The sequence below is a fragment of the Mirounga angustirostris genome, unplaced genomic scaffold, assembly GCF_029215605.1.
Source record: "Mirounga angustirostris isolate CCGP_5_RB_7025 unplaced genomic scaffold, mMirAng1.0.hap1 SCAF_5, whole genome shotgun sequence".
Lineage (NCBI taxonomy): Eukaryota > Metazoa > Chordata > Mammalia > Carnivora > Phocidae > Mirounga > Mirounga angustirostris.
The window spans coordinates 170,629,293-170,695,165 of record NW_026991713.1 but is presented as its reverse complement, the minus strand read 5'-3'; the positions used below and the strand labels follow the sequence as shown (position 1 = coordinate 170,695,165).

At 55.8% G+C, this 65,873-nt stretch overlaps 6 protein-coding genes and 1 non-coding gene across 13 annotated transcripts; 4 read left to right on the top strand and 3 right to left on the bottom strand.

The window, feature by feature from the left end:
• The first annotated feature begins 7,677 nt into the window (after positions 1-7,677).
• VPS37D (VPS37D subunit of ESCRT-I) lies at positions 7,678-11,817 on the top strand. The gene is made up of 4 exons (XM_045872067.3): positions 7,678-7,946; positions 9,301-9,472; positions 9,934-10,016; positions 10,577-11,817. Exons 1-4 carry the CDS (start codon positions 7,809-7,811, stop codon positions 10,937-10,939), a joined length of 756 nt encoding a protein of 251 aa, XP_045728023.1. The 5' UTR covers positions 7,678-7,808; the 3' UTR covers positions 10,940-11,817.
• Positions 11,818-14,266: 2,449 nt separating this feature from the next.
• Positions 14,267-18,917, bottom strand: DNAJC30 (DnaJ heat shock protein family (Hsp40) member C30). The gene has a single exon (XM_064593125.1). The coding sequence runs from the start codon at positions 18,876-18,878 to the stop codon at positions 18,201-18,203; it is 678 nt and encodes a 225-aa protein (XP_064449195.1). The 5' UTR covers positions 18,879-18,917; the 3' UTR covers positions 14,267-18,200.
• Positions 18,918-19,004: 87 nt separating this feature from the next.
• BUD23 (BUD23 rRNA methyltransferase and ribosome maturation factor) lies at positions 19,005-30,124 on the top strand. 2 transcript variants are annotated; one of them, XM_045875533.2, is made up of 12 exons: positions 19,008-19,133; positions 19,220-19,257; positions 20,955-21,050; positions 21,141-21,223; positions 21,321-21,417; positions 23,308-23,404; positions 24,670-24,720; positions 25,431-25,516; positions 25,669-25,714; positions 25,881-25,942; positions 29,658-29,747; positions 29,877-30,124. In XM_045875533.2, the coding sequence occupies exons 1-12, from the start codon at positions 19,086-19,088 to the stop codon at positions 29,929-29,931; spliced, it is 849 nt and encodes a 282-aa protein (XP_045731489.1). In that variant the 5' UTR covers positions 19,008-19,085; the 3' UTR covers positions 29,932-30,124. The 2 variants fall into 2 exon arrangements, with proteins under 2 accessions (XP_045731490.1, XP_045731489.1); XM_045875534.2 differs by lacking the exons at positions 29,658-29,747; positions 29,877-30,124 and adding an exon at positions 28,928-29,039 and having other exon boundaries at positions 19,005-19,133.
• LOC123845160 (small Cajal body-specific RNA 20) lies at positions 29,086-29,216 on the top strand. The gene has a single exon (XR_006790993.1). It is a non-coding gene; the product is annotated as a small Cajal body-specific RNA 20 (non-coding RNA).
• Positions 30,125-30,423: 299 nt separating the features above from the next.
• On the bottom strand, positions 30,424-47,307 carry STX1A (syntaxin 1A). Of its 4 annotated transcripts, none has more exons than XM_045875531.3 (10): positions 47,165-47,307; positions 39,170-39,247; positions 38,893-38,992; positions 36,193-36,267; positions 35,363-35,436; positions 35,154-35,262; positions 34,989-35,062; positions 34,089-34,226; positions 32,456-32,566; positions 30,428-32,135 (listed from the first exon to the last, which is right to left on the bottom strand). In XM_045875531.3, the coding sequence occupies exons 1-10, from the start codon at positions 47,192-47,194 to the stop codon at positions 32,058-32,060; spliced, it is 867 nt and encodes a 288-aa protein (XP_045731487.1). In that variant the 5' UTR covers positions 47,195-47,307; the 3' UTR covers positions 30,428-32,057. The 4 variants fall into 4 exon arrangements, 3 of the variants coding, with proteins under 3 accessions (XP_045731488.1, XP_045731487.1, XP_064449194.1); XR_006790831.3 differs by having other exon boundaries at positions 30,434-32,135; positions 32,456-32,630; positions 47,165-47,304; XM_045875532.3 differs by having other exon boundaries at positions 30,424-32,521; positions 34,090-34,226; positions 47,165-47,306.
• A 2,605-nt stretch (positions 47,308-49,912) lies between these two features.
• Positions 49,913-59,268, top strand: LOC123841214 (bicaudal D-related protein homolog). 2 transcript variants are annotated; one of them, XM_064593126.1, is made up of 4 exons: positions 49,913-49,978; positions 58,537-58,631; positions 58,831-58,951; positions 59,041-59,268. In XM_064593126.1, the coding sequence occupies exons 1-4, from the start codon at positions 49,928-49,930 to the stop codon at positions 59,185-59,187; spliced, it is 414 nt and encodes a 137-aa protein (XP_064449196.1). In that variant the 5' UTR covers positions 49,913-49,927; the 3' UTR covers positions 59,188-59,268. The 2 variants fall into 2 exon arrangements, 1 of the variants encoding a protein (XP_064449196.1); XR_010411984.1 differs by lacking the exon at positions 49,913-49,978 and adding an exon at positions 58,070-58,205.
• ABHD11 (abhydrolase domain containing 11) lies at positions 56,398-61,732 on the bottom strand. 2 transcript variants are annotated; one of them, XM_064593123.1, is made up of 7 exons: positions 61,519-61,718; positions 61,217-61,352; positions 60,350-60,523; positions 60,007-60,177; positions 59,713-59,894; positions 59,282-59,496; positions 56,398-58,974 (listed from the first exon to the last, which is right to left on the bottom strand). In XM_064593123.1, exons 1-6 carry the CDS (start codon positions 61,635-61,637, stop codon positions 59,364-59,366), a joined length of 915 nt encoding a protein of 304 aa, XP_064449193.1. In that variant the 5' UTR covers positions 61,638-61,718; the 3' UTR covers positions 56,398-58,974; positions 59,282-59,363. The 2 variants fall into 2 exon arrangements, with proteins under 2 accessions (XP_064449193.1, XP_045731486.1); XM_045875530.3 differs by lacking the exons at positions 56,398-58,974; positions 60,350-60,523 and having other exon boundaries at positions 59,362-59,496; positions 61,519-61,732.
• Positions 61,733-65,873: the final 4,141 nt, after the last annotated feature.

The window sequence follows — 65,873 nt, the reverse complement described above, 5'->3', positions numbered from 1 at the left end:
TATTATGAGTGGAAGAAGCCACACACACACAAAATTGTGTACTCTGTACGCTTCCATTTATATAAGAGTCTGGAAAACACAGACTAATCTGTAGTGTCAGAGAGTAGATTAGGGGTTATCTGGGAATGGGGCTGAGGGAAGGGGGAGAGACTGGAGGGAGAAATCACAAAAGAGCATAAATGAACTTTTGGGGGTGTTGGATATGTTCATTGCCTTGATTTTGATGATGTTTTTGCAAACCCAAACTCATCAAATTGTACACTTTAAATTTTTCTAAATTTATATATTTATTTGAGAGAGAGAGCACAAGCCGGAGGGGCAGAGGGAGTGGGAGAGAGAATCCGAAGCAGACACCCCGCTGAGCGTGGAGCCTGACTCAGGGTTCAGTCTCATGACCCTGAGATCATGACCTGAGCCGAAACCAAGAGTTGGACGCTTAACCAACTGCACCACCCAGGTGCCCCCAAATTGTACACTTTAAATATGTACAGCTTACTGGGGCGCCAGGGTGGCTCAGTCATTGGGCGTCTGTCTTCGGCTCAGGTCATGGTCCTGGGGTCCTGGGATCGAGCCCTGCATCGGGCTTCCTACTCCACGGGAAGCCTGCTTCTCCCTCTCCCACTCCCCCTGCTTGTGTTCCCTCTCTCGCTGTGTCTCTCTCTGTCAAATAAATAAATAAAATCTAAAAAAAAAAAAAAATACATACAGCTTATTGTGCAGATGTTACACCTCAATAAAGTTATTTTTTAAAAAAGCAAGGGAGTGAAAAATCCCAAACTCAGGAGTGAGGTTCCTTTGGGTACGGTGAGGTCCTAGTTCTGGGGTTGGGTGGTAGATTCACTGGTGTTCGCATTAATAAATCCACAAATGAAATAAAAGCAGGCCACATATGGATCAAAGATGAGAGTGTGTATATGTGTAAAGAATTAGGGTCAGTCTATTTCTGTGTCCCTGAGATCTGGATTTTGAAAGTGGGGTGTATGTGTGTGCTGGGACAACTGGATATCCTCATGCAAAAGCATGGAGTTGGATCCCTACCTCACACCATGTACAAAAATTAACTCAAAATGGATTGTTACCTAAATGGAAGATCTAAAATTATAAAACTCTTAGAAGAAAACATAGGTAAATCTTCATGGGGCACCTGGGTGGCTCACTCGGTTAAGCATCTGCCTCCAGCTCAGGTCATGATCTCAAGGTCCTGGGATCAAGCCCCATGTCCAGCTCCCTGTTCAGTTGGGAATCTGCTCCCTCTCCCTATGCCCCTCCGCCCTGCTTGTGCTCTCTCACTCAAATAAATAAATAAAATCTTTTTTTAAAGAAGGGTAAATCTTCATGATCTTGAATTAGAAAATGGTTTCTTAAATATGATGCCAAAGCACACACAACAAAATAAAAAATAGATACACTGGATGTCATCAAAATAACAACTTTTGTGCTCTAAAGGACATCATCAAAAGTGGGAAAAGACAACGTACAGAATGGGAGAAAAGTACAAACTGTATATCTGATAAAAGACTAGTTTCCAGAATATATAAAGAACTCTTGCAACTCAACAATAAAAAGGCAAATACCCAATTAAAAAATGGGCAAAGGATTTGAATAGATATTTCTCCAAAGAAGATATAAAAATGACCAATAGTGGGGCACCAGCCTGGCTTAGTCAGTGGAAAATGTGACTTTTGATCTCGGGGTCTTAAGTTCGAGCCCCATGATGGGTGTAGAGATTACTTAAATAAACTTTAAAAAAATGACCAACAGTACATGAAAAGATGTTCAACATCATTAGTCATCAGAGAAATGCAAATCAAAATCATGAGATCCCACTTCATATCCACTAGAATAGCTATAATAAGAAAGATAGACAATACAGTGTTGGAGAGGAAATTGGAATCCTCATCCACTGTTGGTGTAAGTGTAGGATGGTGAGGCTGCTTTGGCAAATGGTCTGGCCTTTCCTCAAAAAAAGGTTAAACATGAAGTTATCATATACTCACTCATTGGTATATAACCAAGAGAAAAAACACATGTCACCTAAAAATTTGTGTGTGAATGTTCGTAGCAGCATTATTCATAATTATTCATAATAGCCAAAAAGTGCAAACAGCCCCAGTGTTCATCAACGATGGGTGGATAAATAAATCGTGGTATACACAGACAACGGAAAATTATTTAGTCTTAAGAAGGATGAAAATCCTGTCACATGCTACAACATGGATGAATCTTGAAGATATTATGCTCAGTGAAATGAACTAGTCACAAAAGGACAAATACTGTATGATTCCACTTATACAAGGTCCCTAGAGGAGTCAGATTCACGGAGACAGAGGGTAGAATGGTGGATGTCAAGGGCTAGATGGAGGGGGAAATGGGGAGTTAGTATTTAATGGATATAGAGTTTCAGTTTGGGAAGATCAACAAATTCTGGAGATGGATGGTTGTGATGGTCGCTGAGCAACGTGAATATGCTTAGAGTCACAAGGTGTATACTTAAACATGATTAAAATGGTAAAATTTATGTTATGTATATTTTACCCCCCAAAAAATCAGAAGGACTCGTGTAGTAATAAATGCTACACTGTGAATGAATTTTTTTAAAAAGGTTTTATTTATTCATTTAAAAGAGAGAGAGAGTGAGTGTGAGAGAGAGCACAAGCGAGGGTTAGAGAGAGAGAAGCAGACCCCCAGTGATGAGCCGGGAGCCAGAAGTGGGGCTCGATCCCAGTACCCCGAGATCATGACCTGAGCCGAAGGCAGACACTTAACTGTCTGAGCCACCCAGGAGCCCTCAATGTGAATGAATCTTGAAAACATTATGTTAAATGAAAGAAGCCAGGGGCGCCTGGGTGGCCCAGTTGGTTGAGCGACTGACTCTTGATTTTGGCTTGGGTTGTGATCTCAACTGGGGCAGGAATGGGGAGTGATTGCTAATGGGTACAGAGTTTCTTTCTGGGGTGATGGAAATGTACTAAAATTGACTGTGCTGATGTACCCCAAATCACTGAATCATACAATTTAAATTGTTGAATTGTATGGCATGTGAATTATATCTCAATAGAGCTGTTTTTTGTTTTGTTCTGTTGTTGTTTTTTTTAAGATTTTATTTGTTTATTTGACAGAGAAAGAGAGCAAGAGCAGGAACACAAGCAGGGGGAATGGGAGAGGGAGAAGCAGGCTTCCCGCCGAGCAGGGAGCCCGATGTGGGACTCGATCCCAGGACCCTGGGATCATGACCTGAGCCGAAGGCAGACGCTCAACGACTGAGCCACCCAGGCGCCCCTGTTTTGTTTTGTTTTTTTAAAGAAGGTAGCGATTGGGCTTTTGGAGAATAATGAATTTAAACACTGAGCCAGGGAGCACAACCATGAAGATGAAGGGTCCCCTTAGTATGGTCAGCCCCTGGAATTCCCTGACAGATAGTAGGTACTCCATAAATTAAAACCGAGGGAGCATTTCCAGAGAGAGAAACACATCACGGCTGTTGTTTTTGGAGCACTGAGTAGATGTCAGGCATCATGCAAGACACATATCAGGTCACATCCTTCAACTACCCAATTTACAGATAATGTAATTGAGGCTCAAGGAATTAAGGAATTTACTCTTGGTCACACAAGACGTGGCGGAGCTCAGAAAGGGATCCAGGTCTGTCTGACTCCAAGTCTAAAAATAGACCCTAAAAATTACTAATTTTATATGAAAGTTTTCAGACTTTACTAAAAATATAAAGAATAATACCATGTACCCCCACTGGCTTAAGAAATCGAACTGTCACTCAATGCTATTGAACTTCCCTTGGTCTCCTCCCGGATTCCATCCTCCTTCGTTTTTTATTTTTCTTTAAGATTTTTTATTTATTTAAGAGAGAGAGAGTGTGAGCGGGCATGAACGGGCATGAGTGGGGGGAAGGGCAGAGGGAGAAGCAGACTCCCCAGTGAGCAGGGAGCCCAATGGTGGGGCTCGATCCCAGGACCCTGGGATCATGACCTGAGCCGAAGGCAGATGTTCAACCGGCTGAGCAACCCAGGCTCCTCCCCTCCATCCTCCTTTTGCCAGACAGCCATGCTCCTGAATTTGGTATTTCTTGTTCCCACTTTTACTTTGTACGTATCTCCAAGCAATAGGAAGTATAGTTTTGCATGTTTCTAAACTTTGTATAAACAGCACTACGCTGAGGCTGCCTCTTCTCGCTCAGTGTTGTTTGTGAGATTCATCCAAATTGCCATGTGTAGCTATAATTTGCTCATGTCCGTTGGTGTTTAGTACAAAGGACTGACTGTATGTATGAAGGTTCCTCGGTTCCTTTGCCACTCTCCGGGGGTTGGACATTTGGGTTGTTTCCAGTTTTCTATTATTACAATAGAGCCACTATGAACGCTCCCGTTCTTGTCTCCTAGTCCAAGAGACCAAAAATTCCTGCGAGTTTGTATTAGTTTCCTATCGCTGCTATAACAAATGACCAAATCCGTGCCTTAAAACCCTGCAAATTTGTTATCTTACAGGTCTGGACGTCACAAGTTCAAGATGGGTTTCCCTGGGCTGAAGACAAGGTGTTGGCAGGGTCACACTCCCTCCAGAGTCTCAAGGGGAGGATGCATTTCCTTTCCCTTTCTGGCTTCTAGAGGCTGCCTCTGTTCTTTATCTTGAGGCTCCTTCCTTCATCTTCAAAACCAGCAACAGTGTCTTCAAGCTTCTCTCTGACTCTAGCCCTCTACTTCCACTGCCACAACTCTTTTGATTCTGACACTGCTGCCTCCCTTTAATCAGGACCTTTGTGATTACATTGGCTCACCCGGATGATCCAGGACAACCCCCCCACCCCCATCTCAAGACCCTTAATTTAATCACGTCTGCAAAGTCCCTTTTGCCTTGTAAGGTAACATATTCACAGTTTTCTAGGGTTTAGGCTGTGGACAGCGGAGAAGAGCTGGGTGATGTGATGGGGGGGGTCTCTGAATGGCGAGCTTGTCAAATCGCTCTCTGGAGCGAAGAATCGCTTCTCTCTCCCGCCTTCAGGGCATAAGCATTCCTGTTGCTTCCCATCCTCACCAATACTTGATGTTATCTGACTTTTTAATTTTCACCAACCTGATGGCAATGAAATGTCTGGGCTCTGACCGCAGTGTGGTCAAGAAAGAGATGGTGGTCAATGGCGGGGAATATGAAAAAGAGCAGCCCTGGCAGTAAGGAAGCGGCCAATGACCTTGGCTTTGAGCAGTGCCCTCGAAGTGGTGAGAGAGGGGGTGAAGTCAGACTGAGTCAAGGAATAAGGAGGGTGAGGAAATGGGCAGGGCAGGGTACAGGGGATGTCTTAGTCTGCCCGGGCTGCCGAAACAAAATACCACAGACCAAGTGGCTTAAACAAGAGACTTTTCTTTCTCATAATTCTGGAGGCTGGGAAGTCCAAGAGCAAAGTCCCAGCAGATGGGGCTTCTGGTGAGAGCCCTCTTCCTGGCTTGTAGAGAGCCACCCTCTCGTTGTGTCCTCACACCATGGAGAGAGAAAGAACTCCAGTCTCTCCTCCCCTTCTTGTAAGGACACTAATCCCATCATGGGGCCCCAGTCTCATGACCTTATCGAAAACCACTCACCTCCCAAAGGCCCACCTCTAAATAACGATCATACTGGGGGTTAGGGCTTTGACATATGAATGGGGGGGGGCACAAGTATTCAGTCCATCACAAGTTACTTGAAAATATTGGGGGTGGTGATGAAAGGAAGGTGCCAGTCTAAAGGCAGAGATTAAAGGCGAAAGAGCCAGAGAGAGGAAGAGAGACGTAACTACTAGATTGGGTCAAGGCGTCTCGGGGGAGGCAGGTGAAGGTGAGACCCATAGCAAAGGTACCTGGGTTGGCTCTGGAACGAGGGGTACAGGGGGGAAGGAAGGGCACCAGGGCAGATGCAGAAAAAACCCAAAGACGTGAGACAGAAAGTTGGCAGAAGCTTCTCCATGGGATGGGCAGCAGAGTTCTCTCTTGAGAGGGGCAGGAGTGGGTGCGAGGGTCTGGTGTGGGGAAGGCTTACAGGATGGCGTTCTTTGTGGGGCATTCAACAGACAATCCACTGAACAAGAGGGGAGTGGCAAGACAGAGGGGACGAGCTGAGACAGGCGTCTCCCATCAGATCTAACTTGTGCCTTCCCAGAGTGAAGAAGTCCTGAAGCCCAGAGTAGGAAGGGGCCAAAGGAGGGCCAGGTAGCGGGGAGTGTCGAGGAAAACTCTGGAAGCTTAGTGGAAATGGTGGGTCCTGAGGAGGCAGAGCAGAACCAGGGAGATCGTAGCCAGGAAATTGGGAAGTGCAGAAGTGCTCTTGATAATGGTCAGGACCAGGGTGGAGGGACAGCAGGGACTGTAGGAGCCCAGAAGAGAGGGGCACACAAGCCAGCCTGGGGATGGAGAGAGGGCTTCCTGGAGGTGGCGGTCTTCCAGCTGAGTCTTGAAGGGGAAAACCAAATTTCAGTTATCATAAAAATGTGGAAGGAAAATTGTCATCACTGTCTGTCAATAAGCCTGTCCTGCTCGACTCCATCGGGCACCTCTCCAACGGACAGCCCGTTTCGTCTCTCCTTCTCACATATCTCTACCATGCCCAGTGTGCTCTGGCTGGATTGGGAGAGTCCTTGGTGATGAACTTCTCTCTGGGTTCATTATTTTTCTCTACAGCTTCAGAACTCCTATTCATCCCTCAAAACCCAGCTCAAATATCACCTCTTCTGGGGTCTCCCCCCACCCCCACCCCCACCCCCATGAGCCAGCCTTTCTGATTGTCCTGGTCCCACCTCAGTGCTTTCTCAGTGCCGTGAGGTGGAGCAAGCTGTCATCACTGCTTGATTTTAGACAAGTGACTTAACCTCTGAGTGTCTGTTTCCTGACTAAGGCACTGGCCAAGCCTATTCTTGAAGATAAGGTACACGACATCCTCTGGCAACACGTGGGAATCACAAAGGAAGACACAATGTGGTGACACCCGCCATTCTCTCTCGTACTAAAGGAAGCTGAGGATGTGACTCTGCCTCAATCCCCGAGCTCTCTGAGGGCAGAGACCATGCCCTCACAGAGCCTAGCCCAGTGCCCGGCACAGAGAGGCACCACGTGCTCTGTGCACACTGCACGGACAGGAAGAGCTGAGACTGTCTCTCATTCACCTGTAATGTGACTTTGGGGAGATGACATCATCTGTGTGCATCTGTTTCCCCATCTCTAATATGACAATCACTCACATTAGGTATTCACTTGCTACAGGTAAGACACTCAGCATTCACCAGCCCGAAACCTCAGCTGGTGCGTCATCGCCCCATTTTACAGAAGAGAACACTGAGTCTTGGGGAGGTAAATGACTTGCCCGAGTTAGCAACAGGGCAGAAGCTCCTGGCGCCCAGCCAAACTCGGGAAATTGTTGTGCAAATCCAAGGGAGGAAGGTGAAATAGCCCTGCAAACTGTAAACGCCTGGGGTGGGAGCGTCCGCGCCTGGGGGGGCGTGGTGAATGACGGCCGGAGAAGGGGTGCGGAGAGAGACCGCCTCAGGTACGCGCCCGGCGGCAGGAGGATGGCTTTGCCGCGAGCTCGGGGGTGCGGGAGGCGCGGCTCCGCCGGGGCGGCCAGGGGTGCGGCCCGCCCCCTCTCGCCCCACCCCCAGCCCCAGAGCCGCGGCCCCTTTAAGAGCGGGCGGGGCGCCCTCTGGCGGCGGAGCGCCGCGCGCGCGGCGGGAGCCAGAGCCGGATCCCGGAGCCGGAGCTGAGCGGAGCGGAGCCGGGGCGGAGCGGGCCGAGCGGGCCGAGCCAGCAGCCGAGCTGGGGGCGCGGGCGGGCGGCATGTACCGGGCCCGGGCGGCGCGGGCGGGGCCGGAGCCCGGCAGCCCGGGGCGCTTTGGGATCCTCAGCACCGGGCAGCTCCGGGACCTGCTTCAGGATGAGCCCAAGCTGGACCGGATCGTGCGGCTCAGCAGGAAGGTAGCGCGGGGGGCGCGGGCGGGGGGCGCGGGGGACGGGCCGCGGCCTGCCGGACCTGCCGACCGACCGAAGGGCCGCGCGGGCCGGGCCGCGGGGCCGCGGGAACCTGGCACGTCCGAGTGGGCCCCGCGGAGCCGCCCCCGGGGGAGGGGGCGCCCGGAGCCGGCCTGGGGCGGGTGGGGCGCCGGAGACCCAGGGAGGCGCCCGTGCACCCCCGGGATGGCCGCGAGGCGTGTCCCCAGCGGATGCTCCGGGGAGGTGTGTTCCGGAGAGAGGGGGTGGCTGTGTTGTGGGGGGCCCTGTCTCGCACACCCACGTTCTGTAGGGCCAGAAAGGGGAGGCGCCTTCCATAGGGGAGACCTAGGGGCCTGTTTGACACCTGGGGGGGACCTCTGGGGGGGCGACCGCATTCTAGGGGTGCCGGAGGGGGCTTTGGGGCTTCCGTTGGGGAGGGGTACTGGAAGCTGGAGGCGGGTTTTCCGTAGGCCACCATAAGAGAAAGTTGTATATTTCACCGGAGATAGGCCCGGGCTGCTTGTCTGTGGGGGGCAGAAAGGGAAAGTGTCTGTTGGAGGGAGGCAGACAGGAGGGGCATGTGCATCCTATAGGGGACAGATGGAGGGTAGTGCGTTCTCCAGGGGCAGGGAGGGGGGCTTGGCCCTCCGACAAACAGAAGGAAGAAGCATTCTCCGGAGCCGGGAGAGAAAGGGGGTCTGCCTTCTGCAAGAGAAGGAAAAGCTGGGAGCAGGTGCTGGGGATCAGGGAGGAGAAGGGGGTGTGTATTCCCTGGGGTGTGGGGATTCCACTGGAGGGCAGGAGGAGGGGTGCGAAAGGAAGAGAGGGTGGCTCGAGGGGGGTACCACGCGGGGACAGGGTGAAGACATCACTCTGGAGAGTAAGAGCAGGGGGGAGTGTTTTCGGCACACACACCTGAAGAGGAAGCAGACAAAGGCCTGGAATGAGAGGGAAGCTGCCCATGCATGGAAAATGGGACAGAGGAGGGCGGGGGACTCCTTAGGGACCTGAGCAGACATATTAATTGAAAAATTAAAAATTAACTAACATTTGTGGAGGCAGTCATCGTTTTCCTCACTTGGGCTCACAACAACCCCATAAGGTAGATGTTTTCCGCTCACTTTGTATAAAAGGAAACTGAGGCCCAGAGAGGGAGCTCAGGGCAAAGCCCCGTCCAGGCCTCTTGCAGTCCCTCCACCTGTTAGCCCGCCATCCTGAAGGCGGGGGTGCCTAGGGCTTGGCCCTTGGGCCCTGTTGCCCTGGGGGTGGGGTGGGGCAGTAGGGGGACCTGGGCAGATTCCCTGAGTGGGCCTCTCTGCTCTTCTGTCTGTTCTGGCAGTTCCAGGGTCTGCAGCTGGAGCGCGAGGCATGCCTGGCCTCCAACTACGCGCTAGCCAAGGAGAACCTGGCACTGCGGCCCCGCCTGGAGATGGGCCGGGCTGCCCTGGCCATCAAGTACCAGGAGCTTCGAGAGGTGGCCGAGAGCTGTGCGGATAAGCTACAGCGACTGGGTGAGGGACACCTGGGAGAACTGCCTGCGGTGGGCGCAGTCGGCCTTCTGGCCGGCTGGCCTTGGGAAGGGCGAGGCTCTGAAGGGCAGGACTTGGGCAGACCTCTTCCCTGGGCAAGTCTTCGGGGTGCTGCTCCTGGAAAACTGAGTTGGGGAAGTGAGCAGTCCCTGAGTAGAACTGGGTTGGAAAGGCCAGAAGGGGGCTCTGAGCAGGGGAAGAAAAGTGGCCCTGGGTGCTCTAGGGGGCAAAGCCTGTTTCCTCTTTTGCGCTAGGACTGGGGCAGAACCCCAGGGGGAGGTTCACAAACTGACCCCATGGGCGGGACCCTGAGGCTCCAGAGAGAAGCAGAGAATCACACAAGGGGTCCATGCAGGATTGGGCCCTGGGGCTCTGGCCTGTCTGTCCCGGGCGATGGGCCCGGAAGGCAGGAGCTATTTATTCTGTCCCTCTGTGGCCTTCAGAGGAGAGCATGCATCGCTGGAGCCCCCACTGTGCGCTGGGCTGGCTGCAGGCTGAGCTGGAAGAGGCTGAGCAGGAGGCTGAGGTGAGGGGAGGGGCAGCGGGGCCTGGGGACAGCAGGGAAGGAGACCCATCCTATCATCGTCCCCCCCCATTCTTACACTGCAGGGTTGAGAGCCCCTCCTCCAGGAAGCCCACCCTGAGTGCCTGGCCCCAGGAGAGCCCGCTATGCTGGTGTCCAGCTGTCCGCATTGGACAGCAAGGCTCTTCCTCCCCACCTGTGAATGTCTCAGCATAGGACAGTGGAGACTGGGTGGGCAGAGGAGCTGGGACGAACTTCTCAGGGGTGGGTTGGGAGCTCAGTGCTTGGTGAGTCCAAGGAGGCAGCGGAGGAGGGGCCTTGATGAGAGACACCTAAGTTTACTCCAAACGTGTCCCCATCTCTGATTCTGCCTCATCTTCCACCCAGCAGAGGACATGTGTCCCCAGTCACTCGGCAAGTCCCAGGCGGGGCCGAGGCTAGAACTCGGGGCCCCATCTCCCAGCCGTGGGGTGGTCACCCCTGGAAGAGATTCAGGGGTGGGAGGGGGAGAGGTCTTGGCGGGGAGGGGCTCTTCTCAAACCGTCCCCGCCCCCCCACCCCAGGAGCAGATGGAGCAGCTGCTGCTGGGGGAGCAGAGCCTGGAGGCCTTCCTGCCGGCCTTCCAGCGCGGCCGCGCCCTGGCCCACCTGAGGCGGACCCAGGCGGAGAAGCTGCAGGAGCTGCTGCGGCGCCGGGAGCGGGCTGCCCAGCCGGCCCCCACTGCTGCGGCAGAGCCCCCCAAACCCTTCCCCGCCGCAGCCGTCCTGCCCACCGGGGCCACCCGGGGGCCGCCGGCAGTGCCCCGGAGCCTGCCTCCCTTGGACTCCCGCCCAGTGCCCCCTCTGAAGGGCTCCCCCGGGTGCCCCCTTGGCCCGGCCCCGCTGCTGAGCCCTCGGCCCTCGCAGCCAGAGCCTCCCCACCGGTAGGATCCAGAGTATGGCCCCCCAGTGGGGGGGCCCAGACAAACTTGATCTGTGGCTCCTCCTTCTCCCCCCCTCGCTGTCCGGGTGGGGGGAGGGGCAGGCCCCTCCCCCTGGCCTCAGGCACGCCCTGGCCCTGGAGGCGGAGCTGGGGAGGAGGGCCACCTGGAAGATGCCCAGAGAGAGGGCCGGAGGTGGGGTGGGCAGGGTGCCTCTGGCGCTGAGGAAACTCTGCCTTTTTTTTTTCCTCCCCGGCTGGGGCCTCCCCAATGAAAGAACTTTCCTCCTGGGGGCCCGGGAAGGGGCCTGCTCGCTCCAGGGGGCCTGACGGCACCCTACCACGCCACTGGGCTAGTACAATGCCAAGGCCGACAGGAGCGCTTTCCATCAGGTCCTGCTCCTACCTTTCCCCAGTTCTGGGGCCTACCGCCTAGGAGCCAGCTGGTCAGGCCCCAGCCGCGGGGCCAGGGACACCATGGCCCTGGGGCTACTCTGTGCCCCACTCACGCTCCGGACCCTGGGGCAAGGTAGGCCAGGGGCTCCTGACCTGCGCAGATGCAAGTGGGCCATCCCCAGGAAAGACCATTCTGTATTTTTCTGTGCCCGTCTCCTTAGGATGGAAGCTTTTTGAGGGCAGGTCCTTGTCTTTGTATGTTCTGTCCCCAGCCCCACCTCCCAGGGGCCGTCAATAAATGTGATGATGAGGATGATGATGCTCCCCGACTCGTCTCTGCTCCCTCCGCCAGCCACTCTGCTGTTACAGCCGCCACACCTGAGCTCCTGCGCGTCCTCCTCTTGAGATGCCTTCCCTTCCTCTCCGCCCATCCAAAAGCCCAGCTGTCCTTCAGGTCCTACACTGCCGCTGCCTCTTCCATGAAGCCTTCTCTGATTACCAACCCGTGGGAGTCTTTCCTAACTCTTAACTCTGCTCCATCACTGTTCTCCAACTGCCTCACCTGTATGCACTTTCTTCTCCTCCTGGGTTGCCTGTAAGCCCAGTCGGGATGGTACCTGCTCCTACTCTGGCCTGCCAAATGACCACCTCCCCCGAGGGATGGAGGGGCTTCTGTGAGGCTGAAGGTCGTGTTTTCAACTACGGTGAATACTAGGTAGCCAGCTTGGCCGATGAGGGTGGGACAAGAAGTTGGGAGAGCAGGAACAGGCCCTTGGGTCAGCTTAGGTCAAGTCTAATGAGGTGCAGTTTGGCCGGGAGGCCTGGAAGGTCCTGCAAACAGGAGGGGGCAGGCAGAGTGCTGTAGACGCGAATGTGATCTTGGTCCATGTTAATAGGAACAGAACCATCTAGAAAGAGGAAAAGTATTGGGTTGGCTCTACTCTTCACTAAAGTTTTAAACTGTAAGGGTGACCCCCCCCCCCCAAACCACCACCTTTGGTCTCCTTAGCATGTCCCTAATGTGCACGATGAGAAAGGGGACTGGGACTAAATCCCACAATGAATAGTTGAGGGATCTGTCTAGAGATACCTGTGATGGTTAGCCTCTGAACCTGCAAGGGCTAGAGATGTAGAGCCAGAGGTCAGAGTCAAGACCACTGGATGGAAACCATAGGAAGGATGGGGGTCTCTCCATAAAGAGGTGTGCGCAGGGCCCGAGTGACTGCTTGATGGGAGCTGTAGAGATTTCAGCAGCGGTTGGAGGGATTGGCCCATGTGAGCTTTCCAGAGCCCTTCAAGTCCAGACAGTCAGATTGCACCCTGCTAGGGGTGCAATCAAAGCATGTGTGGGTAGTGCCCACTTGAGCAGCTCTACCCCACACTGGCCTTGGTTCTCCCACTGTCCTCGCTGCTAGCGCTTGAGCTGCTAGAGGCTGATGGACACCAGAACCACAGGGTACCTGCCTAAGATGAGAGAAGACTGAACAGCTTTGGAAGACCTCCCACATTCTCAGCACAGCCTAGGGCAGGCTGGGCCCCTCTTGTCCTGGCTTTCCATTCCTGCTCCCTGCTTCCAGGGTTGTGGGTTTGTAACCAAAAGGAGAAAAGGAGTTGAGATTGGGCATGTCTGAACCCTCCTCCACTATCGTGAGTTGGGGAGCAGCCTCTGGAAGGCAGAGGCTAATGGCCATAGCCTAGTAGTTCAGCATCCCCTCCCCAGGGCAGGGAAGAAGAAAAAGGAATGACAGACCCCAAGGGTGGGGGCTGGGAGGGGAGAAAAGTGTTATCAAGGGAACCAGATGATATCCTTACACGGGTCTTACACACCACTCACCTTCCTTTAAGAGCTCAAACTCAGTTTTAGAAGGGGTAGGGAACAAGGCCCTTTATTGTTCAGCTCTGGCGTAAAAAAGACTCGAGGCAGGTAGGTACAGATACTGAGAGAGGATGGGCTCAGTTCAGGGCCATGGGAAAGCCTTTGAGTTGGATGGTTAATAAACTTCATTAACCCTCATGCTTGAAGGTACATGGAAAGTTCTGAAAGGCTCTGGAAGGTTCCAGGCAGTCTGGGCTCTCTGCCGCCTGACAACTTCTGGAACTTTCTGTTTCCAGGTTCCAGAACCCCAGGGAATGTCCCTGACTGCAATCCTCTGTGAGAGAGAACAAACTTGGGAGTCTACATCAAGGGGCCCCTGAGAAGGGTACCACCTATTATAGACCACCAGGGCTTTTACAGACCAAACCAAAAAGTTGTCCAAATAACAAAACTTCTATCCCTTCTTGATAAAAACAAAGAGTTCCTGCCCTTTAAGAAAGTCTGTTATGTACACATCCTTGTTCAGGAATCACTATCTTGAGTATTTTCCTAAGCTTATTTCCCTTATTTCTCAAATATAAAACATAATTTTTTTGGGGGGGGGTCAATTAAGGCTTTTTGAACCAAGCAGGCCTGAACCAGAGTGGGCTCAAATCTTTACTACTGAATTGTGGTGTGGTCACTGCAAAGCTAGGGCTAACAACTTTGCCCCTGACTTCCAAGACTAGAGAGAATCAAATGGTTTGAGAGACCAAGTTGGACTAGCTGTTGGTTTCTCCCAATATATACAAGGATTTTCCACAAAAGATTGAGTGCAGGAATTGAGGTTACTGTATGTACCAAAGGACCTCTTGCTTTGTCCAGGACCTTGCCACTGCTGTAGACTTCTCAAAAGATCTTTCTTGTCCCACAACGAAAATAAGGTTTACACTCTGCCTCCCTGCTTAAAGTGTGAGCTCTTCCAACAACGTATCATGTAGCCTAGGGGGTCTGCAAACTCAAATGCCTGCTGGGGCTAGGAAGGTCACAGAGGTGCAAAGCAGTCCATTTCCACAAAGAAATACACCCTCTCCCATTTTTGGAAAATGCATGGTCCCTTTTTTTCCCTTTTTGGTAGACACGGTGCATAGAGAGACATTTCTCTATTATGAGCAAAACGGCCAAGTGTGTAGATCAAGGCCTTTTACACTTCCCTGCTGTTGGTGGGAACGCAGCAAACGGGGGAGCCATGTCCTCTCTAAAAGGTAGATGTTACAGCTTTTCCCAAGTGCCAGTACGAGTGTGTGAGTGAGCGCAACGGCAGCACGTTTTCTCTCTCTTTTTTAAAGATTTTATTTATTTGACAGAGAGAGATAGCTTAACGACTGAGCCACCCAGGTGCCCGTGTTTTCTCATTTTTTGAGAGAAGTCAGAAATCTCGATTTTTATACAGTCTCCCAAGTTCTGAACATTGGCTAAAGCTTTTGAAGCTGCTGGGCTAGCCACAGCCAGACACGGTGCGCAAGTTGGCTGTGTGGCCTGTGGGACCAGATCTCAGCCCATTCTTGGTACTCCTGAAACAGGCCTTCTCTTGTCTACCAGCAGCCCCCTCCCAGAACTGAGGGTGTGAACGCTGAAGGGGCACAAAGCAGGATGGGATGACGAACGCACTTGAAGTCTAGTTAGAGGACCCCAGCCTTAAGAGAGAGATTGAGAGTGACACCATGACCTCACAGCAAGTGAAGAGGAGCTCTCTGCACCTGCTTCTTGGGGATGATGGCACTGAGCGTTCTCAGTATATGCAAGTTCGCCACGAGGACCTAGATTCAGGTCTCATGGTCATCCTCACAAAGTAACAGAGGGACCCTCAACTGCTTTGCACAAACCCTACGGCCACCAGGCCCACAAGCTGGGCCTGAGAACCAAGGTACTGAAGGTAGGCAAGGCAGGCTTCCTCCTATGATCCTGATCATAGGCAGGGGGCAGTGTGTGATGTCACAAGGCTGAGGAATTGAGAGGAGGCAAAGACCAGGATAGAGCCCACATTTCTAGTGCACTGAATTCAAGACAGAGGATTGAAGGAACACTACCACTTACTAGCCTCTCTTCCTGGGATCTGGTGACCTTGCCAGGAAGGTCTGAGGTATGCCACCCCCACCCTGCTACCATTTCTCCAAAAAGGAGTATGGTGGCAACTTACTTGGGCTCCATCCTTGGTGCCTAGGCTTGTGACCTTAAGGACTGTGTGTGTGTGTGCGCGCGCGCGCACGCTATATATATAAAGACCAAATGGACAACTCATTGGTCTAAGGTAGGCTATTCATATTCATCTTGGCTCATGCTAGGATCATTATGGAAGGCAAGGTGCACCGAGTGAACAAAATGCCAGAACCTCAGAAGGGAAGCAAGAAATCCTACTCCCTCAGCGCTGGGATCTGCAAAGGATCCCTTCACCCAGCAATAAACAAAAAGCAACAAAGGGCAAAGTTTGGCTCAGGAGAAATAAAGTCCTGATCAAGTCCAAAAACAGTATCAGGATTGTCTATACAAGTACACCTTTGACTACTGTCTTGTCCGTGTCTCCCCGTTCAGGACTTGTGTGTGCTGCTCATTCACCCTCATGCTGTACTTGCAATCCCATTCCCACCCCAGTGAACAGTCTGAGGCAGGCTGGGCTGCTGTTATCTTCTCCTGTCCTAGGTCCAACTTTCCAGAGAGTTTTGTTTTAGTTTGTGATCAAAAGGAGAAAAGGGACTAAAATTGAACATGTCTGAGCCTTCCTCCACTATCAGGAATTGGGAAGCAGCCCCTAGAAGGCAGGGGTAACGTTCATGGCCTGGTTCAGCCTCTCCTCCTTAGGGCAGATAAGAAACTGAGAAAGGAACGACTTAGGGCAATCATAGGGGATAGGTGGGAAGGGGGAAATATGATGGGAACCAGTTTGGGGATCCTTCAAAAAGCCTCCCACACATCTCCCCTTCCATAAAGGACCCAGACTCCGTTTTAGGGAGAGTATTGAGTGGGAACTTCGAGTTCAGCTCTGGGCTAAAAAAAAAAAAAAAACAACAAACCTGAGGCAGGTAGGATGGCACTGTAATAGCGTGAGCCTGGTTCTAAGGCCTAAGGAGAGGTTTACAGTTGGATGATCAATGAACTTTATTGACTATCCTGCTTGGAGTTGAATGGAATGTTCCAGAAGTTTCACAGGGTCTGCCCCCTCCCCCAACCTTCTGGAACCTTCTATATACCTCTGTGTTCAGAGGCCCCAGGGAATGTTCTTGGCTTTGATATTTACTGACAGAAAACAAACTTGGGGGAGGTCTATATCAAGGAGCCCATGAGAAAGGTCCCAGCTATCACAGACCACTAGTGCTTTTACCCCCCAAAAGAACACCAATCCTCCTTTTTGACAGAAACTCTGATAGAACCTCGCCCCAAGGACACGCTGTTATGCGTCCAGCTGCTTGGTTGAGAACCACCAAGTTTCTGGCACATTTTACTAAGCCCAACACTTCCTGTTGTTTGTACTTCAAAAAGGACTTGTTTTCCAAATACGAAACATAATAACATTAAATGTTCTTTCTAAAAGTACATGTGCCCCTCCCCCCAAACCAAGGCTAGCTGAGCCTACCGAGTTTGAATCCAAAGCAGGCTCAAATCTTTACCACTGAATCGTGTGCTCACTGCAAAGTCCTAAGAGCTTGCCCCTGACTTCCAAGGCTAGAATCAAAATCCTTTCCGAGACACCAATTTGAACGAGCTGTGGCCTTATCCTAATTACAAGGATTTCACAAGAGCAGTTCTTACTAATTTACCAATGCGCCTCTGGCTTGGTTTAGAACCTACGCTTCTGTCCTCACTCTTGCAAAGATTTTCCTATCCCACAGCTTTACACTTAGCCCCAGTGCATAAATACGTGAGCAGCTGAAATCTCACGGCCCACACACAGACTCCGTGTGCAGGGACACATAATCGAGAGCCTGACTACCACAGCTCCAGCCAAGTGATGACCAACCGCTTAGCTCGACTTAGAAACCCAGAGGGAAAAAAGCCTCAGCCAGCTCTGAATAAAGACCCAAGTTTCCACCACATGCCTCCTCTCCCTTAGAAGTACCGTCTACTCCACACTCAAGCAGCCAAGTTTCAAGGACTTGACTTGTGGGGTTAAACAAGAGGACAGGCCACATTCCCAGTTTGCTGGACTCAAACCCCCCGTTTGTTGCTCTATTTCAGGGAGGGGATGGGGCTGCACAGTTAGTGACGGGGTGGCTGGCCAAGGAATGACCAGGAGACAGGCACATTGTCCCAAGGATAAATCTGACTCTGCTAACATCATGTTTTAATCACTGAGCCCATTAGAACTGGATAATCAAGTGTGACAGACCTCAAGAGAGCAAATGATTTGTTCCTCTGCTGTCACGCCACAGAGTAATTTCTCTGAGGTCACACATTAGATAAGTATGGGTACAGGAGCACTCGATTCCTAATGCTCCATGACCTTGCTTTCCTACTCCCACATGCCACGGACAGAAGGGGGAGTGGGGCCTAGGGCTGATCATACCAAAACGGCAAGGTTTCCAAAGATCCCATTCTTACCCTACATCGGGTCTCACCTGTGGCTGGGGAACTCACAGAAACACAAGGTTCGGACAACCCCAGAATTTTTCTTTTGGCAGCCAACAACGGGTCACATTGCACGGTTCAAGGTTACACAGGAGCCCCACGGTACAAACGTGGGGCAGGAGCAGACAACGCTTGCTCAGAGCTTTACAATCAAGCCAGAGCAAGTGTTCCAGAAGTTGACAACATCAGGAAGGCAACCTCTGGAATTGGCACCCAAGGGACTCCAGAAAACCCTTCACTCTCGGGCTTTCGGGACTCTTCTTCTTGGGCATCGAAAAGCTTTTTCTGGACCGTAGGGGAGGGCCGTGCAGGTGAATGGCTAAGCTGGGCGGGCGGGGAAGAGGAGGGGGAGAGCAGTTCCCTCGGACCCCAGCAGAGGTAGACTATGGAAGGCGAGGGTTCAAGAAGACAGGAAAGGCCGGCTGGGGGCTGGTCCCCTTTCCTCCTCTCTCCGATTAAGAACGAAAGCCCACGATGACGAAGACTGTTAAGAGAAGGAACACAAAAGTGTCTCGGGTCTCGTCCCAGCGGAAGCCCTTCTTGGCCCGGGCCTCCTGCTGCTTGCGCAGGGCCTCTCGCCGGGCCCTCTGGCGCCGTTCGCGCTCCAGCTGTTCTCCGTAGTGCGCTCGGTAGAAGGCGTCGAAGTCGAACATGGTGCGGTCGGCGCCCGCCGCGGCCTGACCACGACTGTGCGCCCGAGAGGCAGGTGGCGGGGCGCGGGGCGAGCCCGCATTGCCGGCGGGCTCCTTGGAGGACCGGACACCAGGCCCGCGCAGGTCCTCGTCGCTGAGCAGGCCGCGGTCATACTTGCGACGCAAGGTGGCACTGCCCAGCACCAAGTAGGCCTGGGAGATGCGCGTGAAGCGTTCGGCAGCCTCCGCGCTCCCCGAGTTGCGGTCTGGGTGGTAGAGGAAGCTCTGCCGGTAGTAGGCCGCCTTGATTTGCGCCTGCGTGGCCGTGCAGGGGACGCCGAGCAGCTCATAGAGCGCGGTGCGCGAGTATGGGCCGTCGCCCTGGGAATAAGTCCTCGCTTCTAGGCCCAGGCCGGATCCCGGGTTCTGTGGAGCGTTCGGGACCAGCCACAACCTCCACAGCAACCGCCGCGACCACCTCAGATCGCGCTTGGCTGCCATCTTGGATGGACCATGCGGGCGGTGCAAGATGAACTGGCCAATGGGAGGCGTGCGTTGTTCGCAGCGCGTCGGCACTGTAGCCAATCGAGTAAAACAGGAGGCGGGGAGAGGGGCGGAGCATGCGTACTAAGAGGCGGGCGTGGGGCCGATGACATAAAAGCCGGGTTTCCGGAACGCCAGTGCCAGTCTCGAGGCTGAGGCGTGCAGATGGCGCTCCGCGGCAAGAGACCGGAGCACGGCGGGCCCCCCGAGCTGGTGAGAGGCTTTGCCCCGCGCGCACCCCTCTCCCTGCCTCATCTTGATACCTCCTCTACTGCTCTTTTCTTGTTTCTTTCCCGCAGTTTTACGACAAGAATGAAGCCCGGAAATACGTGCGCAAGTAAGGGGAACCTGCATGTTGCCCGGCGTCGGGGGTCGGGAACCGGCAGGTTGACCCAACAGCGGGCATTGCTGGGAAAGCACGCAGAATTTGGGAGGGGGGGGGGTTGGGGGTGGGGAAGGCAGGGACAAGGACTGATTCCGGTTCTTACAGTGGGAAAGTCAGCGGTGAGTACACCTCGGAACCCTCCGGGCCTCCGTAAACTAGCATTAAAATGGGGGTGGATCATACTCTCCAGGTGGTTTTCGAAGTTTTCGGTGACAACTTGTTTGAAGCATGTGGTGAAATCGGCAGGGGGCCGTTGATCCGCGTAAGGGGTCGGTGCTGTTGAGGGGAAGGAAAGCGTATTCACAGAAGGTTGTAGGTCTTTTAAGTTCTCATGAGAACTGCTGGTGTACGATCTGCGTTTCGGAGGGTGGTTGTGTAACTATAAAGTCACTTAACAGCTGAAGGCCAGAACAGGGACTTCCAAGCCTTCCCTTTCTGATAAACACTAGTCTAGAGATAACGGTTCTCTTTCTTCCCATTCAAATTAGAGTCCAAGACCCAGAAAGTCAGCAGAAATCTCTGGTCCAATTGTCATTATGTAGCAACATAAACTTCTCGCCGGCTGCAGAGCTCTGGATTCTTTCTCTTGGTCCTGGGATGGATAGACCTACTATAACTATAGACCTGTTTTTATTAGTTGTAGTCATCGATTGAAATAATAGTTTGAATTACTTGATATGAAGAAAATGTTAACATTTTATTAAGCTTTTTTTATGTTGGTGATGTGTTGAAATATTTAGAGCATATTGGGTTAAGTAAGATATGTTCTCAGGTATATTGGGTTGGGTAAACTATTATTACAGTTAATGTGTTTCATTTTAATCGTGGTACTCAGAAAGTCTTTCGTGGCTTGCGTTATATTTCTTTCTTTCTTTTTTTTTTTTAAGATTTTATTTATTTATTTGAGAGAGAGAGCACATGAGAAGGGGGGAGGGTCAGAGGGAGAAGCAGGCTCCCCGCCGAGCAGGGAGCCCGATGCGGGACTCGATCCCGGGACTCCAGGATCATGACCTGAGCCGAAGGCAGTCGCTTAACCAACTGAGCCACCCAGGCGCCCCAACCAGTCAGCTTTCTTTTTTTTTTTTTTTAAAGATTTTATTTATTTATTTGAGAGAGAGCACATGAGAAGGGGGGAGGGTCAGAGGGAGAAGCAGACTCCCTGCTGAGCAGGGAGCCCGATGCGGGACTCGATCCCGGGACTCCAGGATCATGACCTGAGCCGAAGGCAGTCGCTCAACCGACTGAGCCACCCAGGCGCCCCGCTTGCGTTATATTTCTTACGGACAGTACTGCTATGGATTTTTGTTGTGCATTGTTGAGCTTTATACACGAGCGTAACTATGGTGGGTAATTCTTCCAGAAAATGTGTTTTTAAGTAATAACCACATCAGGGCCTTAGTGAGTTGAAAATCCCCAATGATTAGTCATTTAGTCATTAGCATTGCAACTGGTAGAGTTATGATTTGTGTCCCAAAGTAGCTTGTCGCTGTATTACGTGGGTTTTGGGGGTCACTTTTAAGTAGTTGAGTATGGTGACTGGGAGAGTACCTCAGGGTGATTGTTTCTTTTCGTCTTTTCTTTTTTTTGCTCTGGGTGATGTTTTAGCTCAGAATTCTTTTATCACTTGTTTGTGTTTTCTGCCTTCCCAGCTCACGGATGATAGATGTCCAGACCAAGATGGCTGGGCGAGCTTTGGAGCTTCTCTATCTGCCTGAGGGTCAGCCCTGTTACCTTTTGGATATTGGGTGAGATCCTGGGGCCCAGTTCAGGTTGTCCAGGTGGTGGTGGAGTGTCGTTGCTGCTCACGCTGTTGAGTTCCTGTTTGTGTCTTCCAGCTGTGGTTCTGGGCTGAGTGGAGATTATCTTTCGGATGAAGGGCACTATTGGGTGGGCATCGACATCAGCCCTGCCATGCTGGGTACGTATGTTCTACTTAGCATCGGAGTGGACTACTCGTTTTGAGTATGGAGCAGTATGGGTCGTCTCTTTCCCTGATGGACTCTTCTCCAATGTAGATGCGGCCTTGGACCGGGACACTGAGGGAGACCTGCTTCTGGGGGACATGGGCCAGGGCATCCCCTTCAAACCAGGCTCCTTTGATGGTTGTGTCAGGTGAGCAGAGTCTTCGCTTCCTGCTTGTAGTCCTGCAGGTCAGTGCTTCCCAGGCTGGCCGTGCAGCAGGGTTACACAGGATACTTAAAAACCCACATCCCCAGGTTAGAGCAGTGCCCCCAATTATGTGTTTTTTCTATTTTGCAACGGTCTACTCCTTTGATCATCTTGTGCTGCCAGGTTCAGGTACTGCTGGTGTAGATTCTCTGTCTGCTCTGTGGGGGGGGGGGGGGGGGGGGGGAAGGGGTGGTCTTCTCACCCCTCCAGGAGCCATTTTGTGGGTGCCAGCAGCCACCTTGTTGGCTGCTTTTTGAATAGCTCTGCAGTGGAGAGTGGCCCAGAATTTTCCAGTCTCTTCAGTGGTGCTGCCCTTTCTGGGTCATCAGGGTCAAGTTTTCGGCATTTACATAGTACTTTGGTAACAGATCTTAGAACATCGAAATGAGCGTTTGAAATGTGAAGTTGTTTTCTGTGGTAGAGTTCTGTTGAACGTTTGGTGTGGTGTGTTGTTGATGGGGTGGAAGTAGGGGATAGGGAGGAAGTCATAACTTTAATCCTTACCCGGGGTGGGGGGATACCTCCTCCTGTGATTGTGGACTGAGCAGTGGGGATCTGGGTGAGCAGTAAAATTTGGATTTGAAGATTTTCTTCTAGGGTAAGGGATTAGTTTACATCTGGGAACAAGATCAGGGGGAAACCCCATTTCAAGGATAGCAGTTGCTTTTTAGTAATGATTGGGTGAGATGTTCTAAGCTGCAGAAAACTGAAGGCCAGCGATACGGTTTGTATATTTTAGGAGTAAGTCGTCAGTTTTGGGTTTTTTAAGAGAGATAGTATGGCAAGCTTATTATTTTATTTATTTATTTGAACGTTCCTTAGATGTAGGACGTGGTACTAGGTGTTGTGGAGTTTGTGGAAATACAACACAGTCCCTGCTTTAAGACTCTCCATGGTGTATTAGGTGCTATAAACACGGGCCACACAACTAAAGCCGAAGTTGAGTGTGGAGTGTGACTGGGGAGTCGTGGGGCCCACCACAGCGGTGAAGAGAAGCCAAAGAGCACAGGAAAGCCTTGAAGAGAAGGAGGGGCTGGGGTTGGGCCTTGAAGGCTCTGAGGAGTTTGGATAGTCGTGGGGAGGGTTTCTGAGTGAAGGAACAGCGTGAGCAAAGGCACAGAAGTAGCCAGGGAAAGGAGCTGAGAAGTTTGGGCTTTATTGAGTAGTCAGTGGGAAGCTAGGGAGTGACAAGAGCAGAGCTGTATTTTGGGAAGATTATTTAAAAGAAGAGAAGCAAGATGAAGCAATGGAGGCGGTGAGTAGTGCTGACCCAGGAGAGTGGTAGAGAGAACTAAAAGCTGGGAGAGGCATTTGGACAGACCGTCAGGGTTTGGGGTTCTGTGGATATGTGTGCACAGCAGTGAACGGGGACGTACCTGAGAGGAGTATATAGTAGCTGCTTGAAGTTTTTAAATCTGGGTTGAAGACACCGAGTGAGTACAGCTAAAGGAACTGATTGAGGAGGATAGTGAATGTAATTGTGTTTACTATAAAGGGGTTTTCCCTTGTTTAGAGGAAGGGAATGAAGGGCTAGGTGGCAGAGAGCCTTGACATGCTGTGTAATTTTAAATTCGAGACGCACACAGAAACAAGGTTGGGAAAATACTTGTTTGGACTGGCTGCAAGGAAGTTAATGCTGACCTTCTATTTACCCTTTTCTGTCCAGTTGTAGAATGGTGAGCTGGAGTGGGTCTGCATGTGCCCAGAAAGAGAATTATGAGCAGGAGGGTTTCACCTGGGGCTCAAGGATGTGCATGGTGTTAAAGTCTCAAAGAGGCTGGGGGGAGCAATGTGTGTTCCTCCCTCTCCTGACTGGGTCCCTTCCTTTCTCAGCATTTCTGCTATACAGTGGCTCTGTAACGCAAACAAGAAGTCTGACATCCCTGCCAAGCGTCTGTACTGCTTCTTTTCTTCTCTTTACTCTGTGCTGGTGAGTATGAGATCTCCCAGTCTGGGCTGGCTGCTTCTCCCTCTTGCAGGTAGTGACGGAGTAGGAAGCGGCCCATGAGAAAGCCATTCAAATGGGACCGCAGGACCCAAAAGGGGTGGCAGGACCTTAATTGTGGTTACTTTTGTCTTGGTGTTCAGTCTAAAGAGAAAGCTCAGTGGTCTGACATCCCTAACGAAATGCAGAAGATGTTGATGTCAAAATCTGAGACTGATCACAATTCCTGTGTCCCCACTGCACTGAATTTTAATTGGAAGTTAGTTTGGGGGCATGGACTCCACAGAGCGAGGACAGAGACATCATGTCCAGGGCTCACAGAGTGCCCACATCCTCTGACTTCCACCCCTCTCTCTCTCCTACTGCTGATGCTCAGATGGAGAGCAGGGTGGTTATTTATCACAGAGCCTTTATTAAGTTTTATCTTGTCTTCATAACTGATGGTGTTGATTTTTTTTTTTTTAAGATTTTTTAAATTTATTTATTTGAGAGAAAGAGAGCAAGCACATGAGAGGGGGGAGGGTCAGAGGGAGAAGCAGGGAGCCCGATGCGGGACTCGATCCAGGGACTCCAGGATCATGACCGGAGCCGAAGGCAGTCGCTTAACCAACTGAGCCACCCAGGCGCCGATGGTGTTGATTTTGGTTGTGTTACAGGATTAGAGGATTTGAGATTTTAAGTCCTAAAAATGAGTTCTTTTACTTTTTTGAATGGATCCAGGTATTTCTTGGTCTTCTTAATCTCCCCACCGCATCCCTGGTTTTCCTAGGATGGGTGGTTTTTGCATATGGCTGGCTGGTCTCACGCGTCCTGTGGATTCGGTCACGCATGCACTGGAGTTAATCCGAGGTTCTGATGGCCTGTGTTTGCCTTTCTGTCCGCTGAAGTGGTTTTCTCTCCTATGTTTAGCCAGCTCCCCATTACATTCGGGACTCTGCTCAAGTGTCCCTCAGAGGCCTTCCTTGAACCAAAAGTAAAGCCAACAGTCTTCTTGTCCCTCACCATTCTTTCGTCCTAATACATTTTTCTTCTTGGTACTACATCAGTACTGTAAGTTGGCAGCTTTTCTCACTGAAACCTGTGCTCCGAAAGTTCTGGGGCTCCCTCTGTTCACAGCTGTATCCCAAGCCCTATGAACAGTGTCATGAAGCTAGTGGGGTTTCAGATACTGAGTGAACAAGGAATGGAGAAGTGTTGGGCCCTGAGCACATGGTATATTTGTAGGAGAGTGATGTTTCTGTTGCTTGCAGGTCCGTGGAGCCCGTGCTGTCCTGCAGCTGTACCCTGAGAACTCAGAGCAGGTGAGCGAGCCCCTCAGGCTCCTGGAGGTGCAGGGAAGGGGGAGGGACCCAGAACAGGTAAGCTGTCCTGCTCCTCACTCATCTGCCCTCCCGCTGTTGGGAGGTGACAGAATGAGGAACTTGTTGCTGACTGGTGGGAAAAGTAGGGAGCGAGCCTCCGAGAGGTTCCTGTTGCCACTGATGGCGGGTGTTATGACCTGTCATCCTGGGGAAGAGTAGTGGTATCTGCGGGGGTCAGGATAAGGGCGTTCAGTCTTCTACTGACAGACATGTGGTATTATAATTAATAGGATAATTCTGGTTCCCATAGTCAAATGAATGGAAGTTGGGGAGGATTTGAGAGAACAGCAGAGCTGTCTGCCCTGTGGAGTGTCAACCATGGGGATGAGGAATAGAGGTACAGATTCTGAAAGACAAGTGGGGAGCTGTCTCCAGCCCCTCACATAACGAGTTTGCCTCCTGATTGATGACCGTTCATTCCTGAGATGGGTCCCTGGGCTAGAAAGAGAATTGGGGGGAATTGTTGGTTCCAGCTTGCATTTTCCTTTGTGTAGCTTTTGGGGACTCAGAATGAGGAACAGTCTGATGAAGACCTTCAGTTCCCCCTGGGCAGGGTGCATCCTGGGGGCAGACTGGCTTCTGGAAGGGAGGCGGAGAGGAAGCCGTCTGCTCTCCCAGCCTCCCTGCCTGACTTGCCGTTCTCTCCTCAGTTGGAGCTGATCACAACCCAGGCCACCAAGGCTGGCTTCACGGGTGGCGTGGTGGTGGACTTCCCCAACAGTGCCAAGGCCAAGAAGTGAGTGCCGGGGGCCAGAGGCGTGCAGGGCTGGGTCCCCGGGGCCCTCAAGGTTCTGCACCTGTGTGTTTGAAGGAGTGTGCGTGAGGACTTACCTCCCCGCCCCCACAAGGCTTTATGAGCTCAGCCATCACTGTCCTTTCTGGTTTCAGGTTCTACCTCTGCTTGTTTTCTGGGCCTTCAACCTTTCTGCCAAAGGTAAGGATCCCAGAGTTTGCAGGCTTGTGGCCTTTGGATTCCCTGCTTGTGGGGCTGACCTAGTACCTGTTGGAAGGGCTCAGGCCTGGGTGGCCCGGCCTCCTGGGGTGGGGCAGGCGCGTGGGGAGACCGCCTGGACGATCTAAGAGCACTCTGGTCCCCGCAGCCCCTGAATGAGAGTAACGACGATGACGAGGAGGTCCAGGAGTCCGAGTTCACGAGAGAGAGGTAAAGCTGTTGCTCGGGCTGCCTCGGGTTTGGGGGCTCGCTGCTGCCGGGGCTGGCAGACAGGGTGGCTCTCCACTTTCACGAGGTCTCTCAGGTCCAGGGGTGGCAGTAGCACCACGGTGGTGACAGCGGGGAGCCTTTGGGGCCTGTCCCTGCCCCTGCGTCAGGCTGGGCAGCTGGGACCCTTCTGGATGTCTCTGGACAGCCATGCGGCTTTCAGTCTTTCCTCTGTCTGCCTTCCCTCCCCACCTGTGTCCTGGACCCCCGCATCCCCTCCGTCTCTCCCTCCGCTCTTGTCTACTCTCCAGGCTCATTCCCATCCGCTCGCAGATGCGCTGCGCCGTCTCTCCTGTCCTCTCCAGTAGCCCCGCACCTGGATCCCCTCTGGAGCAGATCCATACCTGCCTCTTGTTCTGCCGCCCCATCCTCTCACCCCTGCTCTCTGCTCCTGCTTCTGTCTCCTCACCGGTCACTCTTGTCAAGGCCACAGCAGCCTCGGTCCTGCCAAATCTGGCCACTTCTCAGTCTTTCTCTGCTGTCCTCTCAACCTGCCTGCTCCGTCGGCGCCAACGCAGCCGATTGCTCCCTTGGTGCATTCCTTGCCCGGCCTCCCACCCGCCATCCCGGTTTGCTCCTCGCCTCGCTGGCTGTTCCTTCTCCGAGCACCCTGGGGCCCAGCCTGGACCCCTTCTCCCCCTGCCGCCTTAGCCACCAACCCTAGGTGCATTGCTCCGGATTTATGCCTGTGGCCTCAGCCCCACCTGCAGCTTCCGAACCGCCCCCCTGGTATCCGTACCAGACTTCCCGCAGGTGTTTGGGACCCAGCGAAGCTCTTGCTGTTCACTCCGAGACTCCCTTCCTCTGCTCTTTCCCCTCCTCATTCCTGTCTTTCTGATCTCCTCTCCAGCCAGTCCTTCACGCCCTGCTGCCCGTGTCCGTCCACACAGCAGCCCCCTCCCCTCCCCTCCCCTCCCCAGCCTGAGCCCCCACCACTCCCCTTGCCTGATGCAGACGCTGCTGGGCTGGCCTCCCTCCGCTCTGAGTCTTTGACCCTTTGAATTTCTCTTCCACGTGGCAGCAGGACGAGTCCTTTTCTTTTCCCTTAATTTTCTAAAAAGGGCGGTTCCGTCTCGCCGTTTTTCTCTTCCAGTGTCCGTGGTTGAGTTCTCCTTACCCTTGTTTCCCTCCACCTTCCACCGCTCTGAAACCCGCACATGTGGTTCCTGGGTGGTCCGGTGTCTCTCCGGCCGGAAGGAGAACTTGGGGACCGCTGATGTATCCCTGATGTCAGAGTAGGGTCCTGTCAGTGAATGGTATCCAGTGTTCGCTGACTGGATAATTGATGGTAAGGCAGCAGAGGTTATTTCTTCGTTCTGGCTGATGGGAGTGCAAAAGCCCCAAGGTTTTTAAGACATTGAAGAGGAAAAACGGGCAGAGCCTGAGTGAGTTTGGAAGGCCACAAGTGGTGAAGATCACGAGTGTGGTCCTGATGTCCACCGCAGATTGGAGCCCCCTGCCCCCCTGAACCCCCCTCCATCCTCTGTGGTCATCTGCCTTAGTTCCTCAGCCCATTCCCCATGGGGATTTGGGGGGGGTTCTTTGAGATGTGTTCTCTAAGGTGCCCACCACTTGCTCCCAGCGAGTGGCACGCCCTCCCACCTCACAGAGGATCCACACGTGGTTCAGCCCCCTCCACCCACGGTACAGTCCCTCTTGTGCTCACAGACGACACACGCTAGCTGTAAACTTAGGTAAGCAGCCGTTTCTCATCTACCTGAGGGGGTAAAGCCCGCACTCGGGCAGCGCATTGATGAGTAGAGCGTGTTTGTGCTTGGGCTCGGCAGTGTGCGGCCCGGGCCTGTCAGCCCAGTTCTGCAGGCCCTCAGCTGGGGCCAGGGGGCAAGGCTGTTGTCCGTTGGAAGGATAATCAGGGCTTCTCTCGTTCTTGTCATTTCTAATCATTCTGTCTGTCTCTCTGAGGACTCAGTCCACCTGTGGCATTTGCAGCTTCCGACCAACTTCCCTCTTGGCACCTTTGGTCTGGGGCACTTACTGCCTCCCCCTGCTCCCTTCATCTGCCCTGACGGCTCTCCCCCATCATTCCTTCTGTGGCTCACAGCTGGCCCCCCAGCTCGTCCTTCCTGCTGATCGGTCCTGCACTTCCAGCCCCCAGTTGGCAGCTCCCACCTGTTTTGCACTTGGTGCCTCAGACTCCTGCCCTCTGATCGTGGGCATTCTGTTTTCGTGCACCCCTGCCTGTACACACCGAAGGGTCTAGATCATGTCAATCCTTTGCCAGGAAATGTCTCTGACTGCTCCCTGCTTACTGAAGGGACAACATGCTCCTTGCCTGTAAGCCAAGTGAGATTCTGAAATATTTTTTTTTTAAGATTATTATTTATTTAGAGAGGGAGAGTGGGGGGAGGGGCAGAGAGAGAGAATCCCAAGCAGACTCTACACTGAGTGTGGAGCCTGAAGTGGGGCTCAGTGTCAAGACCCCAAGATCATGACCTGAGCCAAAATGGAGTCAGATGCTCAACTGACTGAGCCATCCCGGGCGCCCCTGAGTTTGTTTTGAATGATGCTGACTTCTGTTACTAGGTCAGAACAGGTGAGCAGTAGCCGCCAGGGTCTGTGATGGACTGGCCCTCAGGCAGGGAGGGAACGTGTGCTTCCAACCCTCAAGATCCCACTGCCCTTCTCGTCCCAGGCTCACAGGACTCTTCTGTCCCTAGACTTCGTGCTCGGTCCTTCCAGCGCCTCCGCCTGTGGTGCTCTGGTCATGGCACTGCCTCACCTGCCTGCAGAATCACCCGCTTGGTCTCAGCAGCCCTCTTGTTTTTCCCAGACTCTGCTTTTCTTTTCTGTGTCACTCGCTTAGCAGCTGCTGGGCCTCTGCGCACTCGCTTTGCCTGGTGTGGCTGGTCCCTGCCATGGCCCGGTCGCGGGCTCTTCGGGGGCAAGTCTGGTTCCTATCCACCATAGGACATCCTGGGGTCATGCGCTCAGGTGCTCGGGAAATGGCTGTTACTCAAATGCTGAGCAGCCCTGCACGGCAGGAATTACGCTGGAAGCCGTTTGATCCCAGCTGCCAGGTGGGGATGTGGTTTGGGGGGGTGGGCAAAGGCTCTCCCTGTTCTCAGGGCCTCTCTCCCACGGGGCTGCGTGAGGGGGTCCCTCTCCTCAGCCAGGGCTGGAGGCCAAGATCAGCCCTTGAGGATCATTGTCGGGGCTGCCGTGAGCTGGCAGCCTTGTTTTCCTGCCTCAGACATCTGGAGTTGCCGGGAGCCCCCACGTGGTCTATCCCAGGCCTGCGAACCCCACAGTCAGACGAGGGGCTAACGTGGCAGCACTGGGCCCGGGGCCTCCGGCTCTCCTCGGATGGTGCCAGGCTCTCATGAGCTCATCCTGCCTGTGTTGCCCCAAAAGTAGCGTGGCTTACCCTGCCTGCCCCGTGGGCAACACCTAACAAAGACACTGAAGCGGATGCACGGGGGGAGTGGGGGAGTGCGGGGCCTCTCCCCTCCTGCTCTCCTCCTACCCAATAGCTTTGGCCTGGCGGGGGGGGGGGGGATGTGAGGGGGGATCACTGAGGGAGGAGAGGGTGTCTGAAGGCGGGGACTTCGGTGGCCGCAGGGGCACGGGAGGATGGCTGTTGCGCCCCGCACGGGTGAGCTACGCCCTCCGTCCCCTCAGAGCGGTGTCTCCCACGCAGGGTCCTGTACAGGATGGCGAGGCGCGGGGTCGTGAGGAAGAGCCGCGAGTGGGTGCTAGGGAAGAAGGCACGGCGCAGGCGGCAGGGCAAGTGAGTGCTGGGGCTGGGCTGCCGGCGAGGGCGGGCTCTGCGGCTGCGCAGGGCTCCCCTGCAGTTGGAGGGGTCCCGGGGGTTCTTTGTTCTTTTCTCTGAGACTGGCCCGTGACTTCTTCGCCACAGGGACGTCAGACCGGACACCCGGTACACCGGCCGCAAGCGCAGGCCCCGCTTCTGAGCGGCGAGCTGGACGTGTTTGGAGGCCCAGCGACAAGCCTTGTCACCCACCTTGTCGCCCGCCGGGGGTTCTGTCGAAGTGCCTAGTTCCGTTAGCTGACAGAATACTGTTTCAGGAAAGTTCTCAAGTTCTAACCATTTCCTTTCACTAACAGAAGTTCTTGTTCTAAAAGCAATAAACCACTTTTTGTGAACCGGGGCTCTGGCGTTTTTTAGCTCTGATCCTGAACACATTTCTTGGGTCCCTCTACTGCTGGGGGCCGCTGCCTGATTCCCCAGGTCGAGATGAGGCTTGCAAAACTTAAATGTATGAAAAGTACCCTTTTAACGTACAAGGAACACAGGTTGGATTTCAGGCTGCTTATCTATTGCAGCACGAGGCCGATTTGAGAAGCATGGGCAGGATGAAACTGGGACCCACTGCCCTGAGGCCATCGCCCAGCCTCCTCCGGCTGCCCTCCTGTTAAAGGCGTCACCGTCACCCAGCCTGTGGCCTGGGCTGACCTTTGGCCGTGAGCTGCACCACTTGCTGATCGGCCCAGCACTTGGTTGCCTGTCTTTGGGGGCATGTCTCCTGTCTGATTTCTAGTGGTCAGAAGGGCAGGTTAAGTCCTGCCCTGGGGTGTGGAGGGGATCTGGGGGTCGCTTGTGACTCCTGGAAAAGCAGGAGGAGAGGGGGTAGCTATGGGCCCACAGTACAGAACGGGCATCAGGCTTCAAGCAGGAGTGGAGACGTTCAGGCTGGGCCGGAGGAGCCGGAGGATCTGGAGGCTGGAGGCTGAGGGAGAGTCCCTCCTTCCTCTTCGTGCTATGCACACTGACCCCCGAGTTCTAAGGCTGTGACGCTGTGACCGTAAGAAATCCAGATACAAATGTTTATTCTACATAAAAATTTCACAAAATGGGCAGCTGGTTGTACCAAGACCTTTGGTGAAGGGGTGAAGGAGGGGAGGGAAGTCGCGGTTGAAGAAGGCAACACGGACAGTGGTCACAGTCACTGGGCAGGAGCAGAGCTGAGGGAAGGCGGGGCACGGACGCGGCCCCATCCCCCACTGCATGCACTCGCATGCACACTCCGAGCCTGTCAGTGAGGAAGAGGGCTCTTGGGTGGGGGCACGTTTCCGACTTGAGAAGCCCCGAGACGGAGGAGGGAGGTACTCCTCCCCGGCTGGCTGCTGAATACCGCATCCCAGACACCCGACACCCACGTGGCACGTTAGTGGGGGACAGCAAGGGCAGGATGCGATTGCAGGCCTGAATGACGTCTGACTTCCCAGAGCGCAAGAGAGCAGGGGCCATTGTCCCAAACATGCAACACCCGATGGCTTGAGAACCTGACCGAGGCCTGCCGGGGGGGGGGTGGCCGGCCCGGGGCGTGGGCTTCGGCTCTGGCAGGGGCCCGCCGGGCCCCGTCTGCCTCCCTAGCTCGAAGGGTGGCTGGAAACCAGGCACCGGGCAGCCTCTCGTAGAACGTGACCTGGGGTCAGGCATAGCCCAGAGGGCTTGCTCCCAGGGCTGTGGGAACGTGGGAAGGGAGTATGAGGCGGCCAAGACCTGCTGGACTCTGCCCTGACGCGGGCAGGGAGCCCGGTCGTGGCAAAGCCAGAAGCCACCTGGCCACTGCACCCTGAGCCTCCCTGGCAGTGGTCAGCTGGTAGAGGCTTAGAGCTGGGCTGCCTCTCAGGGCCACCCCTTCCTTAGCCTGAAAAGCAGCACCGTGCGGCCAGCTGGTCCCCACCCCTTAGGGGGCTCGGCTTCGGGGCACAGCTGGAGAGGCCAGAGGCCAGGGCAGACCCCAGGCTGGGGTGGGATTAACGGGAGGCGGGGGAAGGGGAGCACGGCTACCCCCGGCAGCGCCACCTGGGAAGGGGGAGGCGGCCTGGGCCAGGGCCTGAGTCTGTCCTTGCCGCGGACCTGCCCCAGCCCGCTCGCTCCCCGGTACAGACACACACTGTCACAGAGATCATGCACACGACGGCTCAGGGCACGGTGGGTACGGAGGGCCCTACGGCAGAGAAAGGGGCGGCGTGGGCTGGGAAGGAAGGGGCTCCGAGCCCGAAGGCGGCAGCAGCCAGGGGGCCTCCTGAGGGCAGACCGTCCCGAGTGGGGTGGCCGGTGGGGTGCTTTCTAGCCGAAGATGCCTCCAAACGTGGAGGCGATGACAATGCCCAGGACCACGCAGCAGATGATGATCATGATCTTCTTCTGCACCAGGGAGGCAGGAAGGAGCGGCCTCAGACCCGGGAGGGAGGCTGAGGGCTGGGTCAGAGCTTGGAGGGGCGGGGCATGCAAGGAGAGGGGTCCCTAAGCCGAGTTGGGGGTTGGGGGTCTGGGGGATGGAACCAGAGTTGGAACTGGGGAAGGTGCTGCCTGGAATGTACCGGGCGGGGGTGGGGGGTGACAGCTGGGAGCTGAAGGCCTCAGGTGAGGGCTTGGGTCAGAGCCCAGAGATGGGGTCAAGGCCGAGTGGGGAGGGACCCGTGGTGGCCCCCAGGGGCTCTAATGGGCAGAGGGGGGCTACTGACCCGGCGTGCCTTGCTCTGGTACTTGACGGCCTTCTTGGTGTCAGACACGGCCCTCTCCACATAGTCCACCGAATGTTCCACGTTGTACTCAATCCTGTCAATCATCTCCCCCTGCAGGGCCGGTGCCGGTCAGCTCCAGTGGGCCCCCCTCAGGGCAGGACTCTGGGGAAGCACCCTGAGGGCAGAGGAGGAAAAATGGGGGCGTGAGGATGGGGTACAGCCTCTCCCTGTGCCCCCTCAGGCCAGGCCCCCGGGGCAGCACCCTCTCTTCCCTGCAGAGCAGCCATCCTGGGAGGGGACCTGGCCGTGCAGTCTCAGCCAAGGGGGTGGAGACCATGCAGGGGCGCTCAGCCGGGCTGGGTGCGAGGCAGAGGGAGGCGGGGGCAGCAGAGGGTGCTCTGGACAGGGTCCCACTCCTTCCTCGCTGGTGTGGTGGTTCCACCCAGCTCCGACTGTCTTCAGTCTTCAACACTGAAGACCCCCTGCCTACTCCCGTAGCTCTTCTGGGCCCCGTAATCTGGCCCCAGCAGCCCCCAGAGGCCGCTCCCACCATGACGCTGCCCGAGACCCACGTGACAAATGACCACTCTCTCCAAGTCCACTGCGCCCGCCGGTGTCCAGATCGCCGCAGTCTCTCAGCCCATGGTGGCAGCAGCCTCCTCGTGGCCGCCCGGCGTCCCAGCTCGGCTCGCACCACCCCCACACTTCAGACCCTCCGGTCTAGAAGAGAACCCAGAAGCCCAGCACCACCGCCTGCCTCCTCTTCACTACCCTCCCGCCCCACCGAGCCCCAGTCGCTCCAGTCGCTCCAGTCGCACGACCTCCTCAGTGAGCCGGGCTCTTGCCAGCCTCGGGGCCAGGTCCTGCTGGTCCTGCTCTTCACTCACCCTGGGACCCTGGGAAACTTTCCGAGCTCAAATGCCACCTCCTAGAGAGGCCTTCCCTGACCACCCCCGTCCAAAGTGGCCACCGCAGGGACGCTATTACGGTGTTACCCCAAGTGTGGCCCTGGGACTAGCAGCATCAGCACCCCCCTCGAACCTGTTAGAAATGCAAATTCACGGGCCCCCACTCTGACCTACCCATCTCTGGGACCGGGGACCAGGAAACCTCCAAGGCCGGCCTTTCCCCCCCCGCCCCCCGTGATTCCTGGGCCTTTTAGAGCTGGAGAACCACTGCTCTATCTCACTGCCTCCTGCTAACATCTGAGCACCCGGCACAACTGGAGAACGTTCCATCTGTCATTTCCTTATGCTGTGCTTCCGCCCCCCAGACATGAGCTCCAGGAAGCAGGCCCTCCGCTGTCCTGGTCACTACTATACTTCCAGCTCCTAGAAAAGCGGCCGTCCACAGTGCCCCCGTGCCAGGCGGCCGGTGAATAAGACAGGACAAGGCTGGGTGGAGGGCCATGCAGGGCCTGGGGTCCCGGCGGGCCAAGCAGAGCATGCAGAGGATGGGGTCCTCCGGGTGGGCCTGGCCCTGGAGGCGGTGTCCACAGCGGGTGGTTAGTTACCTGGAGCCTTGGTCCCTCCCGGCAGGGCAGCGTGTCAGGCAAAAAGGGTAGGGGTTAGTGCAGCCCTGGGTGCTGCTGTGGGCTGGGCGGGCGGAGGCCAGTGGGGCCCTAGGCTCTCACCTGGCTCTCCACGAGCATGGCCATGTCCATGAACATGTCGTGCAGCTCACGGATGCTGTTCTCCAGCTTGATGATCTCACTGTGCCGCGTCTCAATCTCGCTCAGAGCCTGCTTTGAGATGCTGGAGTCCATGATGATCTAGGGGGTGGGAGCAGTGGGCTGGGGACCCAGGAGCCTGCCGCAGCGGGCAGGGAGGGGGGGCCCCGGACCAGGACGGCCGGCCAAGGGCGAAGGCAGCTGGGATGGGCGGTGGCTCCCTCCTCAGCCACAGCGCTCCCCCACTTCCTGCTTGGTTCTTACTAGCTGTTACCTGATTTCTCGGGGACGCACTTCTCGGTGCTGATGGGGGCCACCTGTGCCCACCACGTGGTCACTGCTCACCAGCCTTGTATAGAGGCCAACTTGACTGTCCCCCCAAGGACCCAGGCCTTGAACCACCTTTCTCCCTTTCCCCCCGCCCCTCCGGTCAGCCTCCTGGAGAGGGTAACTAGCCCTTCCCTTCTCTCCTGGAACCCACAGCCCCTACCTGCCTTCCACCCTGTGGGCCGCCTCCTTCAGGAAGCCCCCTGCTCAACTGTCACTTGAACGTGGAGGCGGCCAATGGCACCGTGTCTCCCAGGAGAGGAACAAGGCCCTGAGGATGGCGGAAGGAGCCCCTGGCCGGTGAAGCAAGGAAGTGCACCCAATTGAGAGGAAGCAGGAGATGAGGGTCTTAATTCTACCTGTGCCACTAATATTTAAGTGGCCTAGTCTGGTCCCTTTTCCTCTGGGACTCAGCCTTCTCTGAGACCGGCCTCGCAAGGTGGTTGTATCCAAAGACTGCCCCCAGCCTCAGCACTTTGCACACACACCAGGGATCCCTGCTAGGGGTGAGGGCGGGGCGGGGTGGTTCACACTCACCCCAGAAGCAAAGATGGCGGGGTTTCCGCTCTCCAGCATGTCCTCCAGCTCCTCACTGGTCGTGGTCCGGCCAGCTGTGAGCAGGGGTCGCACTGAGCCCTGCACACCCCGTGGGGCTCAGCCCCGGCCCCGCCCCTCACCCCTGCCCGCCCCCTCTCAGCTTACTGATCTCCAGTTGCCTCTGGATGCGGCCCTTGCAGCGCTCACGGTAGTCAGACTGCGTGGCATTGTACTCGGACATGACCTCCACAAACTTGCGGGACAGCGTGGAGTGCTGGGGGTGCAAGATGGGGGTGCAAGTGTCAGGCCCAGCTCCACAGAGCCCCAGGGCCTCAAGAGCCCGCCGGGCCCCCCCGGAGGCCCGCCGGCGGCACCTGTGTCTTTCGGATCCTCAGGTCCGCGGATGAGCGGTTGAGGCCTTCCTCCTGCTCGATGCTCTGCTCGATGCCTGTGGGAGAGGGGGGCTGCTGAGCCATAACCCGTCCCCCTCACCATTGTCCCCTCCCTCTTGGACCCACACACCCAGGATCTGGCTCCGGACCTCCCCTGGGGAGGGTCTAGTGTGGACTGTGGCGGGGGCGGGGGGAGCCACATAGGAAGCAGAGGAAGAGGGTGCGCCAGGCACTGTGGGAGGGGCCGCCAGGGGCCCATCCGGGCACGATGCAGGTTTCGGGGTGTGCACATATGCACACCCATCTGCGAGGCCTCAGGCACCCACCAAGCTCTGTGTGTATGAGCGCCTACTGCGTACTAGGCCCGGCAGCTCGGGCCCACCCGGCCTTCTGCTCAGGAAGCCTGTGCGCCCAACAAGGGGCCATGCCCAGAGTGGGGAGGGCCGCCAGGGGCGGCCCCTGGGCCTATACACCTCTGGGCTCCCACAAGCGCATGGGGCTTGTGTGTGGGACCAGGCGGTGCTGGCCACCCCTTGAGCCCTCTTTAGCTGAAGTGGGGGACAATTCCCAGAGTGGAGCACTCCCTCACTGAAGCCTCAGGCATCTGTCCCGAGGCCCGGCCCCGAGCCTGGCCCAAACAAGCCTTGCCAAGTAGCAGCTGAGAGAATGGGCATGTGATGGCACCCTCATAAAGGAAAGCAAGACCCAGTGTACCCCTCCGAGTCCGTGAGACCCGCGGAATGCAGAGGAGGCAGGCCCAGAGTGCCCCCCACCGCCCCCCAAGACAAGGCCTGGATGGAGCCCAGACTCACTCTTTAACTTGGAGCGAACTTTGTTTGCGGTCTTCTTTATGTCAGACATGAGCTCCTCCAGCTCCTCCTTCGTCTCTGGGGAGGTAGAAGGGGGAGAGGGTAGATGCCCAGGGTTCCCCCGCTGCCTGACGTTCAGGCTCAGCCCCTGGTGCAGGGGGCCCGGTCGTGGGGCTCCGGGCAGAGCCTGGGTCCCGGGTCTCCCCCCTTCCGCTGGCTAAGGCTCTGCCTGCCCCTCCAACCCTGGGCCGGGGCCACACCAGCTGCAGCTTCACCCCCTCTGTGCTGCCTTCCAAGGAGCCTCCCTTCCTCCTTTGCTGGCTCTCCCACCCCCTGCACACAACAGATGGGTCTAAATTTAAGGCAGAAATAACTGTGGAGCAGCTAGATGCTGGAGTCGGCACTGGGGAACACTGACTTGATGCTTGCCTGAGTCGAAGGTGGGGGGTGCGGGCTCACCTAGAGTCACCTGGTAGCTGGGGGTGAGGGGGACAGACATCCAGCCAATAGGGTGACAGAGCCAGGGGCCAGGCAGGCTGAAGCGAGCCCCCCTCCACGGAGCACCCTGGGCGGGGGGAGACCCTGTTCTACTGAGCCCCGCTTCCTAGGTGCTGAGCTCAGTGGGGGCCAAGCACTGAGGGCCCAGGGGGTGGACGAGGGCATGAGGCACCTGGCCTAGATGGGAGCTGATGGAGAAGAGGCTCAGACAGGTGTGCCCCCTGGCACACAGTTGGCTCTGGAGCACCAGCTGGCTGGTTCTGTGACAAAGTGGGGGGAATCTGGCCCTTGTTCCAACTGGAACCATCTCTCTAAAGCTGGCAGAGGCCATGGGGGGTACCCAGCTTGCCCCACCCCCGGCAGGGGGTGGTGGTGGCTGGCCGAGTGGGGCAGGGTGGCTGCTTCCCTCTGGGGTGCTGGCTGGAGCAATGACTCATGACAGCGCCCCAGCCTCAGGGCAACCCCAGGACTCTATTTCCTGGAGAAACCAGGACAGAGCTCCTGGCTGAGCCTGTCCTATCCACGGTCTGCTTTCCTCTGGGGCTGGGCCTCTCCTAGAGGAGGTTGGGAGGGGGGCATTTACAGCAGTTGATGGGGGGGGGGCACCTACTAAGTGGATCGTGAGGTGGGGGGCTTCGAGGAGCGGAGGAGGGCACCTCATTCGTACAAACGAAACTTGGTTACCAGCTGCTTTGCCGTCTCTGCCTCTCTTGCTCAGACCCAAAATAGCCCAGCCCGGAAGGCGGCCCCCAGGGGAGGCAGGGCAGCCCTTGGCCCAGGAAAGCCCCCCCCGCTCGCCGTAGTCCTTCCCGGTGCCTCTTCGGTAACTGCTCCCTCCGCTCTAGAACCTTCACTGGGGAGCCCCCTCCCCACATCAGTGACCACTGGCCGGTCCTGACTGCTTGGCTCGTGGTGGCTATTCTGAACCGGTCGCTACAGACTATGACGCGGGGAGACCTTGTGCGGAAGGTGGGACAAGGGAGCCGAGAGAATCCTTTCTGGTGTCTGTCACCCCACGTTCACCCCATCTGCCAGCAGGGGAGTGACAGCTCTTAAAGTACCCTGTTCCCACAGCCGGCCCCCTCTGACCCTCAGCAGGAGGGACCCATGGGGACACACGCAGACTCAGACGCACATGCGCGGGAAGATATATGACGTCACATGCTGCTACCCGAGACAAACCTCTGGGGAGAGGGGCGATGCGTGGTGGCCACACTGAACGTGGGCCCTGCCTCGGGTGGCCCCTCTCTCCTTCCCACCCATTCCTGGCACGGACTCCCAGCGGACTCATTTTGCTTTCCAAGGGCCCGGCACTGGGCCCGCTCGGCTTGGCCCTGGCCTCGGGTTCCAGCGCCCTTTGGGGGCTGTGGAGAGATTTCTCCCGGGGGCTTGAGGATGCCGGCGGACCAGGGGCCGAGGGGCCGGGGACAGGCAGACACAGCTGCAGGCCACTCGCATGCCCAGCCCTGAGTGCTTCCCCAGGCCTGCCCAGCGCCGGGACCCTCCCCCTCGCATTCTTGGGGCCCCCGGGGCTCGTGCTTGAGGCGAGCCAGCAGGAGCAGTGTGTGTGTGCCCAGGTCCCAGGCCTGGGCCCCAGCGCTGTCACTGCTTCCCCGGGGGCTGAGGGGAAGGAATCTGGGGCCTGCGTGCAGTCGCCTGGCACAGGGCAGGGCAGTCATCAACACCTCGCCAGGAGCTGTGACAGGAGGCTCAGGGGGGCCTGTGTGGGGACAGAGTGGAATGCAGACACACAGAGGCTCCCTGTGCACAGGGAGAAAGGTGACTTCCTAGAGCCCCGAGAAGGCCCGGCTCCAGGGTACCAGTGGCCAGGTGCCAGGGCTGCCAGCTCTTTCCGGAAGCTCCTCCTGCTCGGCCGGCTTGCCCTCCCACGGCGCTGAGGCTCGGCGCAGCCATCTGCTGCCCGGGGAGGCTCGGGAAAGGGAGGGGCTGGGCAGACAGGCTGCCTTTTGCGCCTTCCCACCCAGCTTACCTGGCGGGGGCGGGGCTGGCCGGAGGCCCCCCACCCCAGGCCTGGGCCAGCCGTGTTCCCTGAAGCTTTCCACGGGGCCCTCCCCACCCTGGCCAGGCCCAGGTACCCCTCAGCCGCCCAACAGTGAGGCTGCTGGGGATCCAGGAGCCCCTCCCTCCCCAGCTGCCGCGCCTTCCAGGAGGCCTGGAAGCTGCCCCTCAGTCCTCCACACTCACTCTCATCAGGGTTGGGGGAGGCCAGGATGGCGCTGTGCTTCCGTTTCACCTCCTCCACGTTCTCCGAGATCTTGTCAATGAAGCCGCGGATCTCCTCCACCTGCACACCAAGGCCTCCGGTCAGGAGGAGACCCCGGGGAGGGCGCTCGTGGGCCCCGGGGCTGGCGGCCAGGCTCAGAGAGAGGCTGGACCAGGCTTCGGGTGGGGGTGTGACGTGGGCCCCCCGCCTCCAAGGTCTGCCAGTGTATTCGCGGACGCGGGCTGTGCTGGCTCCCACCTGTTCAAAGAACTCATCCATGAAGCCGTCCCGGTCCACGGTGACAGTGACATCATCATCGTCATCGCTGTCCTTGGCCTGCGCAGGGGTGTGTACACGTGAGCGGACCTGTGGTAGGCCCACTGGGACCCACTGGGACCCACTGGACCCGGGACCGCGAACTACCCAGAGTCCATATTCAGCAGGCTCACAGGCTCAGCTCCGCGGCCCCGACCACTGCCCTCTGTCCTCTTAGCAGCGTCCTCGGCAACCAGCCACAGTGAGACGTGGAGGACCCCTGGGGCCCCCCCATAAGGAAAGAGGCCTTGCCTGTCAAGATGGTGACAGGGCCAAGTCTGTAGAGTCTCTAGGCCAAGGACTCCATCCCCTGCCCAGCTGCCTGCCCTTTCCCCCCAGGACCGGAGTCCTCCTGGCACGTCCCTCACCCTAGGGGGCAGCTGGAAAGGCTTGGCCCCCTGGCCAGGGGCCCCCAACTCACAGACCTTGCCTGGGACAGGCCGGCTGGAAACCAGCCTTCTCTACTTTCCAGTCCCGATGGTTTCAATTAGGATGGGGCCCAAAGTCCCCAAGCTCCTTTTCCAGGGATGGGGGGCGGGAGTGGGAGGCCTGGGCGCCACCCACACCTGCCCCCGAAAAGGCAGGCTGGCTCAGACACGGGCCATCCCACAGCTCCTCAAGCAGGCCTGAGAGATGCTGGCTGCACACAGCCCTGCAAGCTCAGCTGTCCCCTTGTCATTCTCGACATCAGACCTCCATCCTCTTCCCCTCCAGGCCCAGAGCTGGGCCCCACCAGCCTGAGAGGCCAGTCATGTCACTTGGCTCGGGGCCTGCCCTAGGCCCCACCCCGCCACCCCAGGAGCAGCCAGACAAAAGCCACCCCCATCACGGGGCGGAGTAATTACACCTCTGACTTCCCAGTGTGCCGGCCGTGCTCATCACGGTCCGCCTTACACGCTTCAAGTCGCCAGGAGCAGCCCACTCTGCTGGCAAGGGCAAGTCCCTCTCCACGGCCAAGGCCAGGATACGGAGGGTGGGACCGGCCCCCTCAGACTGGGGTTATCAGGCTTGGTCACACCCCTTCAGGTCTCAGCACCCCACGGGAGGAGGCGTGAGCAGGCTGGGCACTGGCCTTCACCTTGATCTCTCTTATGTCAGGGTCAGAGCCGAGGACAGGGGCAGGTGGCAGTGGAGGGATGGTGAAGCTGGGGGACCCAGGTTCCGTGCCCAGCGCAGACAGTGGCTGGCTGAGGGACGTGCCGTCTGGGTCTGTTTGCTCCTGTGTGCAGTGGGGACAGGGACGCCTGGCTGCGGGGACAGAAGGCTGAGAAAGGGTGGGAAGGCACAGCATGTTCTGAAAGGGCTGTGCCCCTGGGGCTCTCGGGGTCCCACTGCCCCACCAGAGTGGGACCAGACAGCAGAGGGGGTTGGTTGGGAACTTTACGGAGGCGGCTCTGACAGGCCCCTCTCATCAAGAGATCACACTTCCTCCCCCAGCAGCTAAAATAAATCCTCGCTCCCACAAGTGCCTGTGGCTGCTACCAGGTGGCCCCCTCCCCCCAACCAAGCCCACCTATTGACAAAGAGAATCTAGGAGCCATTTCCACACTTCTGAACCTTTCCAGGCGCAGAAGCTAAGCTAGAGGAGCACTCCTTAGGGAAACTGAGGCAGAGTGCAGTCTGGAGGAGCCCAGCTCCCGCTCCGGGGCAGCCTGCCAGGTTGGGAGGTGGTCCCAGGAGCTCCTGCCCTTCAACGGCCTGCCCTCTCTGTCTTTTTGGCATCTAGAGAAAGAGGAGGATGGACAGGAAAGGACAGAAGGAGAATTTTCCAGCTCCCCTCCCAGAAGAGTAATGACCGGCTAGGGCCAAAGACAAGGGCGCCAGGGTTTCCGGAGAGGAGAGCTGTTGCCAGAGACCCCTGGGGTCTGGGCTACTGCTCTCCCTGGGCCTCGGCTTGCCCGCCTATAAAACAAGGACGGATCTTCTCGAGCATCCAGCAGCTCCGACCTACTCCCTCCACAGCCTCCCCAGGAAACTGACGGCTAGAGTCAGGGAGTTTCTCCAACAGAGGGCTGGCAGGAAGGATGTCCACGCTCTCCTCCCTGCCCGCCGGCCATGAGTGCAGAGCTGAGGAAGGGGACACCTGGGGCCAGGGCCTGACTGGGGCTCCCAGGTAGGGGTCCACCCCGAAGGTAGCATTCAGATTAGCCCCAAAGCCAATCGGAGGGTTGAGGGTCTGACGTCACAGCCTTGGTCACACCAGTGGTGACTCCAAGCAAAACCCTGAGGGGACTCTCCATGGGGACCCCTTCCTTACCACGTCCTGGCTCTTCTTCCTCCTCAGGACTTTTCACCCACTGCCCCTCGTCACCTCACTGCCGCAGCCTGAAACTGGACCCCGGCACACCCCACCTAAACCATCTCCCTGCCTCCACAGCCCACCCGCTGTCTTCCCTTGCCCCATGCAATTCCCTCTGGCTGGAATGCTGATTCCATGAAGCTGACATTCCCCTCATCCTTAGATGCCATCTCCTTTCAGAAGCCTTCCCCTGGGTCAGTATCTTGCTCCTCGGGTTCCCCACACACTACTCACATCTCTACTGGAACCACAGCCACACGCTCTCAGGCCCTAAGGGACCTGAAAAGTCACCTTGGCCTCAGCTGCCGGCCTCAGCTTGCATACCTCCTGTGATGGTGAGCTCACTAGCTTTCCCGGGCAGCTCTGCCTACCTTGGGCTGCCCCGATGCCCCTTTCCTGCGGCCCTAAGCCATAAAAAACCTGTTGGTGCCCTCTCCCTGGGCTGGTCTTGCCAGAGACCTGAAGGCAGCATCCACATCTTCCCTGGGTTTTTCTCCTCATGCTGACCGTTCCCTTCCCCTCATATTCCACCCCCCCGCCCAGGGCCCTAAATTGCAACCCCCGCCCCAGACTTCTTTGGTCCAGTCTCTATCTTCTTCTGCGGTACATGATACAAACTGAATCTGCTGTTGATTGTGGCCTAAGTGGTACCAAAGAGCTGACCCATCCCTTCCTCTTTTTACATGATCTACCTTTGTTAATACAACCAGAGATCAGTATAAGTGATCACATAGCAGTTCCTGCCCAGAAAAGCCCCAAGCCCTTCCCTACCACTGTCTACTTGGTTGGATTTTAGGCTCAAGTGAAGGACTTTTTTTGCTTAATTTCTTCATTTGTTCTGATCCTTGTTCCACTTTGTGAGAATCTGATGGCTCATGACTCTGGGGCCCCCAGCAACCTCATCCACATCTAGGCCAGAGCCCTGTGGCACCTTTCTAGAGACATCCTCCAGGTTAACTAAGACCCCAATCAGGTTTCACTGGCACTAAATAAATGACAAGCCCCAAATCCAGACACACTCCTGACCCAAAAGGAAGTAGGAACTAGGCTGGCGTCTCCTGGTGTCCTGGGATGGTCAGGGTGGGCATCACCAACATGCACAAAGGGAACACCCAGATGGTTTAGAATCATGAGGGCCCCAGCTCCTTTGGAAATCTGCCAGCCCTCTGTGAGTGACAGTCACAGCTCCAGAAAGAGGGCTGGACTGGACTGGGGACTTGAGGTGGCATCTGGAGCCTGGGAGTGGTCGCAAGCTCGGAGTGGCAAACATCTTCAGGATAAACCCACCCAGGCATCATGTGAGCACCCTACCTGCCATCTGGCCCAAACTAGGTTCTGCCTCGTTCTCCTGAGCACCTCCTCTGAAACCCCCCATTCTCAAGGGTCCCCCCAAATCAGAAACCAGGGTACATCTACTTTCTTCCTCTTCCTCTCACATCCATCCAATATTTGACTTGTCGTGGTGTTTGTTCAGTGGTTCTTAATCCTGTTGCAGCACCATGATCCCTTGAAAGGCTTAAAAAAAAAAAAAAAAAACCCCAAAAAACCAGCTTCCAGGGTTCTACCCTAGAGAGACTGAATCAGAATTTAGGGGTTTGGGGCTGGTAAGGCCAAGTTTTTAAAAAGTACCCCCACCCCGGGGTTGAGAACCAGTGGTCTGATCTTACTCCTTTCTGACAGACTCTGGCCTCATGAGGCCTCTGGCCCAAGCCATCCGGAATGGCCACCCTGGCCAGAAGCCCTAAACTTCTAGAGGAGGCCAGACAGCCCTGGTGGTCTCTCCTGGCAGAGGCTCCAGGATGCCAGGATACCTTCCTGGAAACAAAAGTGTGATTCCTCCAAGAGGCTCAGAGTCCAGGCAGCCTCCAGGCCCGTCCCCAGGGATGGATGGCAGGAGGCCAGCCAACAGGGTTGATTCATTCCTCCTGAGCAGGAGTTGGCTGTTGTCTGCCTCGAGGGCTATTTTTTTTCCCCTTCTTGTTTTTAATGACGAATCAAAGTCAATACGACTAGAGCAGAGAGACCCAGAGCTGAGTCAGGGGTATGTGAGGCCAAGCTGGGTCTCCAGACCCCCCTTCCCTCGTCTGACCCTTTCACCCTCTCCCCATCTGGTGTACGCCCTTCACCTCCAGATCCCTGCCCCTGACCAGGGCCCCAGGGCAGCTCCAGAAGGCAGCCTCAGCCCATGGAGAGGAGGTGGTTTCAGCCCCGCACTCCTTCCACCCCCCCAACCCCTGTCCCAATATACTGTGTGACCTTAGATAAACCTCTGGCCCTTTCCAGACCTCAGTTTTCCAATTTGTGAAAGAGGAGGTTGGACTAGATCGTCCCTGAAGGTCATTCCGGCGGCACCCCAGGGGACAATGTGTCCAAACCCACGGTTTCTTCTGGGAAACCCCAAGGAGGTAAGGGGAGGGAAGGAGGCCTACTCTTACATCCCCATTCTTCCACTCTGCAAGGCGGATCCGGCCGGCTGCACTGTATGGATGAAATGGGCACAGAGAGGTTAAGGCAAGAACCTGCCTGGTGTTGTCCAGGACACCCAGTCTCTTCCCAGCAATGAGAGAGAAAGGGGGAATGGGTGGGCAAAGGGGCGCACGGGCTTCCCCAGCCAGGCATCAGACCACCCACCATTCTCTCCTGGTTGGGCTTTGCAACCTCTCTGCCTTTACTACCGGAGGCCCCTCCTTTTGGACCATCTTCCCTCCTCCCATTTCTACCCAACCCCTTCTGGGTCACCCCAGGTTCCCTTCTTCCAGGGGCTGGCAGCCCCAATGCTCCCCCCTCTCTGTCCTCTGGCTCCCGCCGCAGGCCCCATGTCCTGCATGTGGCTCAGCACAGAGATAAACACCCTCCTGGACCCAGGGAAGGGTGGGTCAGCTCCAAGAAGATCTCAGAAAGAAAACCAGGGAGCCCTCTGAGTGGGGGGGGAAGGAGGCAGTGGTATGCCAGGTGGGGCTGCCCAGGGGCACCTTGTCCTAAGTCTCCCCGGTTCTGTGACCCTGGGCTTGTCTTTGCCCCTCTTAGGCCCCTGGGTTGTCCTTCTGACCTCTAAGGGCCCCCGATGATCCCTTCACTAGGTCTATACAACTGCAGGATCAGCTGCCTGCGAAGCAGGAGCTGGGGAAGGCTGGAGGGCTGGGCCTGGCCTGCAGAGCGCTGAGGAAACGCACCAGCTCCTTCCCCAAGTGTGACTTTTATAAATAAGCTCCCTTTGCCTTCCTTCCAAATGTGGTGGCGCTGGGTGGGGAAGAAGGAGGGGGGAGGAGGGAGGGAGGGCTGGCTACCATGCAAGTCACTGGCCCAAGCGCCACCTCTGTCCAGCCCATCCAGGACTGGCCTCTTGGTTCCTGGGGACTCTGATCTGAGAATTCTGACTCCTAGGGTTCAAGGTCTCCCCTGAATATGGAGTCGGACTCAGGTGACCACCCCCTGCCCTGAGAAACTGGGCTCTAGGTTTCCTTATCTCTACTTTTATAGGTGGGAATCCAAGGCCCAGAGGGAGACTTGTGGGAATGACAAATTGTCCCAGCCCACCCAGTGTGGGCTCCTGCAGCCTGCAAGAAACCCCCAGTGGGCAAGGCCACCCGGCAATGAGTACAGCAGCCTCCATGGGTTCTGAATGCCTGCAGGGTGGGGTCTAGAGAGGAAGCCCCAGCGAATCCACAGAGAAGCCAGGCCTCACCATCTAAGGGACCACTATGGCTAGTGTTTATGTACGTATGTTGGGGGTGGGTGTGAAGGGTCACAGAGACACACACCAGAGCAAAAGACCTGGGTTCAAGCTCCCTACAACCCAAGCCTTCTGCGTGGTCCCCCAGTCCCAGCCAGGCCTAAGTCTGTCTTTGGGACAAAGCCCCTTTCTACCATCCCTTTTGAGCTACCAGGCATGCCATCTGCTCTCTTGTGCCTCAGTTTCCCCTTTAGCAGAGGGGATGAAGGCTGATGCACCAGAGACCCTGTCCCATGTAAAGGACTGTGTTTCCCTGACCACTTGGTTCCCACATACACTCTCGTCTGACCCACCAGGCACCCAAACATCAGCAAATGCACCACACGGCCATTCATCACCAAGATAACATTCTTTCTGACTCAACATAGCACAGGAAGCTTGAGGGCAACCGCAAGGGCTGGCGGGGGAAGTGTTTAGACATCATATATGACATGAGGGACCATCTTCTTCCTTTGAAACCTCCTGAGGTTTACCCTGGGGGCTGGGCATTTGGCCAGGAATAAAAGGTCTGTTGGAAGGGTGGGGGGGGTAGCCAGAGCAAGGGGGGGAAACGGAGGCAGGAGAGTACAGGTACCAGCTCCAGACTGCCCAGGAGACAAGACTGGTATAATGGGGGAGAGAGGTCACAGATACAGGGAGCCTCTGGACAGACAGGTCAAGCCAGGGGGTCAAAAGCCCAAAGGACACCTAAAACTTTTCATATAAGAGGACCTCGGTCTCTGGCTCCAAGAGGGGTAGCAGGGGGGGGAGCTCAGAGGAGCCAGTGAGCTAGCTGCGCCCCCACCCCAGATCAGCACTGCGGGCAGGGCACCTGCCAGACAGCAGGGTGGTCAGCTAGGGGATCAGACAAGAGTCAGCCTGGTCTAGAGCCCTGATGCCCACCCTCCCCACAGGCAGGCTTCATTTCCTTCACTGCCCCCACACGCCCCCAGGCTTGCCATCTCTAAGGGCAGAGGTGAGAATGTCCTGGGAAATGTCTGAGTCCAGGGGAGACGGGGGCGAGGGGGTAGGAGTGAAAGAGGAGCAAGCGGCAGGGGTCTCAGTCAGGGCTAGGATAGGGTGGGCTCTGGTCAGAGCCTTTGTGCATCCTCTTACTCCCCCCAAACCCCGCCCCAGGAGCCACACCCCGGGGGCCTCCGAGACACAGGTGGAGAAATAGGTTCAGGTTGGAATCAGACCAGGAACCCCGGAAGGGTCTGAAAACGCCGCCGGCTGGCCGCGGCTGCCCGGAAGCCAGGAAGGTGGACCGGGGTCGAATATCTGACCCCTCTGGGACCGGGGCGGTTAGCAAACCCCGAGCGCGACGGGGATGGGGAGCCACAGGTGATGGGAGCTACAGGTGACGGAGGCGGCGGGGCGCCCCGCGGGACAGCGCCCGCCCGAGAAGCCCGGCCCCACCCGGCGGCCCGGTTTCCGCAGCGCGCCCTGCAGCTGGGCTCTGGGCAGGGGACCGCCCCCGGCCCCTTGCCGCTGCGGTCCCGCCGTCTGTCCACACCCCTGCGGGGGGACAGGAGGGTCAGTGATGAGGCACAGTGAGGGGACAGAGACAGGACCTGCTCCGCGGGCCGCGGGAGAGGTCAGCCTTCCGTCCCGCCACCGGTATCTGGTAATAGCCCTCCGACCCCCCAAAACAAGGGGGCGCCGAAAAGTTTATCCAGGACCCCGGGCTCCGGCCGCCAGCCCGCGGGCCCACGGCGCCGAGCTCACGCGAGCCCGTGACCCCGAGTGGGTCCGAGGGGCGGGACCCGGAGGGGCGTCGGGGTCCCGGGCTCCGCACCGCTCCCTCCCGCCCGGCCGGGGACGCAGGGGCTGTCGCCGGGTGGCCGCCGAGGCCGGGAGGGGAGCGGCCGGCGCGCGGGGCGCGGGACGCTGGCGGCGAGCGGCGGCGCGCGGGGGCCGGACTCACCGTGCGGAGCTCCTGGGTTCGGTCCTTCATGCTCCCGGGAGTGGCAGCGGCGCCGGCTGCAGCCGTGTGAGCCCCGCATGCGCGGCGGCCGCCCCGCGGCTGCGCAGCGCCAGCCCGGCCCCGCCCCGGCCCCCGGGACCCCGGCCCAGCCCCCAGCCCGGCCCCGCCCCGCCCGGCCCCGCCCAGCCGCCGGCCCCGCCCCCGCCCCACCGGGCCCGGGCCGGCGCAGTGGGGTCGGAGCCCTGGGACCCCCGTGCCCCCGCGTGCCCCACGCCGCGTGATCCCTGCCTGGGGTGGGGCCCCAGAGCCCCCGCTCCCTCTCCCAGCGGCTCCGCCCTCGTTCTGGACCTTGGATTTACACCCCCAGAGCTCCTCACACCCCTGGGGATTTGCTGGAGGTCGGAAACCTCTAGATTTTATGGCCTTGGGACATCTGGCACTCCCCTCCAAAAACCTCCGCCAGAGTTACAGCCGCTGAGCCCCTACCTTCCCACTTTCCCCCAACACCTCATCCAGACTCAGGCTCTCGCCCCTCCTTCCCGGGGATTTCTCAGTTCACTGGTCTGATGCTGGGTGACCACCCCTTTTCCTTTAGTTTCCACTCCCAGCGGGATGCAGGAACCCTTCTGTCTCTGAGGAAGGGAGATCTAAGCTAAAGCCTGCTCTCCTGCCCCTTTCCCTACAATCCCACCCAGAGCCCCAGCCCCAGGCCCGAGATCCTATTTCTCTATATGGCTGGGGGCAGCTAAGCCTCCGGCCCCGCTTACTGTGGCACTAATGGAAAGATCTTAGCAGCGTGTAGAGGGGTGGTGGGTGGGGGCTAGTCAGTAGCAGATGCTCTTTTGATCCCTGCCAGCGCCTTGTTGAGACAGTAGCCATATAACCCCCCTCAGCCCCCCCCCCCCCAGCTGTCCCTCTGTGCCCTAGCCTAGACCCTCTTGACCTCAAGCCAAGCACTCCCTCTTCCCTTATCCAGGGCTGCCAAGGTGTTGTTCTGGAGCTGGGCCAGCCCCCTGCTGCCCAGTGTGTCTGAGCTTGGCGCTTCTCCCAGACTGTGGGCACAGGTTTGCTGGCTGGCAGACGGGCTAGAGACACTGTTCCAGCCATCTCTCCTTCCCTGGAAATCCGGCCAGAGACTGACTAGCTTAGAACATCCCACAGAGCAAGCACTGGTGGTGCAAAAGCAGGACTCACCTACAGGAGGGACTTGCTCAGGGTTACAGGGAACAGTTGGTAGGAAGGGGCTGCCTGACTCGTGGTCCAGAGTGCTTTCCTGTGTGCAGGGTGAATGGTGGGGTGGGTCATGGGTGCACCCCCAGAGCCCAGTGTCTGGCCTTGAGGAAAGAGGGCAGGAGGGGGAGACACAGTTCATGCGTTCAGAGGGCCCCAGGGTCACACCAAGCATCACTTATTAATGTACATATTAAATGGTAGCGTGAAGAATGAATAAAGACTCTGCTTTTCTGTTAGAGGTCTTACCCTCATTCGATCATTCATTCATTTATCAAACATTACTTAGGAAACTATGCTCAAGCTGCTGTTTTGCACTCAAGATGTGATGTAGTGGGAGAGACAGACATGGTTTCAGTAGGTGAAGGGATCCTGGGTGGCTTCCCAGAGGCCGGGATTGCAGCAGGGAGTGGTGGAGGTGTTCGGGACAGAAGGAGTGTGCCCAGACCCTGGGGTGAGACTGGGAGTGTTTGGAGAACCTCAGAGCTTGGGTGAGAGATGAAGCCAGTGAGGGAAGCCTTCCTGGAATGTTGAGCTTTATTGTGCAGACAAGGAGGAGGGAATCAAGGATCGACTTTCATTCCATGAATCAAAAATTAACTGAGCTGGGATGCCTGGGTGGCTTGGTCGGTTAAGCGTCCAACTCTTGGTCTCAGCTCAGGTCTTAATATCAAGGTGGTGAGCTTAAGCCTGAGTGGGGCTCCATGCTCAGCGTGGAGCCTACTTTTAAAAAAAAAAAAAGTTAACTGACCATCTACTGTGCACTGACTATTCTAGATCTTGGAGACATGGCAGAAAACAAGAAAGACAAAAGTCCTTGCCCTCATGGAGTCTATGTCTAGGAGAGGAAAGAGATGATAAACAAATAATATCCATGCTGGTGATAATATGCTATGGAGAAGACAAAGTAGGGAAGTAGGGGTAGGGAGTGCTGGGTTCGAGATGGGTTTCCATTTTTATTTTATTTTATTTTTAAAGATTTATTTATTTATTTGAGAGAGACAGGGTGAACGTGCGTGAGCTGGGGGTGAGACAGAGAGAGAGGGAGAGAGAGAATCCTCAAGCAGACTGCCCACTGAGCCCGGAGCCCGACCCAGGGCTCCATCCCAGGACCCTGAGATAATGACCTGAGCCGAAATCAAGGGTCGGCACTCAACCACCTGAGCCACCCAGGCACCCGTGGGTTTCCAATTTTAAATTTGATGGTCAAGGACGGCCTTGCTGAGAAGGTGGCATTCTTTTTAAGATTTTATTTATTTATTTATTCTTAGTAATCTCTATACCCAACGTGGGGCTCAAATTCACAATCTAGAGATCAAGAGCTGCACACCCCACTGACTGGGCCAGCCAGGCACCACAAGAAGGTGGCATTTGAGCAGTGTCTGAAGGAGGGGAGAGAGCGAGTCATGTAGGTCTCTGGGGGGAGAGCATTCTGGGAAGAGGGAACATCACGTGCAAGACCATGAGCAGGGAGCATGCCTAGCCTGTCAAAGAAACAGCAAGGAGGCGTGGATGCCTGGAGCCTAGTGGGTAATGAAAGACCTTAAAGGAGGTGAGGTCAGAGAAGTCGAGGGGCTGAGCCTTGTAAGTAACCAATTCCTTTGGCTTTTACTCTGACTGGGATGCAAGCCACAGACGCAGAAAGGGACTCAAGGAGACCTAAGATCCATCTTGGGCTTTAACAGAATTGCTCTGTTTGCTGGGTGGAGAATACAGATCTTCCTCGACTTGCAGGGGGGTAACGTCCCGATAAACCCATCGTAAATTGAAAATCTCCTAAGTGGAAAATGCATGTCATACACCTAACCTACTGAACATCATAGCTTAGCCTAGCTGTCCATAAATGTGCTCAGAACACTTATATTAGCCTGCAGTTGGGCAAAATCATCTAACGTGGAGCCTGTTATAATAAAGTGTTGACTCATGTGATGTACTGAACGCTGGCCAGAAAGCGAGAAGCAGAATGGCTGTCTGGGCACAGGAGGGTTGTAAGCGCAGGGATCCCTCACTCTCGTGATTGCTGCTGGTGCCATGACCCAGCATCACGAGAGAGGATCACGCCTCAGATCACTAGCCTGGGAAGAGATCCAAATTCAGAATTCAGAGTATAGTTCCTACTGAATGCATATCACTTTCACACCATTGTAATGTCAAAAAATCATCAATTGAACCACCCCAAGTCTGTGTCTGGAGACTGTGAAGGGCTTTGGGGAGGAAGCAGGGATGCCATTTAAGAAGTGATCGCAATCGTGCCAGTGGCTGGGACAAAGGTGAAGGCAGTGATGTGGTAACAAGTGGTCATATTCTGCAAAAATTTTGTTAAAGATTTTATTTATTTGATAGAGAAAGACAAAGCGAGAGAGGGAACACAAGCAGGGGGAGTGGGAGAGGGAGAAGCAGGCTTCCCGCAGAGCAGGGAGCCGGACGGACGCGGGGCTCCATCCCAGGACCCTGGGACCATGACCTGAGCTGAAGGCAGACGCTTAATGACTGAGCCACCCAGGTGCCCCTCTGCATATATTTTAAAGGTAGAGCCAACTGAAGGAAAGAGAAATCCAGGGTGAGTGAAGTCAAGGTAGGGGAAGAACCGGAGGAGGGGTAGGCTGGGGGTGGGAGTAGATCAGGATCTGGGGTTTGGATCTATTTGATTTTGAGTTGCCCATTAGACACCCCAATGTGGAGGGCCAGTAGGCCATTGCCCATGTGATCTGGATTTCATGGGAGCAGCCTGGGCCGAAAGCAGCCGGTGTAGGTCATTCTGGGAACATGGGAAGAGCTCATAGCAGCGTGGAGGACAGCAGGAAGTGGTGTCTAGGAGAGAGACCTTGACCGTCTGAACAACAGCAGGACCCGGCAGCCTGGAGAGAAGGGTCAAAAGCATTCAAGAGACTTATTTAATATTACTATACTGTATTTCAATTATGAAAAGAATGTTTGTTGTAAAACATTAAAACAATTAGGGGAGCCTGGCTGGCTGCGTTGATAGAGCATGTGACTTTTTTTTTTTTTTAAGATTTATTTATGTATTTGAAGAGAGAAAAAGGGCTGGGGGAGGAGCAGAGGGAGCGGGAGAGAATCCTCAAGCAGATACCCCGCTAAGTCCAGAGCCCGACGTGGGGCTTGATCTCATGATCCCGAGATCATGACCTGAACCAAAATGAAGAGTTGGATGCTTAAAGGACTGAGCCACCCAGGCACCCCGAGCATTTGATTCTTGATCATGACCTCGGGGTTGTGAGTTTGAGGCCCACGTTGGAAGTCAAGATCACTAAAAAAAAATATTAAAAAAGACATTAAAACAATGAGAGATATTATGAACTAGACCAGACACCTGAGAGCATTTAAAGTGCCCGCCCGGATATCCGGGGAAACATGCAGATGGTCAATGAGAAGTTCATGTGCGACACCGGCTGGAGACTAAGGAGGCAGGAGTAGTCTGGCTTGGGGTGGAGGTGGAGTTGCGGGCCACAGTCCCCGGAGTGTGTGCATCTGTGTGTGTGTGTGTCTATGGAATAAGAAACAAGGGCTGAATTTGGAATAGAATGCTCCATGGCACAGGCTAAAAAAGAAACTGCTGCACAAGATGCCATGGGTCCCCAGAGCAGCCAACTCCCTGGGGTTCAGGGACCACTTCCCAGAGGGGGGAGCATTTGAATTGGGGCTTAAGGGATGTGTAGGAAGTAGCCAGGTGGAGAACGGGGGAAAGGCATTCTGGGCCAAGGGTGTGAACGAGGACAGGGAGAGTGAGAGAGCAGGGCTTATTCCCTGTGGGAACAAGGCAGTCCCCATAACACACATCACTCCTATCCCATTCCTTTTTTTTTTTTTTTTTTTTTATGTAGGCTCCACTCCCAGAGTGGAGCCCAGTGCAGGGCTTGAACTCACGATGCTGAGATCAAGAGTAGGATGCTTGGGGCGCCTGGGTGGCTCAGTTGGTTAAGCGACTGCCTTCAGCTCAGGTCATGATCCCAGGGTCCTGGGATCGAGTCCCACATCGGGCTCCCTGCTCGGCGGGAAGCCTGCTTCTCCCTCTCCCACTCCCCCTGCTTGTGTTCCCTCTCTCGCTGTGTCTCTCTCTGTCAAATAAATAAATAAAATCTTAAAAAAAAAAAAAAAGAGTAGGATGCTTAACCTACTGAGCCCCCCAGGTGCCCCACCCCATTCTTTAATGTTAATAATCGATGGATATTCTGTCCAGACCAGTGCCCTGTAAAGCCCTGTCCCCACTTTAGTCAAAGGAGCGTCTCTGTGGCATCCTGTACTCTACTTGTTCTGGGCAGTGAGGTTTCCCTACTGCGCCAGGGGGAGAATCCTGATGCCCCAATAGAGATTTCTATTTCCTTTGTGGTCCAGCCCTTGTCACCTCTTGGAGGCCACCTTCCCTTGATGCAGCCACGATGCCCAGTGCCCACTTGGCACCCTCCTCTGAGGACTCTGCACTTGCTTAGTTCCCCAGGCCTGGGACATTCTCCTCCATTTCCTCCCTCCTTGACTTTCACTCCTCCCCTAGTGGACATCACCTCCTCCCAGAATTCATCCCTGACTGCCCAACAATGAAGGCTGGGCTCCTGTGTGGTCCCACAGAGACCCGTATTTATCCAGATTGTAACACTTCTTGTCCTGTGTGGCTGTGGTCTGTGTTAGCTATCTGTCCCCTCATTGGATGGGGACATCTGAAGGGAAGGAACCAGGTCACGTTCTTGTGTATTTCCCAAGGCTGGCACAGAAAGCGGGTTTGTGGAATGAGTGATGAATCTTTGCACATTTGAATGAGCAGTGTTCCTATAAAGGAGCACTGAGGGAAACGCTGGGCATTTGGGTGCTCCCAAAGCCCCTGGGGACAGTTTGGGGTTTCCATCCCGCAGGCTGGGAGGGCGGGGCGTGGGCCCCTTGCCCACCGCACCTTGAGGTTAGGAACTGCTGCCACCTGGTGGGCATGGCCGGTGCTGCTTCGCTGGCACCATTACCATTACCGCTGAGCACCTGTGCGCCCAGGTTGGGCTGATGAGTCACCACCTGTCCTCCAGAAGCCCTCAGGCTGGTGGGAGAGACACCTTGACAGTGACAACACAATGATGGGGAAGTGCAGGGGCTGTAGGGGTCTGCAGGAGGATGAGGAGGCAGCTTGTGTAGAATTTAGGAACAGAAGTGTCCCTGGGGCGGAGTCCATGGGGGGTGCAGAGCAGGAAGGGGCTGCGGACATAAAGGAGTGTGTGTGTGTGTGTGTGTGTGTGTGTCGTTGTTGTTGTTGTTGACGACGACGACGTTCTCCTGTTTTTCTTTTCTGTTGTTTTCTTTTTCTTTCTTTCTTTTTTTTTTTAAAGATTTTATTTATTTATTTGACAGAGAGAGACACAGCGAGAGAGGGAACACAAGCAGGGGGAGTGGGAGAGGGAGAAGCTCTGCGGGGAGCCCGATGCGGGACTCGATCCCAGGACCCTGGGATCATGACCTGAGCTGAAGGCAGTCGCTTAACCAACTGAGCCACCCAGGCGCCCTTTTCTGTTGTTTTCTAGCAGGCTTTCTCTCCTTTTCTGGCATGTCTGGCCCTGATCCTTTACTATGCAAAGCACTGGTCATTGTGTGACCCTACTAATGGGGAGATGCCCCATTAGTTCCATTTCACAGATGAGGACAATAAGGCTCAGGGAGGGAAGCACAAACAAGATCACATAGTTGTAAGCCCTCAGCCCTGCAAATCCCAGCTGTTTTGACCACAAAATCCTGCCCCCTGCCCAGCCGGCAGCTCTCTTTCCCACTTCCAACCTCCACCACCCCAGCACCTCTCTTTCCCACTTCCAACCTCCACCACCCCAGCACCTCTCTTTCCCACTTCCAACCTCCACCACCCCAGCACACCATCAACTTTGTCCATCTTCCAGCTCAGCCCTGAGGCCTGAGCTCAGCCATCCTGGGGAAGCAGGGGAGGAGTGAGATTGGACGGTGGGCAGCTGGGGCATGAGCCCCACCGCTCGGTATGTGATGTTTGAGGTAAGGGTTTGCGATGGAATTGGCTGTACACCTGAATATAAGGTTATTCCCTCCTTTTCCCAGTGAGAAAATTTAAAAGAAATTTGGCCCAATATTCCAGTTTAAACATTTAGGGATGCAGGTGAAATTAGTGACTTCCTGGTTATACTGAATTAAAATATTTAACAGTTAGGTATCTTAAATCACATGTTTTTAAGAATAAGTTTATTTCGGGCGCCTGGGTGGCTCAGTTGGTTACGCGACTGCCTTCGGCTCAGGTCATGATCCTGGAGTCCCTGGATTGAGTCCCGCATCGGACTCCCTGCTCGGCAGGGAGTCTGCTTCTCCCTCTGACCCTCCCCCCTCTCATGTGCTCTCTCTCATTCTCTCTCTCTCAAATAAATAAAGTAAAATAAAATCTTAAAAAAAAAAGAATAAGTTTATTTCAAAACAATTATTTTCTATTCTCGGGGTTTGTGAATATTCATTCAAACCCTTCACTTGCATCCCTGCCTTTCTTTGTCATGTCGCGTGTCACCCAGAGCATCTCCTTTGAGTTCCCTAATACGGTTTTCTCGAACACATCATCTTCACTTGTGCTGGGAATTACAGAACTTGTTGAATGCATGAATGATGCGGTCGCTGAAAACGTTATTCCAAGTCGTGAGAGAGTGGTTGTTTTTCATCTAAGTGGTAGGTTAACATTTGTGATCTCTGTAAGGTAGTGCAGAATAATATAAAATAGCAATCTCCCGGTCCTCCTCCTTGTCTTTCCCCGCTTTCTTTTTCTCCACAGCACTTCTTACCACCTGGTATACTCACTCCTTTGTTTATGGTCTATCTGCTTTCACTAGAATGTGAGCTCAGTGAGGTCAGGGAATTTTGTCTTGCTGTTTTATGTCCACCACCTGGAAACATGCCTAGAACATAGTAGGTGCTCAGTAAATATTTGTGGAATGAATGAATCACTTAATGACTGTAAAGCTCTTAGACCAGCCCAGTGGCAGCCAGGGCCATGCATGAGGATGGTATTGGAGTTGAGGGTGCGGGGAGACAGTCCCCGCAGGAGCCGAGTCCCCATAAGGGCATCCGCGTCAGGGGGAGCCCCATTGTTTTAGGGGGTTAGCTACACACAGGAAGACTGAACTAACTATGAAATGCACTGAAGACAATTGGAGAAAGGGGGTAAAATATGGAATGGGGAAAAGCTAGGATGAGCCTGTGCTGGTGGATGGGATTCAGGTCGAATAGTGAACTTTTTCTTAATATATGTAAATTCTATTAGTTAGGGTTCTCTGGAGAACCAGAACCACTAGGATGAACACTGGGAAAGAGGTTTTTATTTTTTCTCAAGATTTATTTTGAGAGAGAGAGCATGAAGTGTGGGGGGAGAAGGGGAGGGGGGAGGGCAGAGGGATAGTCTTTCAAGCCAATACCCCGCTGAGCACAGAGCCTGACAACGTGGGGCTCAATCCCACAACCCATGAGATCAGGACCTGAGCCGAAAGCAAGAGAGGTGGCTTAACCAACTAAGCCACCCAGGCACCCCCTTGGGAAAGAGGTTGATTATGAAGAATTGACTCCGGTGATTACAGAGGCTGAGCAGCCCCACGATCTCCTGTCTGCAAGCTGAAGGGTCAGAAAGCTGGTGTAGTCCCAGTCCGTCTGAAGGCCTGAGACCTAGGATCACCAATGGTGTCAGTAGGACAGAAGACCCATATCCCAGCCCGGGCAGTCAGGAAGAGAGAGAGGATTCAACCTTTCTTCTGCCTTTTGTTTTATTCAAGCCCTCCACGAATTGGATGATGCCCACCCACATTGGGGAGCGCTATCTGCTTTACTCTGTGCACCAACAAACCCTAACCTCTTCCAGAAACACCCTCATAGACATACTGAGAAATAATGTTTAACCAGATAGCTGAGCATCCCATGGCCCAAATGACACAAATTTAATGATCACACAGATAAAGAAATAAACATAATATAAATGTGTATGTTAATCTAATTGCAATGAACATGCCTAACACACAGTCTTTTTATTTTACAGGATTTTTATTTTATTTAGTTTTTTGAGAGTGAATGAGCGAGAATGGGGTGGGGGAGGAGGGGGAGAGGGAGAGAGAGAATTTTTTTTTTTTAAGATTTTATTTATTTGAGAGAGAGAGAAAGAGAGATCATGAGCAGGGGGGAAGGGCAGAGGGAGAAGCAGGCTTCCTGCTGAACAGGGAGCCCGACGTGGGACTTGATCCCAGCACTCTGGGATCATGACCTGGGCCGAAGGCAGACGCTTAACCGACTGAGCGACCCTGGCGTCCGGGAGAGAGAGAATCTTAAGCAGGCTCTGTACTCAGCCCAAGCCCAACACAGGGCTCGATCCCAGGACCCTGAGATCGTGAACTGAGCTGAAATCAAGAGTCAGATGCTTAACCGACTGAGCCACCCAGGCGCCCCCATTTGCGAATCATTGTAGTAATAATTAATCTGGGCAAGAAACATCGATGGATGCTGAACCCTGTGGGTGAAAGTGGGGTAAAGGAAAGGATGTGTCATAGTCTCAAAATACCTCCCTTCCCCGGTGCTCATTAATCGTGGTCAAGTGATCAGCATTGATCCCACCAGTCATGGTTCCAAACGATATCAGATAGGAGAACACGGCATCCTTTCTGTGATGTCTCTGCCCAAAATGGGTAACAGTGGTCTAATCACAAAGGAAGGCGTGGACAAGCCCAAATTGGAGGATGGTCTACAAAATAACTTCCCTGTAATCTTCAAAACGTCAAGGCCACAAAATTCAAAAAAAGGCTGCAAATTGTTCCAGACCGAGGGGGACCAGAGAGATGTGACAACTGGGTACAATGTTTGATACCATATTCGATTTTTTTTTTTTACCCTAAAAGGATATTTTTTTGGACACTGAAGAGCAGTTTTGAAATTGTTTCGAAATAAAAAGTTAAAAGAAATGCCTTTCTCCTGACTGACTCCTGCTGGCCTGCAGGGTTCATTTTGGACACGGTCCTAGGGAACTTCCTGTGACGGACAGGGTGTGACCTCCTGTGACCTCCTTCGTGCTCCCACTGTTCCTGGACCCCCCGCCACTCTTTTCTGATTAGATCTACGTTTCATCCCTGCTGGCCTCGGAGGTCCCTGAGACCAGGTCCCTGGGCCCTGTCAGGATCATGGCACAGATCGGCCTCTCAAAACACAATCAATCTCCTCAACAAAAGGGTGTATTTGGGGGTACGGTTCAACCCCACCTCTTCACCTGGGGCTCAACCAAATTGTTGGTCTGGCTCTTGGAGGTACCCATGCCTCAGTGGCACCCACGGGCAACCAGGAGGTGTGTCTGCCAGGGTTTCCTGGGAGAAATATTTACGGTTTAGGGTGGAGTTGAGGATCTAATCCCCTAGACATGACCTTGCCGAAGAGGCTTCTCAATGGGGAAAATTCTCTTTCATACCTTTGATGTCACTGGTGTGCTCAATGAATGCACTGGGGGGGGGGGGGGGGGGAGGCGTGGGCTACCTAGACGACCTGTCCAGCACTGAAGATGGTCCTGGCTCTGTCCCTCCCTTCTCATCTCCTGACATGGGTAGAGCGCCCCCTTGGGGTGAGGGACAGGTGTGACGGTGCAGGAATGGGGCTGAGGAAGCTCTGGGCAGGGCAGGAGGGTTCCAGGATCCAGGAGGGGAGGCAGGGGCCTGGCCAGCCAGTCAGGGGCGGAGCCTGACAGGGAGTGCCTAGTCCGGAAGGGAGGGCAAAGGGCTATGTTGTCTGCCTGCCCCACCCCACTGACAAGAGTCCCAGTCACCAGGCCACTCTCTCTGTCCGGGGCCCTAGAGGGGTAAGTGTCCTTCTGAAACCCACCTTGTCTCTTTCCTGTGGCTTAGGTGAGAACTTCTTTCCTCCTTGAGGGTCCACACGCCCTGTCCCCTCTGTTTACCCTTGTCCCAGGCAGAGACCACACCTGCCAACCCCTCAGCATGGCACAGTCCCCCTACTCTACTTTCAGAGGTCCAGGAGATGGGTACTGGGGGGCAGGAACAGAACTTTCCAGACCCCTCCCCTGCTGACATTAGCATCAGAGCCAAGGGAAGGGCAGAAGGGCCCAGAAGGGGGACACCTCATCTAGACAAGCTCTAATCCCTGCTCCCTTCTCTGTCACCCTACAACAGAGCCCAGAATCCCAAGTGGCTGGAGCACTGGGGGATGCCCAGACAGAGCCCTCGCTGGACCAAGTCCTCCAGGAGCGGGATGAAGCCATTGCCAAGTGAGAGGCAGATGCTGATGGGGGCTGGGAGGGCAGTGGGTGGCTCACCCTCAGGGCTTTGTCCTGCTAGAGGAGAGGAGGTGAGAAGTCAAGTATTCCTGCAGGGAAAGCCACATAAGCTCTCACCCTGTCACACGGCGGGGGCTGTGGTCACACAGCAGATGTGCGGGGTCCAAGCTGCTCTCCCCGCCACATGCAGGAAGCACGCACTGGAGGCCGAGCTGGACACATGCAAAGCCAAATTGCGCGCTGTGGAGGCCCAGCTACTGGAGGTCCTGGAGGAGAAACTGAGGCTGAGGCAGGAGGTGGAGGCCTGGGAGGTAGCGTGGGAATGCCAGCTGGGCTGGGGAGGCATGGGGAGAAGGAGAAGGGCACAGGGTTGGCCCTGAACCTGCTCTCCTGCCCCCAGGAGGACATGCAGCAGCTGGTGAGGCAGCAGGTCGAGAGGCAACTGCAGAGAGAGGCCAGGGGCTCTCTGGGAGCCCCCGTGGACCCCCGAACTCCCAGGGCCCCCTGGGTCCGATTCCCCCTGGGTCGGTGGGGACGCTGGTGGTGACAGAGCTCAGCCCAGGACCTTGGGAGTAGTGTCTTTATTCATTAAAGCTTGAGGTCTGACCATCTCCGCACCCTCATGCTCTCTCAGTGCCCACCTGAGTCCTTTTGTGCAGAAACATGGAGCGGGCCGTAGGGCCTGGAAGCCTGGGGTTTCCTGCCCCCTCTTGCCAGCAACTCTTAGGCCAGGAAGCCTCGGATGGCAGCCACAAAGTCCTGGGGGCAGTCAGCGTGGATCCAGTGGCCAGCATTGGGCACGGTCTGCATCTGGGCTTGAGGGAAGAGCCGCCTAATCTCCGCGTGGTGGCTGGGGCTGTCCGTCGAAGAGAAGACCGCGCAAAAGGGGTCAGAATGGGAGGATGGGGAGAGAGAGAAGTGGAAGCAGAGCAGGGAGAAGAGAGCTACACGAGCCCACATGCCCCGTGGTGTTTCTGAATTCTCAGGCAAAACCCTCCCACACCCAAGCCCTCCCCAAGGTGGGATCCCCAGGCTGGGGCCCCTCCCACCCCCAAAAGTAAAACTGGCTTACCGCACATATTGAGAGTTTCCACCCAGGAGGAAGAGGGTTGGCCCAGGGTAAGATTCTGGTCGTGGTGGGAAAGCCAAGATCTTGTCCACGTGCTGGGCCAATGCTTCCAAGTTCACCCTCCACACGAAGCGCCCATCCACCTCCACCAGGTTAGTGAGCAAGAACTGACGCTCGGCCATGTCCTGTGGGGGGGTCCAGAATTGGGGGAGGGAAGTCTCTGTGTGAGGTCTGGGGCTGCCACTCTTCCCCTGACAGTTCCCGGCCCACAACACCATCCGCGCATGGGTGTGTTACTTGGATAACAGTGCTGAGCTGCTCGTCGGCCAGTTTTCGGGCAGAGGAGCGGGGCACCTCATCTGGGATGTCTACAGCCCTCATGGCCGCCATGTAGGATGGGAAGTTGGAGCTCGGTGTGGTCTCCACTGGGCTGATGTCCACAGCAATCAGGCGTTCTACCAGCTCTGGCTGTGTGAGAGAACCAGGCTTGGGACCGGCCTTACGGCAGGCATACTGGGTCTCAGGCAGAGTTCCCAGATCCTGAATTTGGCCATCCAAGACTTGACTGAGTCCCAGGTCGACTGCTGGGTACTCAGGGTCCACACTGGATGGGAGGAAGACCCGTATAGGGAAGGCTCACCCTCTGGAGTGCTAGCAGCATGGCTGTCTTGCCTCCCATGCTGTGGCCAATGAGGACACAGGGCACAAGGCCCAGCTGGGGCAGGAGGTCCTGCAGGTCCTGGCTCATGGCCTCGTAGCTCATGTCTGGGCTGTGGGGGCTGTCACCATGGTTCCGAGCATCCACCGTAAGCACCTGCAGAGTGGAGAGGGCCGGCAGAGCTGGCATCCACATTCAGGGCATAGACAGCCTAAGGCAGGGCATTCCTGCAGGCTGGGGGGGGGGGGGTAGAGAGCCTGGGGAAAGATCCTGAAGTGGAAAAAGGGCCCCGATGGTGACAGGGCCCAGTGCTCAGACCTAGGAGGCCAGATGAGGAACATGGGGCCCCTCTGCCAGAGAAGAGACGGCCCAAAGAGCGTGACACTCTCTCTAAAGGTTTGGTGACCACCCAGAGAAAGCAGGTGCCAAGACTTTCCAAGAGCTGGAGCACAGGAGGATGGGCTACTATAAAAGATGATCAGCCCCCTGTCATCCCTGAACGAACAGGGGCTGGCCCCCTTAACGGGGAGGGTGTTGGCGCTTAGGCCTTGGACAGCCGAGCCTAAGCTCAGTGTGGAGCACGCACATGGGCATCTGTAACACGAACGAAGGACTGGATGGATGCAAGCACGAGAGAATGAATGGGGTCGACCTAGGGCCACGGTATGCCATGTGGCCTCCATCCTTAGAGGGTCAACCTCTTCCTCATTTCCGCTTAGAGAGACCGGCCACTCCCCGGCAGGTGTCTTGTCGTGAGGGCCGACAAAGCGGGCCCCGCCTCGGCCTCCTCCTAGTCCCGCCCAGCCAGGCCCCACCTCCCGCCGGACCCCGCCTCTCCCGGAAGCTCACCCTTCGGCCCGTCTGATGGGCCAGGGCCTTGGCGATGGAGTTGAAGTTGGTTTTGGAGCCGAAGAGCCCGTGCAGGAACACTAGGGCCGGGCGGGTCGCCTCTCCGTCCAGAAGCTTGTAGGACAGCAGTACCGACCTGGAGGCAGGCGCAAGGATGGAGGAGGGGTCTAAGGCTGCTGGGGAAGGGGTTTAGGGGAGGGGCCTGGGCGGGGGCGGGCGCAAGCGGAGGAGGCGGGGCCATCGCGGCCCGACTGAACGGGGAGGAGCGATGGACGGCCTCCCACATGGCGCCCTTGACTGACCTCGGCTCGACGCCGCTTCGGCCACTGCTGCTGGGTGCGACGGGCACCCTGGAGGAGCTGAGACAGCAGGGGCCGAGCCCCCCAAGGGGGAGACTCCAGGCGCGGGTCCAGCGGAGCATGCCCGGGAGCAGATACCCAGAGCGCACCGCTTCCTGTCCCCTCGCTCCGCCCCCCGTCTTCTCTCAGGACCCCGCCCCGTTCCGATTGCAGCTCCGCCCTCTGCCCCGCCCACTAGCGCGGAATTCCCCGCCCTCGCCTTCGTTTCCTTACGTAATCCCAGAGTACAATCTGTTCCCCCAGTTCCGCCCCTTGCGTCATTACGTAATCCCCTCAGCCTCCGCGCCGTGAGGCTGGCGAGCCACCCCTGGCCACGCCCCAGGCGGAGCCGCCGAATGTCCCTGGTTACGCCCCTCACGAAGCTCCGCCCAGCTTCTTCCGGCGTCGAATCCTCATGGAGAGTCAGGGTCTTGTAACGTGGGAGTCCTCGCGGCTCGGACCGTCCTGGATTTGAGGCGCAAGCTTTGGCCGCGGGACAGGTCCTTGGCAAGCCGAGGAGGCCCTGCCTTGACCAGCGCCCGCCCTGCACCTGGCCTGCTCCTCTGCCCTCACGCACCGCCTTGGGTGGGTGCCATACTTTCAGTGCCGCGGGCGGGCGCGGAGAGGCGCCGGGAGTGGCTCCCGTCGTCGGGGCGCCAGCTTGGAGGCGCCGTGCTCCACAGCCGGGGGCCCAGGCAGGCCGGGTGGTGCCCCTCTTACCCGTCCTGAAGTCCTCGACTCTAAAGAGCTCATCTCCAACCACCCTCCACGCCCGCCCTTTACAGATGGGGAAACTGAGGCAAATGGCTCGTACAAGAAGCAGAACCAGAATCGCTGTCTGATCTGACTTTTTTTTTTTTTTTTTGGTTGCCATTCTTGATTCGAGTCAAGATGGGAGGCCGGATGTTTGTACGGGAAGGTATTTGCTGCTTTGAGCTGGAATGGATCAGATGTGCTCACTCCTCTTTACCAGCAGAGAAATAAAGGATCCTCCCACCCTCAGAACTCAGCACATCCTGCTGAGAAATAGCCTCTGTCTGGAAGCCTGACCGGCTGCCAGTTTCTGTCCCCAGTCTGGGTTAGTGGTGGCGGTGGCATCCTCTCAGGTCTCAGCCGGCTTCCACTACAGTGCATCCTTCAGCAGTTACAAGAGTAGCTGCTCCTTTTACAGCATTCAGCTCAGAGACCTTAAGGGATTCCCCATCTCTAAAGGGGGGAGTTGCCTCCGTGGTCGGTACCTGCCCCCCCATCTTACCTGCTTTTCCACTCATGCTGCCTATTCTCTTACTCCCCAACCAGAGAACCAGAGAACTACCTTTGCATACCTCCCTTTTGGTTTTTACCCCCAGGACTCCCTCTGCTGGCGCCTTCCAGATAGCCCGTGGCCCAACTCCTGTACAACTTTAAAGGTCCAGGAGAACTGCAACCTCCTCAAAAGCCTTCCCGGATTTCCCCAGTTGAAACTAATCTCTTCTACCCCATGTTCTCAAAGCATTTGTCAGGAGCCTACTGTCTAGTATCAATAGAGCTGGCTTTCTCTGTGTCCACCATAGTCTGGGAGCTCCTGGCGGACTGGAGACATTTTTATTTACCCAGTGCAAAGTGCAATAGTAATCATTTTACTGAATGATTGTGAAGAGATTCAGGGCACTAGCTGAGGCTTAGGTGAAGGTTCACCTAGTGGCTGTGTCAGTTCCCCTTCCAGGAGATGACATCTGGACCAGCCAGGCCTTTCCCCCTTCAGGGCAGGCCTGATGGAGTCAAGACCAGTAGGATGCATCTGAGCTCCAAGATATGATAAATACCTTGCCCACTAAATTGGCTCCCACCTTGATTTCTTTTTTTTTTTAAGATTTTATTTATTTGCGAGAGAGAGAATGAGAGACAGAGAGCATGAGAGGGAGGAGGGTCAGAGGGAGAAGCAGACTCCCCGCTGAGCAGGGAGCCTGATGCAGGAATCAGTCCTGGGACTCCAGGATCATGACCCGAGCCGAAGGCAGTCGCTTAACCAACCGAGCCACCCAGGCGCCCAAAATGGCTCCTACCTTGAGTCAGTCTGGGGACTGGCAGTGTTTTGTTCTAATGCGAGAAGGGCTTTGAGGTCACTGGGGACGGTAAGCACACCAGGTGGTGTGATGATTTGTTGCCAGCATAGTCATTCGGAGAGTGATGAGGACATTTGAGCCCTGGATGGGGGCTGGTCCAAGGCATGGGAGGGGTCCTTGGAGGAGACATCAAGCAGGGTGTTTTTTTAGAATTGATGGATGAAGGGGCAGGGGGTTGACATAATGTTGGTGATTCAGAAGGGTAGTATTTCAAACATGGTTCAAACCACCCCCCCACCTCTGCCCCAGCCTACTGTCTAGCCAGGGAATCTGAGCCTGGCCCACGACCCTGGACTATGTGCTCAGAGCCCTGGGTCTGTGGCAGAAGCAGTCTGGAGACATTCCTGAGACCTGGGCCAAAGCCCCATCACGTGGCTGCGTAGGGCCTGGGAGCAAGCGGAAAAACCAGCTGGCTTGAGGTTTCCACTTGAGCACTCCGGAGCAAGCGGTGGGGCCATGGGGCCACAAGAAGGGTTGTTGCCACGTGGGAAGGACTCTGGTGGTGTGTTGGGGATGGGTCAACCTGGGGGCTGCCCACCCTTCTCCAGCTTGTTAGGAACTGGCCAACTCCTAACTGGTTGGTTGGTGAGGGTCTCTCTCCTGGGGGGTTATCCAGCCATTGGCGGGGAGGCCTTCTGGAGCCCCTGATATGCTGAGGTCATGTGGGGGGGAGCAAAGGGGTGCAGAATGAGACCGCACTGGGAGTCTGTTCCCAGCATCCCTGTTCCCAGCAGTCCCCAAGTCCCGGTGAAGTGGGAGGGTATTATCATCCTCATTTTACTGCTGAGAAAATGGAGACTCGGGAGGGGAATAACCCAGCTCCAGTCACTCAGCACGTGCGTGGCCCCACCCAAATTCCTTCCTGGGAATGTTGACTCCTAGTGCAGTGCTCCCGGTAATCACCGCCCTTCTGGGTGGGAACCCAGGGCCCCGAAGGGGTGTGGCCCTCGGCAGCAGGGACACTGTGCCCTGGGGGCGGGAGCATGAAGGGGTTAAGGCAGGGAGGCGGCGGGTGGCCCATCAGTGCACCTGGCTCAGTATCGATCACGTGGCCAGGGTTTCACCTGCCCCGCTGAGCAGGGACAATCGGGCCACTTGTTTCCAGGTTGGTCGCCATGGTGACAGGAGTGTGCCAGGGGAGGTCAGCAGGGCAAATTCCTGCCTGCTGGCCGGGTGGGGCCAGGGTGTCAGTCGTGCTGGGGCGGGGCTCCCAGGAGACCCCTGGAGGTTTCCTGAAGGGGGGGCCGCTAGGTGATTCCCTGCCCAGCCTCCTCCTGTCCTGGCCACTCAGTCTTCTCAGATTTGGATCCTGTATTTTTTTAAGCTGCTGGGACTTTTATATGCATTATCTTGTTTAATCCCCACTGCAGCCTTTCCCACAGGGGCATGGTAATCCCCGTGCCTCCCCCAGTCTCCCTGAGCACTTCCAGAACATTCCCTCCCGCTCATGCTCTCTCTCTCTCAAATAAATAAATAAAATCTTAAGAAAAAAAAACCTAACCTACAGTAAAACCAATGAATATCTCTCGGGGCTATAAAAAAAGACTGTACCTCCACTCACAGCCTCCTCACAAGCACAGATCTTAAAGCGGGGGGGTGAGGAGTCGAGGTGGCGGAGGGGGTCTATGTATTTTGAAACCCAGCCAGCTCCAGTCCCTGGGAAAAGAACCACCAGCCTGCAGGATACACTCCAGCCTCCCCTGCCTGCATTTTGGAGCCTTTATTTATTGAGCACCTACTACGTGCTAGGCACTGGGCATGCAAGGATGAGCCCACATCCACTCACAGACCTGACAGTCTGGTGGGGAGGATACTAATGGATGTGTAATTGCACACCCAGTAAACATGCAAAGGAAGGTGGACGGAGAAAGGGGGAATCCAGCTGGCCCTGGGGTCAGGTAGGGTGGCTACGCAGAAGTGATGCTTGAATGGAGGTCGAAAAGATGAGTGGGAGTGGGGGCAAGCGAAGGGCTTACAGTGGAGGAGGGCGTTCCAGAAGTGGGAACACCATGTGCAATGGCAGAGCCATCCCCTCTCTCAAGGCAGAATCTTGGGGATCCTTCTAGATGGGTCTCCCTTACCTCCCTCGCCCCCACCCAATCCCTCACCTAGTTGCTACTGATTTTTACCTTCCAAATAACTGATATCCATTCTCTCCTGTCCAAATCCATGACCCTGTCCCTCCCTGCGGTGGCCAACTCCTCAGTGGACTTG

What these genes read in the sequence shown, in the direction of transcription:
- LOC123841214 (XM_064593126.1), top strand. Translation starts at nt 49,928, where the DNA reads ATGAAAGACCTTAAAGGAGGTGAGGTCAGAGAAGTCGAGGGGCTGAGC. An exon ending in CGGGATGAAGCCATTGCCAA is followed by an intron (nt 58,632 to 58,830) that starts GTGAGAGGCAGA and finishes CGCCACATGCAG; the next exon opens with GAAGCACGCACTGGAGGCCG. An exon ending in AGGAGGTGGAGGCCTGGGAG is followed by an intron (nt 58,952 to 59,040) that starts GTAGCGTGGGAA and finishes TCCTGCCCCCAG; the next exon opens with GAGGACATGCAGCAGCTGGT.
- DNAJC30 (XM_064593125.1), bottom strand. Translation starts at nt 18,878, where the DNA reads ATGGCAGCCAAGCGCGATCTGAGGTGGTCGCGGCGGTTGCTGTGGAGG.
- ABHD11 (XM_064593123.1), bottom strand. Translation starts at nt 61,637, where the DNA reads ATGCTCCGCTGGACCCGCGCCTGGAGTCTCCCCCTTGGGGGGCTCGGC. An exon ending in AGCTCAGCACTGTTATCCAA is followed by an intron (nt 59,895 to 60,006) that starts GTAACACACCCA and finishes ACCCCCCCACAG; the next exon opens with GACATGGCCGAGCGTCAGTT. An exon ending in GGAAACTCTCAATATGTGCG is followed by an intron (nt 59,497 to 59,712) that starts GTAAGCCAGTTT and finishes TTCGACGGACAG; the next exon opens with CCCCAGCCACCACGCGGAGA.
- STX1A (XM_045875531.3), bottom strand. Translation starts at nt 47,194, where the DNA reads ATGAAGGACCGAACCCAGGAGCTCCGCACG. An exon ending in GAACCCAGGAGCTCCGCACG is followed by an intron (nt 39,248 to 47,164) that starts GTGAGTCCGGCC and finishes ACCCCTGCGCAG; the next exon opens with GCCAAGGACAGCGATGACGA. An exon ending in CTCCCCCAACCCTGATGAGA is followed by an intron (nt 36,268 to 38,892) that starts GTGAGTGTGGAG and finishes CTACCTCCCCAG; the next exon opens with AGACGAAGGAGGAGCTGGAG.
- VPS37D (XM_045872067.3), top strand. Translation starts at nt 7,809, where the DNA reads ATGTACCGGGCCCGGGCGGCGCGGGCGGGGCCGGAGCCCGGCAGCCCG. An exon ending in TCGTGCGGCTCAGCAGGAAG is followed by an intron (nt 7,947 to 9,300) that starts GTAGCGCGGGGG and finishes CTGTTCTGGCAG; the next exon opens with TTCCAGGGTCTGCAGCTGGA. An exon ending in AGGCTGAGCAGGAGGCTGAG is followed by an intron (nt 10,017 to 10,576) that starts GTGAGGGGAGGG and finishes CCCCCACCCCAG; the next exon opens with GAGCAGATGGAGCAGCTGCT.
- BUD23 (XM_045875533.2), top strand. Translation starts at nt 19,086, where the DNA reads ATGGCGCTCCGCGGCAAGAGACCGGAGCACGGCGGGCCCCCCGAGCTG. An exon ending in TGTTACCTTTTGGATATTGG is followed by an intron (nt 21,051 to 21,140) that starts GTGAGATCCTGG and finishes TGTGTCTTCCAG; the next exon opens with CTGTGGTTCTGGGCTGAGTG. An exon ending in CTTCTCTTTACTCTGTGCTG is followed by an intron (nt 23,405 to 24,669) that starts GTGAGTATGAGA and finishes TGTTGCTTGCAG; the next exon opens with GTCCGTGGAGCCCGTGCTGT.